A 66,300-nucleotide genomic window follows, 5' to 3' on the forward strand; every position below is an offset into this window, starting at 1 on the left:
TTCGGCCGCAAATGGCAGTCGCGGAAATCCCGACTTTCTCCGTTTGCTGCCCAAGAAAGCATACTTTTGTGCCACCCATATTTTCATATGAGACACCACTCGCGTAGTTTCGCCACCGGCCGGGCCGACTCACCCAACTTGAAGCGCCGGTGACGAAGCGAAGAGGAAAGGCCGTCAACCCCGCTGTGTAAGCCGCGTCCCACTGCCACACCCCCGCATCCTCAACAGGAGGTGTGGTGGTGTAACATGTTTATTAAAACAGCCCTTATGTTAGACGTTTAACAGGTCCTGGACAAAGGTGACGAAGGCCAGGATTTTCAGGTCCAGGGAAGCAAGCCAGATGGGCCGCGGTGGGGGGAAAGGATAGGCAGGGGACTAGAAGGCTGAGCGGCACCATGTAAGGCAGTGCATATGTGTGTGGACAGTTTGGGCACTGAGATGTGGAAGTGTACCGGCATAAATAAAGTTTGGCTAGTGTATGTAAGAGATTAAATTGTATTCGGCGATGAATGCCAGCTTCACGGATCGATAAGGATGGGTGAGGCTGTGGTAAATCAGCTAAGTAAAATTTTTGCGGCATGTAGTACTCGTCGACAGTGAGTTTGTAAGCCCCAACTGCTTACACCTTCTGTGGGCTCGTCCATAGGATCCCTGGTGCCCGGTGCATAGCATTGCAAGCAAGCTGGTGAGCCAGCTCATTGCCGGGAATGCCCATGTGACCAGGTATCCACCGAAGGGTCACCGGTTGTGGGCTCAATGCTGTGAGGGCGGCAGCTAAGGCCGATTGGGTAGGGAAGGGGAGAGCTCTTTCGTAATCGGCACGCAGAGCTGCCTGCGAGTCTGTGTAGACAATGTATGTGGGGGGGAGCGAAGTGTGTGATGGCATCGGTGATCCAGTGTATTTCTAGGGTGAGAGTGGAGGGTGGGGAGGTGTATGGACTGATTGTGTGAGTGCTGGTTGCAGAGAGGGAAGGGTGGAGGAAGAAGGCTGCTGTGGAGCCTGCGGTCTCTGTGAGGCAGAGAGAGAGGAAGAAATAATTTTACTGACCATGGGATTTGGGACACGTAGGTCCATGGGTCCCCGCACGACACTACTGCACTAAACGTTCATGAGTTCATGGAGTTCCACGACATGGGCGGCCCGGTTAATGGCGATCTTCTGCCTGACCAGGTCCGTCGAGTGCAGTAGGATCTCCCATTCCTCCCAAGTGGTCAGGAGCTCCGGGCCTAGCGGGCGAGGGTCCGCAGACCATTCAAGGAGAATGTGATTAAGAGTAGCATATGGGTGGGTGCACTGGGTACAAGAGGGTGTGTATGCTCCCGGGTGGATGCGGGAGAGCAAATAGGGGGAGGGAAGGGTGCGGGTCTGGAGGCGGCGCCATAATATCTGGTGGTAATTGCCAAGGGATTCGTTGGGGGCAGGGGGCATTGCTGGCGTTCGGCACGATATGCCTGGGTCAGTTCACCGAAGGAGTGCATGAGCTCCCGGGAAGAGCCAGACTCCGATTCGCCACCACCCGGTTGATAAGACTGCAAGTGTGGTCACTGGCGGCTTCATTGCCGGGGTTCCCAGAGTGCGCAGGCACCCAGATCAGCTCCACAAGGCGGAGTGGATTTAAGGGGGCGAGCTAAAGATGCGGAAAGCGGTCTCATGGACTCGCCCTCGTGCAAAATTAAGGAGTGCTGTTTTTGAGTCGGTAAGGGTGCACCGGGCATTAATGTGTGTAAGGGCAAGCGCGATTGCTGCCTCTTCCCAGGATTTCGGGGTGGATGAGGAAGGTGGAAGGAAGACGCCATACGGCGTCTGCTTCCGAACCGTAGCATTTGTGGAGAGCTTTTGCATAGGCTATGCGGCGGGCCGATTAATAGGTGGCGTGGGTGTTTCCAGGGAGGGGTTTTACTAGAAGCTGTGAGTGTATGGGGCAAGGGACTGGCAGTAGTGTCCGGTGTCAAGAATGTGACGTCCTGTGAAAGACTGAGCTAGGCGAGTGTATTGTGCTTGTCTATGGGCCTCTATGAGTTCCGTTTGTAGTGTTGCAGAGGCCAAGCTGGAGAAGTTTAGTGGTTTGGGTGCTAGGGGGAAGGTGTAGGGCCACCTTGTCATCTTTACAGGGCATAGCATCAAGGGTGGCGATTTCTTCTTGTCGGAGTCGGAGGTATGGGACTGTGTAGAGGAAACGACCGAGTATGAACGCATGAATGAAACTGCACAAATCGTGCTGCTCCTTCCTGTGTGTGCCGGAAACTCTGCGGATGAGGTGCAAAAATGCTTCTGTCACCCGCTTGAGTTTTCTGATTGTGAAAGTGTTCCAGCCGTTGTTCTAGATGTGAAGGCCCAGGATCCAGAGTGTGTCAACTTCCGGGGCAGGGCGTCTGTCCAGAGTAACGGTGATGGGGGCTGTGGGAAGGGTACATGGTGAGGGGCATATGAGGAGCTCAGACTTTTCCAAGGAACAGGAGAGGCCTATGCTTTGTGCGTATTGTTGTGTAATGTTTGCTACGGTTTGTAAGGTTTCCTCTATGGTGCCATCACTGCCATGGGTGGTCCACAGAGTGATGTCGTCCGCATAGAGGGTGTGTAGAAGGTGAGGTAAATTGTGAAGAGCGCGGGCTAGGGGAATGAGTGTGGCATTGAAAAGGAAAGGGGAGAGTACAGAACGTTGCGGGGTGCCCACTCCGCTAAGGGTGTAGGGAGGGGATGCATGGGGGCCCATGTGAACGTCGACCCCGCATCCTGAGAGGAAGGCTTGTATGCAGGCGTACATGCGGACGTCTACATTGATAGGGGAGGGAGCCGCCATGATCGCTGGGTGTTCTACGCAATCAAAGGCCTTGGATAAATCCAGGGCCAAGACGGCTTTAGTATGAGCGGGGGTGAGAGGGTCAAAGATGTCATGCCTCAATTGAAAGGACATAGTAGTAGCGCTAGAAAACAAGGACGACAGGGTAGAGAAAGACAACACAGGCGCTAGTGTTCTCAATCCAAGCACCAACTAGCCCAGCTTTCTGCGTCAATTGAAGCATGGCATCTTGGGCGGAGCGACGCGGGCGGAAGCCTACCATGCTGTGCAGGTATAAGTTGTGGTCATGCATATGTTGAGTGAGTTTGTTTAAGGCAACATGCTCGAGAAGTTGAGGCACAATGAGAGTGATATGGGGCGAAGGTTTGATATGGTGACGGGCTTGTTTGGTTTGGTGATGAAGATAATTTTGGCATGGCACCAGGACTGTGGGAGGGTGCCCTCTCTCCAGCAGTGGTTAAAGCATTCTGTAATCTGTGTGATCGATTGATCGTCGAGGTTACGGAGCATAGGGTTGGTGATTGTCCTCTCCTGGTGTAGAATTTGTGCGAAGGGTTTGGAGGGCCATGCGGACCTCTTGCTCTGTGATGTCGGTGTCCACAACTTCATTCAGGGCTCCTATGTAAGGCGAGAGAGGGGAGGATGTGCCGGGTGCAGAGTGTGTAGTCCGGAGTTAGTCCAGAACGGTGTCCGGTGAGCGTGCAGTTATGTATGAGGCATGTAATATGATGTGATGCTGTGCGTGAGCTGCCATGCATTCTTCGTAGAGAGGTTGCCGGCTATGCTGTTGCCCGCCTGAGCCCAGTTAGAATGGCATAGCTTATCGACGTGTGTTGTGATCTGTGTCTGTAGTGCGGCCAGCCGATGCTTTAACGCTCTGTTATGTTTCTGTCATTTCCATTTCTCCAGGATGCTATGATGGGCTTCCCAGAGGCGGGCTAGATGACAGTCCAGTGGGTGGGTGTCAGGTAATGTGCTGTGTGTGCGCTGTTATGTCGTTCAGGAGAGATGTGACCCAAATATCAACATCTTGTATCGGAGTGTCTGGAAGTTGCTGGCGTGTGGATCGGATTGTGTCCCAGTTAATAAGTCTATGGGTGAGGGGTCAAGGGCTGTGTTGCGTGTGGGTTATTTGGATGGCGATAATGTAGTGGTCGCTTCCAACTGTGTGTGGTGTACGTGACCCCGAAAGTCCTTTGAGATGGCGGCTGAGTGCGAGGCCCGGACTAGTGTCCGTGAGGCAGATGTCTCGTCTGTGTAGGCCACCGCCGTAGTGTCCAAGGGCGGCTAGTGGTTGTATGCGTATGCTTGGCGGCGGCCTGCGTGTGTGTGTGTGTGCGAACATGTTGCATAGAATGGGTGCGAGGCTGAGGTTAGGAGGGTAGATTGGAGACTGCGGTGGGTCTGGGAAAGAGATGGGTGCATAAGGAGTCTGGGATAGTAACTATCGCCCAGCTGGTTAGCTGTACAGGCGGACGATTTGTCTCTCCTGGTGCAGGTTGAGGGGGGCTTGAAAGGGGTGGAAAAGGCCTGTTCTGTACAGGATATCTGTAGAAGCCTAACGGTGAAATTCTAGTGCTGCTTCGTAAAGTGTATTGTAGGCCCGGATTAATTTGTCTTGCAGTCAGCCTGTAAAGGGGCAGTAACGGGATGTAGTACAGGAATTTGTTCTGGGTCAGCGCTTGAGCAATGCGGTTGGCATGTGTCTTGGAGAGGCCGGCATGCTTTAAGACTAAGCGGCGAAGTAAGTGTGTGATTGAGTGGCATGTGTGCATGGACTGATTGATGGCAGAGGTGAAAGTTTGGAGGTCAGTGGCATACCCAGGATGCGATAAGAGTCAACGCGGGGGATGCGCTGTCTGGGGAAGGTAAGGGAGATGGAGAGGTTCATCGTCCGTTGATATTTACTGCGTGTTAGGAGAAGTAGTTCAGATTTCAGCCCCCAGAAAGGGTTGTAGGCCCACTTGGGAGAGGTGTGTGGAAATAGTGTCAAGTGCCTGTTGGAGTGTGGTTTGGACCTCGCGTGGTGAGCCAGTGGTGACCCACAAGGCGAGATTGTCTGCATAGAAGAGGAAATGAAAGTCGGGAATTATCGGCTAGGGCCCAGGCGAGCGAGACCATGCCTAGGTTAAAGAGAATGGGAGAGAGGACAGTACCTTGCGAAGTGCCACGAGTAAGTGAGATGGGGCGAGACAGTTTGTCGAGATAGCAGATACGAGTGGAGTGGTGGGAGAGGAAAGCTCTTATGTAATTGTACACGTTGTGTCCGCACTGAGTGTCAGCTAGTATGGTGAGGATGTGGCATTGTGATAAGTAGTCGAAAGCCTTGCATATGTCAACTGTTACTAAGGCTTTGACCTGCGCAGCATCTGGAGCATTTGTGTCAAAGAAGGTGTGTTGAAGGAGAAGGAAAAGGTCTTGGGTGGATAGTGCTCAGCAAAAGCCAATGAGGGTGGGGGGGGGGTCTGAAGATGGGAAGTGAGGCGGGCAAGCACCATGTGCTCCATGAGCTTGCCCGTGCAGGAGGTGAGGGAAACAGGACAGAGATTACTGATGGTGGAGGGTTTACCAGGGACGATGTCCAGTCCACTGGCAGGGTGCCAGAGGTCCAGGTGTCATTGATGACAGCAAGAAGAAATGTGTGGGCTTTTGGGGGGGTGTTCTTGAGAGTTGTGTATGTGATTTTGTTTGCACCGGGGGCAGTGTGTGTGTTACAACAGCAGACGCTAGCGGGAATATGAGCGAGTGCAGAGCAAGAACGGTCGCAGTAAAAGGCTGAGGAACATCTGTTAACTTCGGCTGGTCGTAACAACGTGGTTGCAAATGTTTCAACTTCTGGTATCGGATTTCTCAGTTTCCCACTCTAAAAATAACTGTGGTCACTAACAGTGGCAACACCCTGCATAATACCTTCGCATTCCTGCAGCACATGACACTTTATGTTCCAGTCAGAACAGGGTAGAACAGGAATGAAAGGTTTGGCTGCTTTGCTGTTTGGGCACAGAGGAGCATGCAATGCTGGCTGTTTTTACTAGGTTTCATAATGTCTAGCAACAATGCTGAATCAAAGGGTGCACAGGTTAGCTAGCATGCAAAATGCAGCATATGGCCGTTACACTGAGAAATTTAAATAATTTAAGGTGAAATAATACTGCTCTCTACATAATTCTGCTACTCCGACTAAGCCACAGAAAAACAGTTATTCTACCTAACATGCAGACTACTGACAACTGTTTCCCACATCATTTAAGTCTTTCTGATAGCTCTAAATATGCTGCTTACATTTTGTACAGCATTCACCAGGGGTCACACTGATTGGGTACTTTTTTCTGAACTACTGCCATAACTGCTTAACACCAAAATATTTCAGCATATGGCACAGTTAGTCTGCAGCCATAACTTTCAAAGAAGGCACAAATAAATTTATTTTAAGGTACAACGCTTTTAACCAATTCTGCCACGAGTTACGTCATTTGGACTTTATACAGTGAAAAAAAGTTAACTGAGTTAAAATTCCTCCCTCAACCCTGGATATTCAAGAATCTAGCCACAGAAGTGTGCGTTAGTTTGTGCAAGTTCATTATATGCCACTTCTCCCACTCTTGTGCTGTAATCAATGCCAGCAAAACTTTATGTAGCACAATTATTGAAGGAATGCATGAAAGTAGTAACCCCACGTAAACTTTATTAAAGCAAACACTAATGTTGAAACACATCAGTCAAGCCTGCTGACTTTGGGAGGGTATAGGTGTTATTTGTATGGGTAATACATAAATAACAGCCAAGGTCTTAAAATAAGCAAGAGAAGTATCACTACACATTATAAAAACAAAAAAAAGCCCTTCACATGTTTAAATTCCCACTTTGAAAGCCCTACATTGTGCTCAATGAACATCCGGTCCACAGTACACTTTTTACTGCTCTGCAATAACAAAATTTCAACCATGAAAACAAATCTGAATATACAAAACTACATGTTCTGATGAGATTTGTGCGCGTTCTCAACGGAATTAATGAGTACAGTATGATGTCAGCCAGAATGATAGAAGGCAACAGATAGCTTAAATGTGCACAACATTAACACATTAAAAAGAAAAGCCAACACATTCTAAAACTGTCAACCTAATAAGTGTGTAGCTAAGACTTTATATAATCTAGCGGCAACATTTGCTCCAATACATGACAAGCTGCCATAAAATGCAGCATAGTAAGGCTGCATCCCGGCATATGTAGCTAGTTTTCATGACTACAGAGCCATATCTTTACAGAGAGACAAGTTCCTCTATTTTACTTTTCAGCATGGTTCAATCAAACCAAAAGTTGTTAATCGCTGCTCAAAGCATTCTGTATATTGCCAACTTTGTTTCAATAACACATGAAATCAAGCTTTGAGCATAGATTATATCCCTAAATTCGGATGACAGGTCACTTCACATTCAATTAGCCAATTCATCTGTCAAGCCATATGCTGCTTCTGGCACGGACATTAATACATATACACATTACAATGGCATACCAAGTTAGCAACTATGATGTTACAAGCTACAATGTAAGCCACTGCACTGCTCTGCAGGGTCAGTTAAAAACAAAAGCAAATTTACAATGGCGAAAATTCCTGCACAACAAAAATATATGTCAAGTGCAGTCGTCACTAAACACATGAAAAAGTCTGAAAGCAGTAACTACAACGCTAACAAGCTTGTCTGTTTCCAAAGAAGCATACAACCTATGCTCCCTGTCATTTGCGAAATGAATCCCTTACATGCTATGGATACACTTTTTGTAGCGAAGTTGATATTAAGCTGCTCATGGTACTATATAGATAATGCTAGTCTTTAGCACTGATGTCATCTGTACTGGCCCAGAATGCACAACCTTTAGCTTTTCGAGCCCAAGTGACAGCTGCATGAAGATAGCAGAAAAGCTGCCTACCAATGGAAGTGTTACTTGAGGAGCTGCTGCCTAAACAATTGTGCATAATAGTAGCATAAGGCAGAAATATAATAAATGACCCGTGTTGTGAATCAGTCTGCAAACAGAAATGATACGTGTCACAGAAACCAATAGGGCAAGCAACGGTTGTCAGCAGCCGTAACAAATCTCATACTTAGTCATCCTTCATGGAACACCAGTAGCACTGACAACATTCAGGAAGTTCATTCAATTACTCCTCAAAACTGCACAGCAGATGTGAAATAACAAGAGATAAATACTGCATGTGTTGGTCAAGCAGTGACAAAGGAAATGAAAAAGCAGAGGCATCTGTGATGACAAAGCCTACATGGCTATGCATGACAATGTCTCCTACAGACCGTTTTAAAAATTCAGAAGAAAATTGGCAATGGCTGTAGGAAGAGGATTGGCAAGCAGCCATCCTGACTGGCAAAATGACAATCACCACCGCCCTGCTCCAAGTGGAAGGCCTTCAAACACCAACCGTTGCATTACATTACTTTTCGATATAAGCCACTGACTGGTATCCATTCAAACTTCACACAGACATAGCATTTAATGGTTAGCTTTGTTCAATTACACCGAGGGTGCAAAACACCTGGCACAGAGACCTCCAGAGGTGTCGCCACCTCTTGGAATGAGCTTCCCTTTGTAACTGATAGATGTTGCCATTGTTCACTTAGTGTAAAATCCTCCTTACACAATCCAGCGTCAATGCAGATGACAGCATATTTAAATTTATTCTCGTTTGGTTTGGTTTATGGGGTTTAACGTCCCTAAGCGACTCAGGCTATGAGGGACGCCGTAGTGGAGGGCTCCAGAAATTTCGACCACCTGGGGTTCTTTAACGTGCTAAAGAACCCCAGGTGGTCGAAATTTCCGGAGCCCTTCACTGCGGCGTCTCTCATAGCCTGAGTCGCTTTGAGGCGTTAAACCCCATAAACCAAACCAAACCACAATAAATTTAAATATGCTGTCATCTGCATTGACGCTAAACAACAAAGGTAAGTGCTGCATACAAATATGATTTCAGGCAAAATTAACCACTAAGTGCCATGTCTTCACAAGGTTTGAGCACTGACTAGCCAGCAGTCCAGCTAGCAGTTCAGCTAGCAGTTCAGCCAGCTGAAGCTCTGTTACAAGCCCCCTAACGCAATGAAATAGTCAATATTTGGCAGTGCCCTCGAAAAAACAGTCTGTAGGCACCATAAAATATGGCTGAAAGAAAAAAAGATGAATATTCAGCCCCTGGTTTTGCATCTCCAATTCACTTATGCTCCACTAAAAAAATATACACTTCTTTGGCTGAACAAAAGCACACAAGAAAGCAATTCAACCGAAGAGCTTGACCAATATATTAATGCCATGGCCACAAACACAGCAAGCAAACACCAAAAGAAAGAAGCGCACTTAATTTAATTTTGGACATGAAAACTAATCTGTGAAAATACTTGAGGAAAGGCGCTTGTAATGGGCACTGTTGTAGCTATGTGTCAGCAAGTGAAAGCAGTTCCCAGCTTGACTGAGACCTGCTAGGCAGCTGGGCCTTTGAACCATGCTGTCGCAGAGCTTGTGTGATGCTGGAGAGGCTCTTGGAAAGGTCATCAATTTTGTCAGAAAAAGCTGCATGGCACTGAAAATTGAAAACCATCAGGTTACATGAAGAAAAGATACTGAACTCACATTACGCGGTACCTCCTAATAAACTAGGTGAAACTGCGTCAGCACAACTAAGAAAATGCTTCATTAATTTAACTCAGTGACAAAACTACATTGTATGGCCTATGAGGTAAAAGCTTCAATGAAAATTTTCAATTTAAGCAATAAGCACAAAGTAACTAGACAAGACAGAAGGAAAAAATTTAAACTAACACACCTTATATGATATATTACACAATGTTTATACATAATGTAAAACATGTATACATTGTGTAATCCATGCCAGTACTGACTTTGAATAGAAGTCTAGAGGTATGAAATATTCTTTAACTCCAAAGCCCTTATTTCATCACAAGGTCTGTTCGCCAGAAATCAACTCTGTCTTTTATGCAGCTCAAACTCGACATAATGAACTCCAATGTGACAAAATGCTTGATGAAACAAATTATTTTATGTTTCGCTACTGTATTTCCACATAACAGCAGATTTTTTAGCTTTAGTATAACAATGTCAGCTGGCCTGAAATCAGCTGCTGCAAGAAATTTTAATTACAACTTCAGTTCTAAACTGAAGCATTCAAAGTAAATGATACCACTGACTACAGTCGCCAATCGTCCTGAATTTGGTGGGACAGTCTTGACTTTCAGGCTAATGTTCCAAGTTCTAAACTGACCTTGTCAGGACAGCCAAATGTCATAATTTAGGTCTGCTTGGGCACACAAATGCCAGAGCATGTCACAAGCACCCCGAACCAATACTAAAACAGCAATCACATTCACAGCTGGTGGCAGTAGTGACAGCTGAGCCCAGCATGCAGCAAAGCACTCAAGCCACAGAAAAAAAAAAGAAAAGAAACATCAGTGGCATCACTTGCTATGCCTGCCCAACTGCCCTCATAAAGCCATCACAAATCCAGCACATTACCCAGTATGCTACTGTTGCATAAATTAGGCAGGAAAAACACACCAAACTATGAAACATGCACCAATTGGTTCAGCAAAAAGCCTCATTATACTGCTGTTCTTCTCATGAAAAAAATAATTGGTTTCAGTAACGGAACACTTTATTTTGTGCCATATTTTCCTCTCTAACTTTACTGTCAGTGGAAACAACAAGGTTTCATTCTTGTCATGCCCTGAATCTTGTTTTGTGGCCTGAATGCTATTTGTACTAATGCAATTCCTGTCTTTCTCTTTCAACTAGTACCTGTGTTTGGAAGGATCACAATTACCGCCCCTTTGTAATTTCAAGTTGCAGAATGCTGGGCATAACAAAACAAAAAAATGTGAGCAAAGTATTGCTGCAGATATGCCTGTCTACTCATATCGTGCCAAGTACAGACAGGCAGGGTAGTAGGAGCAGATATGGGTGGCCAACTAGCTTGCACCAGTACGGTGTAGATATGCGCAAAAATCTGCCCACTGCTTGCTTGTTTCCTCTTACATTGGCCTGTCCCAACTTACCCACTTAATAGTTGGCAACCGCACTGCCAATGTGACTGCCTAAGGTTACAGTGCCGTGAAATATTGACTAGCGCGCCAAGCGCATAGGGTGCTGTGGTACAAGAGTACGTAAGTCAGTGGCTGGCCCACTATATGCTGCCAACTGAGCTTGGAAGCACGCAGTGCTATGGTTCTCACTTGGCCCTTTGGTTTACTACGTAATTATCGAAAAAGCCAGGGAGACTTAAAAAGCTCATATTTTAAGCGTTTAGCTTTAATAATGCGATTTCAAACTGCTCAAGCTGTACATCGACGAAAACCTTACAAACTGCTCTCAAAGCTTGATTCAGTGCACCTGATCAAATAACTCAATATGCTTCTCTGCCCAAATGGTGATTGATACACTAGGCCAATCAGTGTTGCAGATAAATGCAATGCACCTGATCAAATGACTGAAGTAATATGCTTCTCTGCCCAAATGGTGGTTGATACACTAGGGCCAACCTGTGTTGCAGATAAATGCCTACGGAATGCCTTACAGAAACTTTACATGTCAACTGTGTCACTGTAGCAGACTGCCTACAGACATGTGATGTAATAATAAACAGGATTTTGCATTCTTTTTTCTTTCTTATTTCCCCTCTGGGAACAAAATAAAAGCAGGGGTGCAGTGTTGGTGAAGTGGTGCCATTGAGGGCCCTACCTAGACCAATCTATGGTACAGGCCCCTCGCTTCCATGTTTTCACCAAAGTGGATATTGGCAACACAGCATGGGTATGCCAGTGCTGTCAGTGTGAAGCACTGGAGAGTGAAGCCTCCTCCCTACAGAAGCACCACCCAGCCCCGCCCGCCTTCACGCTCCAGAAAAATTCTAGTGCATATATGAAGCCTTGAGTCAGAGTAAAAAGCAAGAAAGTAATCATCGAGGGTAAATCCAACTGATATTGCAACCTTCTCGTAACAGGATTCACCATTATCCAGCAGACAGTGTTTTTTTTTTTATGATTTGCACACTAGCATCAATTATTAAGTGAAATTCTGATGTCTGGAATTGCAGATTTAATCAAATTCATTACGTCGAGGTTTAAGTGGATAGATAAGCACTCACAAAATTTGGACTACAGAAACCTCATCAGGACCATCCTTTATCTTAATCAAAAAGTTACAGAGCTAACATATGGATTTAACTTCGATATCTTACATGTTGCTGACATGGACAAAATACACGCTAACTGCAAGTTACATACTCGACCTCTTGAGCCTGTAACATAACCCTTGCACAATAAACGTGCATGAATCAGAAAAATCTAAATATGAATATCAAAATGATGATGAAAAAAAAAAACAGCTCTTGGCTTGTACTCACAATGGAACTTGACTTGAGATGCTCTTCAAGGGCGTCTTTCATTCTAGAACTGAAATGCAAAGTGCAAAAGTCAAGCACACCGAAGAAAAAATAATCATGCAAGCTTTACCGGCGTTTATTCCCAGAAACCACACCAAGGTCATGCCCAAAGCAGCTACAAACAAAGCTACAAAATTACAAACTAACTGAGCATGCACACTGTTTTCCTGTTGACTAGAAGGTCTAACAATGTGGTGACTACAGGCAGAACAGCAGGCTCACAAAGGCTCCTAGAGCATTTGCTCAGGTAAGCTTTTGCCCACAACCAAAAGGACAAGTCAGTGGTGGCAATAGTAATACACATACTTGGCAGCCATCAAAAACGTAACTATTACCCGTGCTCCATTTTAGTATCACTGGGAATCTAATGAGCTTTCCTCATTGTAAGCAGCCTAGAACACTGCACAATCAATCCCCCGTGTGTGATTGTAATCACATGCAAGCGATCCAGTAGAGCCCAGCAGGCATAGGTATAATTTGTATAGCGTGCTGCACCAGAAACAATAAGACCACATGCTGGTGGCAATAAAGAACACTGATGAAAAACAGCATAACAGAAGGCATTTGTTTAAAGGGACACTAAAGATGTTTTTATGAACTGTAAATTCGCCTGGAAAGCTGGAAAGAAAATTACGAGTGCTGTTGCACAAGTTTTGAAAATTTTTTTCCCCAGAAAAGCATTATCAAATAGGTCATTTCCATTTCCGGCACTTTCAAAGCAGCCAGTAATGCCATTTCTGACACCCCGGTACCATGTTGCACTGAGAAGCAAAGCAAACTATTCGAGAAAGGCAACGCCACAGCTTAGTTATTATAAAGATTCTTTGAAGTGTGATATGTTTGCTGCCAAGTGCTACGAAAAAAAAAAAAAAAAAAACAGAGTGTAAGCCAATAGCATGCAAAAGTTAAGATGTCAAGGCAATGCCCATCTTTGGTCCGCCAAAGTTACCAGATGTCTTCTCCCTTTCTGCATTTCACAAAATATTAGGGATGACCGTACATTAAAACTTTCGAAAACGAATTGAATACAAACATGAAGAAATAATGCCACCGATAATCAAATAGAATATCTGTTCAGTATGCAACCTGTAATGTGGTCATGCAAAATGAGTGAGAAAATGAAGTTCACAAATTGACATATGACTGGCAACTAAAATAACATAACATGATGGCCAGCACAACCTCAATAGTTCACACTTAAAAGGACCGCAAGAAGTGCCCGAATTATCCAAAGGTACATTTGCTGAAAAAAAAACTGCGGAAAATGCGGTGAAGCCTTACGAGGAAGCTCGCCGCGGAAAGCTCGTGAGGAGGGCGTAGTTGCGGACTAAAGTTAGTTGCGGACTAAAGTAAGGGGAACGCACACTGGTGCTGGAACAGTGAGACTGATTTTAAAAAGGAAAAACAAACGAACCATGCCGCACCAGTCGGCAACCGAAAGGAGTGCGTAGCTGGTTTTGGACAACTAGCGAATGCACAGCCGACAGCCGCCGTTCCTGCGGGCTGACAGCAAAGGTCAGAAGCTGAAACTACACAGCCAGGACACCTTTTGGCATAGCTACAGGTGCCCTCCGATCGTAGTCATGCCTGCCGTTATACACAGGCAAGAGGGGCGCGTGTTACAATGCGCCATGCAATAGATGAGATTCTTACACGATCTCTTGCCTTGCTGTAACAGCTCAACTCTCCCCTTATGGAGCCTCATGCAAAATTCCAAAAATGGGCTTTACCGCACATCATTGCTGGCCACAGAACAAGTGACACGGGTGTGAGCCTCAAGTATGTAACACATTATGGAAGGATCAAACGCAAAAAAAAAAAAAATGTGGGCTTTCAAGCTGCGATTGTTCAAAGGGAGTGCTTGGCCATCTTGTTCTCACCATATGCGATATATGGAAAAGCCCACTTGGAGAATTTTGCATGAGGTCCAAGACTACCAGCATCCACCCTAATACCTGATCCACAGCCAGATTTATGAAAGTTGGTGGAGTATTAGATTGCTGGTGAATGTATTCAGAATTTCTCGAATACCAATTTCTTCAATCTGAATATGAACCGAACAGCATATTTAATTCATATTCTAAATTTCGAATAATCACACACCCCTGATATATGTATTGATTCTGGAGCTCAGATGAAATGTCAAACAGTAAACCATGGAGCGTACTTTCCAATATAAAGCAATGAGGGAAATTCACTTTAGTGTCCCTTTTGGAAATAAAGGCAGCAAACAAGTACACGGTGTCCCAACTAATCACACAAAGCTTAAAATGAAACCACACTGCATCGATTCACAAGCTGTACTGTTATAGTCACACTGTGAAGGCTGCAGTGTTCCTTGTCACGTGGCTAATCAGGTAAGTTAATCAGATGAAAGCCTTTAATGTGCACAATTTAGAAGGCTGGTGACTGATGATGTTATGTCCAGTTATCTGCAGTAAGCTCTATTTTATGTAATGCCTTATCTGTTGAAAAAAATCTAAAGAACACTTAAAAAACGCAGGATCATCCTGTTCCTACTATACTACAGTACTCCTCTCCAAAAATGATTCAACTCAGCTTAGTCTGGCAGCCTTATGGGTTTGACATGGTGATGAAGCAGTGATGCCTACATGCATGCATGGCTGGTTTCGCATGCTGCAGCAAGCTGTAAGCTTCCTCACTTTCACAGGACTGTAGGGCCAGACAAGGGTTTGTTTATCAGCAATATGTTTGGCACAACTGGACCACAGAGGCTCTTGGAGCCTTTCGTAGGCTATATTTTCAACTAAAGAAAAGCTACGAAATGCAGCATGGTGCTAAAAAATTGAACTGGACATTTTCAAATATGATATTTGCAGGATTTTAGGGCATAATCCTTACACCAACATTACTCTAGACTAATTTTAACACTAATCTGCATCATTCTGCAATAAATACTCATCCGCAAGGTTGCCAACAATGTGGACTTTGTTTTATTTTCCTACATGCTTCAAATTTTTTCCTTGGTGTGATTTCGCTGCAGCACACTGTATATATGTTTGCATGCCTTTACTTAAAATGTGCTTGAAAGGAAAGGGCTGCCAGAGCATCCTGCCCATTAAGCAACACCCAATAAAATACACTATTATATTCTGTAAAATTTCCATACGTACACAGTTGGTGTGCAGCTACATACGTGATCCAGCAAAAGCATTATATGAATGAAGAAAAATAATCCAGCAATGAGAGGTGAAATTATGATGGCAATTTGTAGCAATCAAACACAAGCAAGTGCATTCAGCCCTGTAGCATCACAGCAATGCAACTTGCCCACGATAAGCGTATACAATCTAGCCCAGAATACAGCTTTGCCAATGTGAAGGCTCATGCAAATGAAATGGTACACTACACTTTCTCAGGGCAAGAGCTCCCCTGGTGCAGATTTCATTAACCGGGCTTGAGCAGTGCATGATGTCTGCAGCTTTTTCTTACATAGATGTGGCTTTTTGCATGATGTCTGAACCAGCTGCTACATAAACCAATGAGGCTTCACACACAATAAATAACGCTGCGTGAAATTGAGCAGAAGCACACGAATAACATAATGGGTGCTGTCACAATTCCACGGCTTGAATCTCCATAGCTCAATAAGCTGATCCCCACATTTTCTTCGAACGACATATATATTCGACAACACCAGATGTGAAATTCGCTGCACATTTTGCCTTTAGTGTGAGCTGCTTCCTGGGTGCTCTCAGTACACCCAAGGCCATTCCTGAACGGCAACCACTACGTAAATGAATTATTGTGCCTGTGTTCAAACTTAACATCTCACATGCACACATTGTACAAGGGATTCTTAAGGGTGCTTGCAAGATGTTAAGAGAAGCATGTTCCATGAAACAGCTTTAGTTATGCAGCCTAAGAATAATGAATGATAATAAAATATTCTGGTGTACAGTGCTCAGCGAGAGAAAGTGTCAGGTTCATAGTATTGCATACTCAGGAACAGACCCTGAAGCGCCATTTCATATACATGGCACAGAAACGAAGAGGTCCTGTTATCATAAGAGTGTCTCATCAAAACGATTTGAAGTCACATTTCACTGTAACACTGTGCAAGTTTGAGTAACGCCACTGAATTTTAAGTAGCCTCAAAAACTTTTTTTTTTGGTAATCTAGTTTACAGCCCACAAATAAATTTTTAAGGTTAACATACCACATAATCTCGTGTAAGGGCCACAGCCCCTGTTTTGGACTAGACAATTGAGAAAAAAATGAGCTCCACCTTAAAGTGCGACCCTTACTTATATGGTAAATAACCTATGAAGTGTGAAACCTCAGGAGAAAATCAGTTTCTAAGAAATGTGCATAACAACTTGTAAATGAATGCCATACAATAATATGCTGGTGTTTCAACTCTACAGATGATATTTTTTTGTGTTATGAAACTTTGGCAAAACAACAATGCATAGGTACTGATAATCATCCCTTGTTTGAAGTATTTCTTACATGGAAGATACGTGTAGCAAAAAAATCCAGAGATCATTGAAAAACCAAATGAAAATGAGGGCGCCAGCTCCAATTAACAAGGAAGACATTCCCAATAGCTGTGATGCAGCTAAAATGCACTCCTTGCCAAATAGGCCACAAAAAACCAGCTTTTCATTCCCTGAGAGCTCTTATGATTTTGAACCATATTTTATTTGAAGATGAGAGACCTGGACCTCGAACCATGTCAGTGGTACATGTTTCATGCTTCCAGACCAGAAGAAAATTATCGCTCTAACAACTTTATCAATACCTCTCAAACATAAAATATTTTACATCACAGAAGATGGACTATAGGGCAGAGCTGATTACACTTGCCATCCAATCCTTATATAGTAGCGAACAATGCATTAACTTTCAGCACTTTGTTAAAATCCCACACTGATACTACTCTTACAAAATCCAACTGATCAGAAGAATGACAGAACAGGCTAGGAGACGTTTCACTTTTGGTTTTTTTCGTACAAGACAGCAAACACATAACAAGTTCTGTTTTATAGCTTGTAGCACACAGCAAAATTGAGCAAGCGATGCAAAAAGAAAACAAAGAACGCATGCAATGTTAACGTGTCAACAGGAATGTGGAATCACCAGCAAGCAGAGTCTAGAGCCTTTGGTTATACCCCATGTCCCAGTCGACCAAAATTTACCAGCAAATACCTGCTCCTTGTACTTGGAAGAAGTTCCTGATGAAGCTGATTTTAGTATTGTAACATAACACATATGAGAAGTAAATTTCACCCTCACTAAAAATATTTTGCTGCAATAATGAGTCATTGGTCCCTAACACAATGCTGGGAACAAATGCAAGACCAAACTAAGCATCTTACCAGCCTTCATGCAAGTGCTAGACCTACTATCATGAACATACCATTAGGCAATCATGCTTGGTACCCTGTTATAGATGAATGTCACAACAAACATGCAAGGAATAGTTCATGAATAGCTTATACCAAGGCTAGGAGCATCAAGAACTTTGTTCTCGCAAGTTCTTTGAACATATAGCTTGAACATGCAGTTGAAAACTCAGCACAGAAGTCCTTTAATCAAGCAAACCACACAACCTAGGTGCCCTTCCTGCGTCCCAAATAACCTTTCCAGTACAGTGCAAGTAACCTTGCCAATAGCGTGCCTTTCACCCCTCCCCTCTTCTAATGCATGCAGTGAGGTCATGAAAAAAATGAGAAAAAAACAGCACCAGCAAAGCTTGTAGCATACAACGCATGTGCCTTTATAAACGACGCCATACCTGTCCAATCCGGAAGCTGCTCAGAGATAGCAGTAACAAATGAGAAAAAAAAAAGTAAAAATGAATTCACAGCCCACTGATTACACCACCAAAAAAAAACACACACATTCACCGTAGTCATTACCAGTCACTGATCCAACCACATCCCCTCTATACAAGCAAGTTTTCCAACCTAATCTTTCATCCAACTGTCCACACACACCATTGACTACACTTCCTTCGCCTTTGCACCAACTCCATTACTTTTAAGACTACTGGTGATCTCTCCTATACAGTACAAGTTTAGTCCAAGTCAAGCTCTTCCTCTAAACTTCAGCCACATCAGCTCATGTTTGCTTTCCAATTCATACTGCTCTCTACCCTACCATGTTACATCTGCCATTTCCCTTTCCATCATATAATGTAAACTCAGCTATTTCCTTTTTAGGTTTTTCATCAGGCTCCAATTTTCAGCCTCATAAAAGACTATTGGTAGAATGCACAGATCACAGTTAGCAGAATACATACCAGCAACCTGCTTTTCTCTCCACAGTGTCCACCAGTTGTCCTCAACCCTACTCCTGTCCTACCAATTTTCGGGCCTGTTCTGAGCCAACTGTGACTACTCACCCCGTACTCCAGTGGCTCACTTCCCTTACTATCCCAACATTACTTCAGCTTCCTTTACAATATCAAGCCCACCAATATTATTTCACCATTTCAGGCTCTTTATCAATCACTATAAATCATCTCTCGCGTTCCCAAAACATAAAACGGTCACCTTTAAATCACAGGCTGCTGAGGTGTTCCTTGTAAACATGTACACTGCACTCTTGTGCTCTAACACATATAACAGAGGTGCAGTGAGTAGCAATAAATATACTGCCTTCTTGCCCGACACCTTCCCAGACCGGTATATCTTTGCAACTCTTCTGATCATAACCATCAGCAACAGCCTGACCCGGCCCTGTGCTGGCTGCGGCCACCTTATTCCCACAAACTTCTTCATCTCATCTGCCCACATAACTTTCTGCCACCCCTGGCTACACTCCCCTTCTCTTGGAATCTAGTCCGTTACCCCTAACAACCATCGGTTATTTTGCCTTTGCATTACATACCCTGCCACTGCCCATTTCATCAATTTTATTATGATGCACACTAGTAAATACAATCTTTCTTAATGCTTAAATATACAAGTACTTGTATGGCTCCTAATTTTTGCAGTAAATCTATGCTTTTTCTTGGCCTATGAAGGTAATATAAGGTATGGTATAGTATATGTGGGGTTTAACATCTTGAATTTGCACATGGGATATGGGGGATATGCCACAGTGCGAAGCTCTGGATTACTCTCAACCGCCTGGGGTTCTTTACACAACACTATCGCACAACACACATCACATCTTTGCATTCCTCCATCGAAATGTGGCTGCCACGAAAATAACACATGCGCGTTTATTGTATTCTGTGCATTAAAGACCCATTTACAATCCAGTTAATGAAGAGGAATGAATGAATGAGGAATCCAGGTAATGAACAGAAAAGGAATTAAGTTAAAGGGGGTCAAAAGGAATTAACTGGGGTGTAAAAGGATCTAGAGAGTACGAAATATGATAAGCCCTCATAACCCAGTTAATCAGGCAAGTGCAGTCAATTGCTAGATGCCATTCCAAAAAGGACACCCAAAAGAAAAGGAGAATCTGTTCATTAGCCTGTTCTCAAAAAGCTAGCCTATCCAGTTAATTACCAAACTTTTTTGAAATACAATGCTGAACTGATTTTATTAGAAATACAGTGGTGGGAATTGCCAAGAGCATTTTGGACCAGGCTTTGTAGAAGGCAAAAATTCAATTTAGAGCAGCTTCCTCGTGTTTCGTAGCATGAGCCCTGTAGTGGGAATACCACTAATTAGAAAATGACGACTGCATGAAGATTTGAGTGGTGTAGGGATGTAGGCAGCCGTCTTGGCCAGCTCTGCGTATTTTTTAAAATGCACCCAAATTCAGTTATCGAGCAACAACTGAAACAAGCGAAATTTTATGCTGCTAACCTAAGTGCAAATTTTGGTTTATGGTTTAACGTCCCAAAGCGGATCAGGCTATGAGGGACGCCGTAGTGAAGGGCTCCGGAAATTTCGACCACCTGGGGTTCTTTCATGTGCACTGACATCGCAAAGAGCACAGGCCTCTAGAATTTCGTCTCCATCGAAATTCAGCCGCTGCGGCCATGACTGAACCTGTGTCTTTCAAGTCAGCTGCCGAAAGCCATAACCACTGAGCCACCACGGCGGCGCTAAGTGCAAATTTTCCTGTGCAAAAGCTGCAGAGAAGGATGCAGAATGCCCATTTCAGCTGTTCTTTGTAATATTGCTTTAGCATGGTTTCTTGTTTAAAATTAAAAAAGAAAAAAAAAAGCCTGCGAGATTTAAAAGCGGGCATGTGACTGCACTCCTACATCGTGACATCAGCATACCACAACGTACTACAACTGAACAAACTCAGTTAAGGAAAGCCAGAATGAATAAAGAGGCTACCGTGATCACAGCGATCGTTCCAGGATAAGTGCAGTCACTTTGCTTCGTTCGTTATGATGCCGCAGCATGAGCGTAACGACACCATCGCTGTTACATGATTACTGCATAGGTTGCTATGATAGATTTCATGCAGTCCAACGTGAGCGCACCTTTCGTGACGAAGCATTTTATCGCACAAGCACAGTCCTCGTCTTAAGGAGCACAGCTATCTTCCTCCATTGATGGTTCGGCATTGCCATGTGCTTCCCACGCGCTTCGCTGCTTTGCCCACGCGTTTTGCTGCTTCGCAAGTGTTTTGCCACAAAGAGACTCTGTTCAGAATTCCTCGCATCGCATCAAGCTCGTCTGGTGGAAGGTGTCCAAAAACAACACTAGCTTGATATCACACGTGCACAGCATGGCCACCATATGCCACCCCATGGAGAATGCCGCCCCGTAATTGGACGCGGTTTAATTTAGTTGCAACTCCTATTCATATGCACCAGGTGTATGCTGAAGTTTCAAATTAACTTGGTCTATCATACAAAAAAATTGGAAGCTCTCATGCTGATGGTGCCATTACAGCTAGCGAGCACGAATGGGGTCCGTGAAATCGAGCCGTATCAACTGAAAAACGTTCGAAGCCTTTCTTGCGTTCTTACATTATCTTCATGGAACATGTGACGGTACTGAGCAAAGAAATTTAGCTCTATTTGAGCCTCTCAAAAGCAATTCTTTTCTTTTCCTGAGCTTTCAACATGAAACAGGATGCGTTTGGATTACGTCAGTCATCTTTCTCATCACATATCAGGAGAAGAGACCACAGTCATGTCTTTGCATATTAGGTGATAGCAGCTGTGCACATTGGGCAGTAGCCTCAGCCTCATCACATTTGGCATGGCTCCTGGTTGCTGGAATAGCATTCTGGCGCAGCCTTGGCATAATTTCATCAAGAACCACTTATTTTTAGCAGCATGCAGTAGATTTAATGCAATGGTGCAGGTTGGCACAATTGGAGCAGCATTCCCACCATTGGAAATGACAACAGTAAGCACCTTCCACACGACAGAAAGCAAGCTAAGAGTCTACAATCTGTCAGTTCTTTGGCATCAACTTGAGTTTTCATCCATTAGTATCAGGTCGTCATTCTTCAATGCAGCTGTAATGCATTCAATGTCAAGAGGCACTGTGTGCGTAGGACTGCAGGCCTCCTCGGCACTATGCCTCCACTGTGTTTTACAGGATCTAGAGTTACTACATGCTAACCAATAGCATTTCATTGCTTGAAACACCTTTCTTGTTCATTGTTAGAGCTTGAGATTTGATTTCTGTGACACTAATTTGTCTAGAAATCGCTCCCTTGTTGGTTTGTTAACAGCACAATGCAGTAGACGAGGAAATCCCATACATGTTGCTGATTATCCACCTTCAGCCCCTGTGACATACATAGTTTCCCATCAATGCCTGGTTTTCTCTGAACTGTTCTCATGCTACCCTTCATGTTTCAGTGTTTCCTCAACTTTTTTCCACTGAGGCTTCAGATTCAATCCCTTCCTTTCTAATTAATTTTGACAGTCTTACTAGCTGTACCTCACCTTTGGCTTGGAAGAATCAGCTAATTATGCCCTCCGTTCCCTCAGAAGGTGTGCTAGTTTCTTTGCAATTACCTGACCTTTTACTTTGCTTGCAAGCTCAATACTACTTTTGTCGTTCACTGCCACTGGGTTATCATGCCTTCAAAAGCTAATACTCCTGTCACACTGGACGATTTAATGTGACTAATCTAATAATATCAGCACAAAGGTCATTAAAAGACTGCTTTATAGGATTATTTAATGTCGTTAGGTTCAAATGACATTCAATATTAATAGAGTTTTCTGAACTCCTCTGCATTTTATTTCAAACCAAATGCCTAATCTCTATTTAGGACCAGCAATGAAAACCAACACTGCACAATAATAATCTACAAGTTACTGATGGGAAAAAAGTTATCTTTTACATTCAATAACACTCATTTAGCTTCAGTAAAAAAGCTACCCATATTACAGGCTGTCAGAAGAGAGAGTTCCTAAGCTCCATATCAGTAGCATATGAGCACCACTGTGCAAGTTGCTTAACCCTTTCAAATTCTTTGTGAACAATTGTGCATACAGTGAACTCGCAGCTTTTTCTCAGAGTGTACTATATCTAAGAGTGATTTCATTGTTTCAGTCAAAATTAGCATCCTTCTCGTCCCAAATAAGTTGGTTTTTTGTGCCATACTGTAAATGCAGTAAATAATATTTCACCAAACAGTGAGCTGAGTAGCACGTCGCCTGCCATTTTTATGCAGAAAGATTTTGCCCCCCAGTAATAACATCGAGTGTTTTGATCCCTTGGGCACTTATCTGACAAATGTGGGCATTTCGACGTTACTATTTCTAATCAATCTGACACTATGTGCGGAATTTTGCATGTCCTTGTAAAAACTTTCCCGCTGGGCTTCCATGCTAGAAAACTAACAAACTGCCTTCCTTGGTGCCTGAATACACTGTTTACGTGGAAAAAATAATTGTTTTCAAACAAAACAGAAAATGGCGCCTGAAAGAGATACTGGATTCTCTTAATCTGGCTGTCTGGATGTCGCGATCACTCAATATTCAACATGATCTACATGGCTCTACTCGTTAAGCAGAGGCCTTCATGTTGTGAACGCCCAAAAAAGGTTCACGCCACTTTGTGCTACTCTCCTGCTCAGTCATGTTCCATGTTTGCATTTATCGGATCCTTGCTTGACTAGCCTTGCCTTGATTTATGGTGGACAGGTACTGCTGCTGAAGTAGCGTTATATAATTAAGTACTGCTTCTAAGAGAGTATAAAAAAGGCCTTGAAGCACCATGCGACAATTTCAAACACTATGAATGCGCCCTTTTTTACCTGTTGTATTTTTTGTCTTCCAATTTCCATAGCTACCATTTGCAAATTAATTTAACTTTTGACCATGTAGCAACAGTAGAGAGCAAATGACATTCAGTGAATCATATCACATTTACTTCAAATGAACATAAACCCTCAGATGCAACAGAGATATGACAAAGGATAGTTGTACTCAAGCCAACGTTTGAACTGCACTTTTCCACTCACTGCTAACAGCCCGGCCTGCACTTCCTGACAACTTTTCTTCACTCTTTTTGTTAGTTTCAGACTACACCATCTAATGGAGACAGAAATTTACCCTACCGAACACTGCAACAACCTGCACGTATAAGGCTAATCTCACCTGCACATTAATAATACCATCTCCATTAGCAACAACAACCTACTCAACACAAGGACTGGTACACTACATGAATCCTATTTCATTTCTGGCTTCTTTGCTGGCCTCTTCGCTACCTACCTCCTATTCCGGTATTATGAAAAGGCCTTCACCTTATTTACCCATAGTACACTGCAGCATACTCTAAAATACTGAGTTTACTACATTGCAGTACACTGCACTTTTCAGGACTGGCACCAGAATCTTCACAGCGAGGTGGTGCACCAAATTTGTGGAGCCATGATGCCACGGTGGCATTGCTGCTCATAACGATAAAAAGATATAAAACTGAACAAAACACAGCAGCAATAGCTTCACATACTCGCTGACCAGCAAGGAGACCTAATGAGGGCTGAATGAAGCCCTGAGCAATTTTTTTATAAGGGCCAGCAAATTTCTAGAGCGGTGGCCGCCACTCCTCGCCTCTTCTTGGCGCCACCACTGGCACTTTCCCTCCTCCACTTCCCACAGACCTCTCCCAGTCCTGTTTGCAAAGAGTGAAATGTCAAGGAATGTGGCCTGCTTGGTAATGACTCCTATTTTTGTCACTCACCTCACCATATTTCTGATATACAATTCAAGTAATAACCAGATTTTCAGCTACTAGTAAACTGATGTTATTGCTTATCTTACTGAAATTACAGCTGTCCCCACATATGTGCCACACTTGCGGCACCACAATGTCCGTCATCAAATTTTTGTTTGCCATGACAGTTGCATGGGCACCGATACCACTGGGCAGAAGGTTACTATTCAGCGTCTTCAAAGAACCTTTAAACTGTTTCGTCATCATGGCCCATTCATACCGCTATCAATACGTGCCTCTTATTAAAGGAGCATGGACAAAATTTACAGGTTACATTTTTACTGGACACAACAGCAGAATGACAGGCCATAGCTCGGAAACTACAAACTCGACTGAGACAAGCTGTTGCTCAACATTAATGACAACAGTTTTCTGCTTCAAAGGCTCAGTACTGACTCCTGAGAGCAAGGAGTCTTGCTGTGTGCCACGATATCACGTGGGCCCACTGCTGACATCCCATCATCATCTGCCTGTCCCTGGTAGGTTTTGCCTAGCATGTCGTAGATCACACACACCCTTGGTCAAAGTAAAGAGCCCAAGAGGTTTGCTTCTAAGCAATGCTGCTGTGTAGCTATTTTTCATCACCAGCATTGCAAATCTTTTGAACGTAAGAGGAACTGTCGTCCTTGCACCTCCAACACTTACAGCTGCCACAGACACTACAAGAGAGAGAGAGGTGCTCACTACATGGCTTATGAGCAAACTCCTTCTGTTCTATATTTTAACAAAGGCTGTACTGTGCATGCTATCACAAGGCTTCCGAGCCGCATGGCAGGTGCTCTTCATTACTTCATTCAGCTTGGTATACAAAATTCAATAACATATCCTGTAAGGCAGCCAGGTGATGAGTGGTAAGCACAATCCCAACAATCAGCTTCTTACTGCTGGTATAAATTGCCAGGCCCATTTAGCAAGAGGCTCCATGAATCAATGGAATAAGTTATTACACAATTATTGCGCTAAGCCATAGTGGAGGGCTCAGGATTAATTTCGACCACATGGGGTGTGCACTGGCATGACACAGTACGTAGGCGCCTTACGTTTCACCCGATCAAAACGTGGCCACTGCAGCCAGAACTGAACCCGCATCTTCAGGCTCAGCAGCTGAGCGCCCCAACCACTGAGCCACCACGGCGAGGCCAACTGCCAGAATCAAATCCACAAGCTTGCGCTCAGCAACTGAATGTCACAGGAACTGTGCCACCAAGGTGGGCATCTTTCACAGTGTGGTCGGAACACCGTTCATAGCAGGACTAACACCCGCTGAGCTCAATAAGGCAAAGGCATATGGTGTTTAATGGCCCAAAGTGACATTGGCTATGAAGGACGCCGTAGTAGATGGCTCCATATTAATTTCAACCATCTGGGATTCGTTAACATGAACTAACATCACACAGTGCACAGGTACCTTGAGTTTCACCCCCATCAAAACGCAGCCGCTGTGGCTGGGTTTGAACTCGCATTCTCATTCTGAGCAGCCGAGTGCCCTAACCACTGAGCCTAGAAACTGCTGGGCATACAGCATATGGTGCTGACAGCAGGTAACAAGCGGGCAACAAGCACAGTTTGGGACCTGAAAACATGAATTTCTTTTCAGGGACAGAGAGAGAGAGAGAAAGAGAGAGAGAGAGTGAAACAAGCAAGACAAGGCCTCCCAGAAACAGGCAGCCAACAAAGAAAGCGCTCCTCAAACCCACCTGACTAATCGCCCCTGAGAAGAACCCTCCTCCGAAGAAGACGAGATGCTTTGAAGAAATTTTGGCTGTACAACAAAGAGAGAAAGACAGAGTAGAAAATAAAGAACCACACTTGGAGGACATGCACAGGGTACCAAAAGCCATGCTCCACATCTGAAGCTCACCAACATAGGAAACATTTAAGTCATGCAAAGACAACCACATAATCACTTGGGCTACTTAACAGTGGTACTGTACAAAAATATGCCACCTCATATCACCGGTAGCGGGTCTGAGCAAACAGATATGACAAAGGCGAGAACACATGGCGGCAACAGACTCCCACAGCAAGTAACTAAAAGTAAAAAAAAGGGGGCGAAGAAAGTAGCACACAGAACAAGATAAACAGGAAAAGAAAGAGAGTATAAGTAAGGGTGTGCGATTTTAGAAATTTTGAATATGAATTCAATACGTTTGTTATTCAGTTCATATTTAATTTGAAAAATTGGCATTAGAAAGTTTTCCAATATTGAGCATCCAACCGTGGCAAAACCACAATATTTGGGCAAATTATCCGAAGATCCAGTATAAAGTGCCAGGAAAGCAGTACAAAGGCGTCCTCTTCGCTTTCTTCTCAGTCATTTATCGCGTGGGCTGGTCACATTCGGACGCTGCCAGGCTTGGACCTCATGAAAAGTTCAGCATGTGGGTTTTCACATATCATATGTGATGCAAACAAGATGGCAGACAACCAGCTCCGGACATGCACAAGTGCAAAAGAGAGAGCATTTTCATTTCATCCTTCCCTAATGTGCTTCACAGTTAATGGCCACACTCGTAGCATTCGTCCTGCACAACTTTTCTAGCGTGAGCCCCGCCATCTCATTTTCGTCAACTATGATACGCGAGAAGCCCCCTTGCGAAATCTCACATGAGGCTCCCAAAGGGCGGTCGCGATGAGGCAACACTGGCAGGGCAAGCGATGATGAAAAAATCCCGCCTATTGCATGGTGCACTGTAACCCACGCACCTCTGATGTACATTCAATGGCAGCCGTTACAATGAAAGGAGGGCCCAGTTGCTAAGGCGAAAAAATTGCCTGACCATGTAGTTTCAGTTTCTGAGCTTCGCCGCCGGTGCATGGTGATGGCCGCTATAGGCCACACATTCGCCAGCTGCCCGAACCCAGCTGCAACATCGCGTTCGGACGGGCACATCAGAGGTCATTTCTTTTTTGTTTCAGAAGCACTCTCACCGCTCCGACGTCAATGTTATTCCCCTTGCTTACGTCAGCACTGTTCTTCCAGCACGCCAAAAATGTGCACTTGTTTGAGCTTTTTGCTGTTTGTGCAATGGGGCCTCCTTACTACGTGTCATCGCATTTTAACATTTTCAGCCACATTTTTTTTTTCCAGGGGGGCGAGGAATTCTGCAACTCGATCTTCGGATAATTGCAGCATTTCTTCCAGTCCCGTGAAGTTGGAATTAATGATGTTTTACTGCCAATCATATTATTTTTACTTCACAGTCATGTGTCAATTCAAGGATTTCATTTTGTTACTGATTTTGTTTGACCATATTACGAGATGCATACTGTTATGCTGTCTAATTAAACAGTACACATTTCTGTGCACGTCATGTCTTTCTTTTTTTCCAGGTATGCCACTGATTCAGCCCAGTCTGTTTATTCGTTTGCAATGACCGCAGTTTAAAAAAAAAAAAAAAGATAAGGACAACATTTGACATCTTTTTCTAACATTTTTTTTTATCTGAACAGATATTCGATATTTGAAAACATTCTTTATTCATATTCGTATTCGAAAATTTCAATCTTCGCATACCCTTGATATAAGCTTTCAACTAACATCACTGTGACTTCAGACCGCTGATTAACTCGGCCTTGCCTTGCTACCTGCTAGCCATTTTGACAGTTAGCTCCAGTGGCACTGCTAGTGCTCCAGTACAACAGTCATCCTGTGTTTGAGCTCCAGACTAGGAAAATTTTTCTTCAACCATGAAGACTTAAAAAGGGTAGACAGCTTTGCTTTACAGCCATATAGCAGCGCTCCAGAGCATATCCCAAGTGGTTGATCCTTTCTTAAAAAAAGGACATAATACACCCTTTCCGGCTCAAGCTTAACGCAGCCTGCTCTAAGTTGGCTCACTTTATCTGTTATGAAGTACACTAATCATCATAAACATGGCCAAAAAAATGTGGCAGGTGGAACCATAGCAACAGAACAGCCAAGAGAAATCCACAGCAGGCTTACGTCCAACCTAAATGCAGGACTTCTAAACTGCCATGTTTGTGACAATGCTACTTTCCTTCCTCACATGCCCGACTGTCCCACTCTTCCCACCAAACACATAAAGGCTGTGGGCAGCACAACCGCTGTCCCAGTGCTCTGTGGGTGCCGCATGTATTGCATATGCTGCACACGCAACACAGATATGTATGCTGTAAAGCCACATATGTACCGTTATGTGTACTATATGCGGCCACATGCGCAGTACATAAGCAGTACACACTGTGACTGATCACATGGTTAAGCACCAGAATGGAGAGACCTTCTCTGACAAGCAGCAGCTGCAGTGACACTCATCTACCATGTCTTAGGGAAAGCTGAACTAAAGACCAAAAGTGATGAAGTTGAATTCATTGCACTGAAATCACCTATAGTCGGATACAGCTTAGGAAGGCAGCGGCTTTTCCCCGTCAAAGGACCCCCTCTCAGCCAATGGCGTCGGCCGATTCTCGTGACCCTTCTAGTGTGACAAAGCAGGGAGTGGTAGATGAAAGGAGATAGTCCCCTCCCTCCATAGTAGGGGATAGACCCCTCTCTCCATTGTGGCACCGCTCCCTGCATTGTCACCCTAGCAGGGTCATGAGAATCGGCCGACGCCATTGGCTGGAGGGGTCCCCTCTGACGAGGAAAAGCCGCAGCCTTCTTAAGCTGTATCCGACTATAGTTGTGATAAACTACAGAGCCAGAAGCCTTGTGTGTTCTTCTGTAAGTAAAAATAAATAACGGAGCAAGGATTCAAATGACCGACAGTGCGGTGTGTGCCCAAGATAATGGAATGTGCTAATAGAATAAAACAAAATGGACCATGCATAGCTTCTGTCATCTAATGGCTGCACCTTTACACGCTTTCACTTTCCAACCATTTATACCTCTACAATGACAATGGAGAAAGAATGTAGCAAAAAAAAGACAACATGGCACCGTGTTTTTTTTTTTATGCATATTGCAAAAATTATCGAGGCTAAAAAGTGAGCTAATATTATTTTTCTCCCTTTTTTTTTTTAATGAACCTGGTCATCAATGCTTTAGAACAATACAGCATATTTTGGGACTAGGAAAGAAAAAAAGAGTGCAAGCAAGAATTGCCATTTTGAGTTAAAAGAGCTGCAAGGCATTAGTTTAGCTAATAGGAACCTTGTACTTTTTTTGTCTTTTCCACATCTGAATGTTTAACGTCCTTTATTTTTTCAAAACAAAAACAGTTGCACAATTATGCAATAATTATACAAAACAGAACCTCATAAAATGTTCAAGAAAAAGACTGCAGACAGGCTAAAAATTTTTCTTTCTGACCTCTGTGTAACTGGCTCAAGCAATGCCATGACCCCAACATTGCTATGCTTGCACCGACACAGAAGGTATGTGCGTGGTGTTTTGAGCTCAAAGAATTCCCAGGGGAGCTAAGCTTTACTGATAATTGTTCTGTTACAATTGCCAGTCTACAACTTTGAAATTCTGCAAGCACCAAAACAATTCTCTCGCACTCCAGCTTACATCTCTGACTGAGTTCTGTGTAGAGCTCTATTATTCACCTGAGCAAGACTAAACCTTGACATGAAGTCAGTTGATAGCGACAGATTACCTTCCAAGCAAAAGAAATTTGCGTAAACATGAAGTACCTTGTGTAGCTCCCCATGAACTTTTTTTGCATTACAACAAATTACAATCCAGCGATTAAGCAGCTGTTTAGCTGAGCTTAGCAAACCATTTGCGAGAAACGGGGGTACTGAGAGTATGATAAAACAAAATATTTCAATACAATATGATACGCGGGGTTTAATCTCCCGAAGCTGCATGGGGTCTGCAATAGATGCCATAGTCATGGACTCAGAACTACCTAATTTCGACCACCTGGGGCTCTTTGAAGAGCACTGAAACTGCCCAGCACAAGGACATTGGCAAATTGCAGCCACCACTGTGAGGATTCAACCCTGCAGCATTGAGCTGCCCAGCCAAACACAACCACCACCATGACACAGGACTCTGTTCAGTCCTTCCTTTGTGCTTGTGCTGATGTGCCGTTTCACCATCAAGGCATTACAGCACGGGTAAAACAATATACTTTGTGGCTTGCAGTGATTATTCCGAGTTATATATGATTACTACAATGCAAAGTATAAAGAGCCTGGAAATTATGAAGAATCCCCCAGTGGTTGTCGCCCCATGTGGTTCAAACAAAGCCATCTTCACCTGTCTTCGCAGGACCGTATGAACCTAAAATTTCTACAAAAATAAAGCAGACATGCTTGACAGATTCCCTTTACTACTCTGTCACAGCACAGTTCTGTCTGCCTTGACTATGGACTGCACACATCAGAATACAAGTTTCGGCGTTACCAGACTACAATGCTCGCTCGCTGATCGTTCCACATTTCAGCACTGGTCAAACGCAACTAGTTTCAGTACATACATTTCGACTCGAGATTCCACTCAACTGAAAATGAACCTGGCTTACCCTCTCTGTCTGCACAGCTGCATTGACTTTCCCAGGATCCTTTTCAGTGCTTTCTACATTCATGTACTTTGTCTGAAAATAAAAAAAAGGCAAATAATAAATAAATGCAGCAACTACAAGCAATAATGTAACTGCTTTTGAAGGCTCATCAGGAAGTGGTAAAAATCAGTCAGAAATGTTCATGACAGCAGATTAGGAGATACAGTGGCAATCATTTTACAGCAGCAATCAGCAAGCATTTCGCCTCCATCGAAATTCCACCGCAGCAGCCAAGATCGAACCCGCGTCTTTCAGGTCAGCAGCCGAGCACCACAACACTGAGTCACCTCAACGGCTGGCACAACAAAAATTCGTGTCTGAACTCCTTAAACACTATTTTAAAGGCAGCAGATAAAACGTTTCACTTTTTTGATCTCCACAGCTCTTGTACTATGAAAATGATTGCACCACAACAAGTTTGTGCAGAGAACAAATTAACATTTTGTTTCCAAATAGACATGCATAATATGATAGCAGCCTCCAGCATGCAATTGTCAGCAATTGTCAGCAACAGCTACACCAACAACTATTTGCTTTTGTCACCCTTATAAGACCACTGCCACTCTAGATGGCTGCCACTCTAGACAGCCACCTGATCACATTTCTGCCTCTAACAAAGTAGAAAACCTGAACAACTACATACTACTACTACAAACAACTACAAATTATCTTTAAAATAACTACCTTATTAATCTCCTATTGATGAACACCACAAATAAAAATTTAAAAAAAAAATCCCCTATGCTCCTTGGTTTTGGTGACTGTTGGCTTCTGAGGGCCTCGATTCTGGCAGTCTTGATGCCGAAGATAGCATAAGAGGGTTTTTGCAAAGCTTCCGACCTCACCGTTCGATCAGGTTCCTATCCTACATGACACTCGTGGTAATACAGCACGTACTACGTCTGCCACAATGGACGAGGGTGGTGCTCGTGAACACTCTCAAAGTTCAGTTACACTAGACATAAATGCCCCCAAAAGCAGAAGACTGGACAGCCATTGCCGTAGCTCAGTTGGTCGAGCATCGGACGTGAAATTCGGAGGTCATGGGTTCAGATCCCGCCTGCAGCATGTGGTTGTTTTTTCTTCTGCTTTCTAATCAATTATTTTCTAAATAATTACCTTATTAATCTCCCACTGATGAACACCAAAAATTGAAAGGAAAAAAAAAATCCTTTATGCTCCTTGGTTTCGGTGACTGTTTGCTTCCGTCATGTACATACATAGAAAACAGGTCCATTACAAAGAAAACTAACAGTATATTACGGAGTAATTCGTTTGCACTTATCAACACAATTCCAAAATATACTGGCAATCATGCTCAATGGCAACTAATACCCCTCTAGAGAAAAAATGTAACTTCCCACAATATACAGAGGTTTTTTTTTTTTTTTTAAGTGTACCAAGGTTTCCAAAAAAAAGCAATGGCCTTTACACAATTTTCACTTTCAAAGTTGTTCCCTACAACTAAGTGGCCATTATAACAAATAACATACCAATATGAAAGAAGCCAACAGCCACAGAAACCAAGGGGCACAGGGGATTTTTTTTTAAATTAATTTATTTATTTTGTGGTGTTGATCAATTTAGAATATTACTGAATATGTTATCGCTTAAAGCTAATTGATTGGAAAAGCAGAAGAAAAAACAACCACCTGCCGCCGGTGGGATCCGAACCCACGACCTCCGAATTTGCGCGTCCGGTGCTCTACCTCTGAGCTATGGCGACGGCTGTCAATTCTTCTGCCTTCGGGGGTATTTATGTTTACAAGTAACCTAACCTTGAGAGTGTTCATCAGCGCCACCCAAGTTCATAAGCGGCACCGGTAGAGCACCGGACGCGTAATTCGGAGGTCGTGGGTTCGGATCCCACCAGCGGCATGTGGTTGTTTTTTCTTCTGCTTTTCCAATCAATTAGCTTTAAGCGATAACATATTCAGTAATATTCTAAATTGATCAACACCACAAAATAAATAAATTAATTTAAAAAAAATCCCCTGTGCCCCTTTGTTTCTGTGGCTGTTGGCTTCTTTCATATTTATAACGAGCCCCTCATCCCCTTCTCTTGTTTGCTTAACAACATACCAAGTGCATGACTAATTAGTTTAGATATTACTAATCACATCTCTTCATTACAAAATCAAGAGTACAGTTTTATATTTGAAGGCAATAGGTTGAAAGCTTTGATTCTCCACAACTAAACTACGAAAATCTTCGTAGCAACCATGTGTTTCAGGGTATGCGCCATCAAAATTGCCATCAAATCCATAGAAATATACGCATTGCACTCCATTGTCAAAGGTAATACAGGCAGCCAACATAAACACTTGTACACAATATTTTGAGATGGTGTACCAAAAAAAGCCCATAGCAGCTTGTGTACAGGCTGGCTGGAACTGTTACAAAATGAGCACAACTGACACAGACATATTACGCCTTAGTGGGGTGGGGACTTTGCAATGGGCTTTCCACAATTCCCCGGGCAATTAGAGAGTTTAATAGTGGCGCTGACAGTGAGCATCTACAAATGCCTCACCGTAATAATTTGCACTCGATTATGATGACTATGTTTAATGCCTATTTTTCCCAATGATGCAAGTACAATTTGCTTAGTGGTTATAGCTACATCTTTTTAATCTGTATAGCATGCAGACTCCTGTGCATAGCCATGACAGCCCCAGTTGCATAATGTTCAGCATACGTAAGAAACTCTACCGTCTGGCATAAAAAAGCACAGATGTCTCACCATCTGCTGCTGAAGCAGGCGAATTGTGTGGTCCTTATCCTCAAGCTGTTGCTGCATCAAAATAAGCTGCCGCTTAAGGTCCATGTTTTCCTGTTGAAGGGAACAACAAATTAATTATTAGAGCCTTCAGTGAAAACATGCTGCAAAATGTTTCCAGTGGCATATAATGACGTAACCCACAATAAAACTGATTCTGCACAAGCAAGTGTGATTCTGCATAAGCACATTTAAAAATTCGGAGTAAAAATCAGGCATCAAGTTTTTCTAGAAGCTCTTCCTTTATTTGGGTTTCATTTTTACCTTCCTCTTTTGGCAATGAAAAAAATGGACCATGCACATCCATTTTGTTGTAGGGCATTTTCTTCTCTTCCACAAACAAGCAACAATAGAGATGTTACACCAAAATGATGCTCACAACCCTGCATTTTACTTTCTTACTCTTTCCAGTAACCCTACTACACCCTACTTGTCATCCAGAATCAAAGCATTTCCACGCCCATGCTTCACCTGCCATGCCTCTAAGCATGAAAATACCTTTTCTGCACCACAGCTGCTGTCGGAAACACACAGAAGCTTTAAAGGCGCACTGAAGAGGAATCTGAACTCGTATTTTTACTGCTGGAACTCAATCTACACATTCCGAGCGTTCTTGGAAACTTCGAATTATTGCCCTGTGTGCCCAATTTCCCTAATTTAAATCGGATTAACATCGGGCTCCTGCTTTTTTTTTTATTGAATTCCCCGCAAACGATGGGAGGAGTCGACCAACCTTTCACCCAGTCCCGTGGAGGCTTGCCGCTCCGCCATCAGCGGAGTGATACGTAGTGATCGACGAAAGCAAAGAGTCCACGTGTATTTTTATTTCCGTGGGCCTAAATTGCAGCTATGTAGTCTGTGATTAGACCTATTTATTCACGCAAACCAAAAAGAAACAAAAAATAAAAGCGAAAGCAAAGTAGCTACGCGACTGCCTGAAAGGCACTCCATGCGTTGGTCGACTACTCCCACCGTATGCAGGGAATTTAAAAAAAAGAAAGGAGGGAGCCGGACGTTATTCCGGTTTAATAAGGGAAATAGGCCACACAGGGCAATAAATCGCAGTTTCTAAGAATGCTGGAAACGTGTAGACCGAGTTCCCGTGGCAAACAGACGAGTTCAGATTCCTCTTCAGTGCACCTTTAAGGCGGCATAGGCAATCAGTATCACATGGTTGTGGTGGCTCTCTTTCAAAGGAGGATAGACTCTAAATTTTTGCTTGCATGTTTCTTTTTTCAAATGATGCGTTAGGCATTAGTGTACATAGGTCTCTATGTGGCATTCACCTACAACCACTCTATGATTTATGATTGAAATTCTTCTCCCCCACTGTTTTGGCTTCAGAAGTGACGTGGTTTCAGTTGTGACATTTCAGAAGTGAGTATGTCACGTGAGCCATGAAAAATATATATATATATATATATATAATCACTGATGCACAGCTTTAATTCACTAAAACGCTTAAGCCAGCATGCTTCAAGACTTAAATGACAGCAAACGACGTATCAACAGTTATATTGCAGCTTTTTTAATGCCTCACGAGACCTAAACACTGCTTACATGTCAGAGCCATCGTTCGGTTGCTGAAACCGAAACTGAAACAGCATGACAGAATTCAATTATAAATAAATTAGTGGTCATAGGCAAATGCATCGTTACAGAAAAGAAAACATAAAACTAAAATGAGGTGTCTATTGTCCTTCAAAGGCAAATTGTTCAACATTATCCAGAAGGACTGCAAGGGTACACAAGGGTTCAAGAGAGTGACAACAGTTAAATCATTTAACGTTAACTGTAGCGTGGGTCATAAATGCCTAGCATCCTACATGTAGGACACCGCTTTTTTGCATAGTACCTTTAAAAGTTAATTGCGTAAAACCTTGAGCTGGCTAGCGCAGGCTCAAGAGGGTCTAAACTATTCCTGTGCAAATGATGTGTTGTGTGCATTCACTTTTGTGAATTGTGTGCATTCAGAAAGATCCTCCAGCCTTCTCCTGGATACCATTTTTGAAATTCCACCCCACTGACTACATTGTTATTCTGCAAGAAAACCAAATAATTTTTGCGCATCGCAATAAGGAAACCATCACACATGATGAGAAATGTGATTTTATAGTCGATGTCAAATGTCTGAAGCTTTACCACATACAACAGGAAGCAAATTAGCCTATGGCTCAAAAGTTGGTGTTGAGAAAAATATTTCCACCAATAAAAGAATGATTCTGAACCGTGAAGTCATAACAACATTTTATAGCAAAAAACATGCAATTTTTTTTTTTTTTTTCAAATTACTGAAGTTTCAGCATATATGGGTGACAAAAATCAAAACACTAAATTTTAAGGCTGCTGTGCGATTTCCTCAATTTCCAGGTGCGTTGGAAAAAAAACATCTGTCTGACAGCTTAAGCAGTCTTATAACAGTACGTTTAAAGATCAAACTTGAAACCAGCAACCTACCTGCACGATTTCACTGGGATCAATGGGGTTATAGTCAGGCGTCTCTCCAGTTGGAGTGTTTGTGAAGCCATGAGGCAAATCGGTGCTTGCCAAGGCATGATAAAAATAATTCTGGAAAAGTCCACATTCATTTTTTTTAAATGCGCACTTGTTTATTATTTGAAAATGCACAATGCCAAAATGCCACACTAAGCTCTAATTAAATTTTTCAAGCTGTGATTTGAAGCTGTGAGCAGTGTTGTAATGTGTTCTCCACATTCCAGACCAGAGGCTACATCCCAGACATTTCCCATTTGAACAACTAAGTATGCAATGATATAAAAAGGGCACCAAATATATTACTACTAATTTTGTATAAGTACATACACATGTTTTCAGAAATTCTACCGTTCTTGACAAAAACTTTTCTTGGCAGATATGCTCAGAGCCTGTCATGACGTTTGGAGACTAACCACTACATTGAAGTGGTGCCCTTTCAAATGTGTCCTTAGCTTCTGGAATAAATTAAGGGTTTACAGAGCCTAGCTTGGCTTCTAGGGTGCTTTAAAAACCACTTAACCAAACACGGCTTTTAACCGTGATGACTTAAATATGGTAAAACATTAAATTTTTTTTTCAAGAATATGTCTCATGTTGCTAACAAAGGGCATAGTATTGTCAACAATTAGTACAGAAAACAGACATTTGTGAGGTGTCTGCAGAGTATTACGTGCAGGCAGTTTCACTACTCTATGCAAAGCCATTTACAAAACAGTCACTTTTAGTCGTGTGATACAAAAGTGCAGCCCATATGGTTCAAAAGTTACTCGAAAATACTTAAGCCAGTTCTTACACTTGTAATATTTTCTATTTACTTTTAAACGAAGTGCATTGTGCTTAGATTCATCACAATTAAGTTTTTCGTAATCTGAAGTTACAATACACAATTACTTTTTACAATTTTTAAAATTTCCAAAAGATATTTGAACTAAAAAAAACAGAAGAACAATGTTCACAGCATATTCAGGTAGCTAGCTTAAAACAGTGTAACTTTGCACATGAAATGGGATGCAGAGCTTAATTCAGTAATGTGTATTAAGGCCGGGTTGAACCATGAGCTGCAAGGCATAATCGACAAGTTCAATGCAAAACGGGTTTAACTGTGTGATGTACTTGGCTCACATAAATACTGATCAAGTTTCTTCTTTAATTTATATTTACGTAAAGCAAGACACATTAGTAACCAATGACTGGCCTTTCTCATTAGTAACCACGTATTTAACATAGTCAACAATTTCAACCTGGGCAAAATCAAATCACCTTAGTGTTTGAAAGCTCAAAAGGGTTTAGCGTCTCCGCCTGTAAGAAAAATAAAAAGAGGGGAGGGGGGTGTTGAAGCAGATTAGTAGTACTCCTTTTGATGTTGCAACAATTATCAGTGCTTGCATGTGGTGCTGCCAAATTATTAAGCAAAGAATTCATTCAGACACAAGGTGATTTCTTTTACCTCAACAGCTTAATAAAAAAATTCCAATGCTACATGCCACAAACTACATGGATGCTGCCCTCAATGGCTCTCTGTTGCAGTTTTCAGTTAATGGGGTTTAACATCCCAAAGCAACTTGGGCTATGAGGGACGCTGCAGTGGAGGGCTCCAGATAATTTCGACCACCTGGGGTTCTTTAACGCATACCGATACCACACAGTGTGTGGGCCCCTAACATTTCGCCTCCACCGAAATTCGGCCGCCGCAGCCAGGATCGAACCTGCATCTTTCGGGTCAGCAGCCAGCTCTCTGTTGCCTCAGCATACACACAATGATGACATAGTAGTCATAGTTATTCAACTGATTGACCAAAATTTTTTAGTTACCTATTTAACTGCCTTATGGTCCATGCTGAAATTTTAATCATGAAGACTACACCAGTAGAGACTAATGCAATTTACAGTATTTTTTACACTTCAGTAGGTCTTCAGGTATTCACTTATCAATGCTCTGCTTTTTCCCACCCCATTCTGAAACTGGGTGTTCTTAAGAGTGCCAAAAGTCCCACCCATAAGAGTACACTAGGGACTGGCAAGCATGTTGAGATACCCTTTCACAACTGCCTATCAACCTGCATTAACACTGCTACCATAAGATGTTTATGCAGTTCATTTTTCACTGACTGATGTATACTACAGCCCACAGTCTTCCATCACAGTGCATCAAACAGATGGCAACCAACATGGCACAAATTTTCACTATGCCCCCTCGTTTAGACATGAAGACAGTGCTGTGCTCAATGTTGGCTTACCATTTGATGTTTTTGTCAAAAACAAATAAGCTGCATACAACTCAGTTACTGTTGTCTTGGCGGTGAAGTATAAGTAATGCTCAAATTGCACACCTTCCACTGCCACACATGTCATGAATTACTATACTAGAACCCCTCTATAGTGAAGTCACTCGGACCAGCAAAGATCTTTACTATATCAGGGTCTTTACTATATCAGTTGTTGGTGATGACATCACTCTGGGGATGCTCTCTAGCTACTTGCTTAATACAAAGTGTTGGCTTATAAAAGGAACAGTCATAAATACCTTCCATCCTGCTCTTGTCAATCCTTTATGTGATAATTATTCATTTTCAGTTATCACATTTTCGATTTCGGGTATGTCTTGTGGAAGTACTGCACTTGCATGAATACAACTCGGCTGCGAATATTACACCAGTTTGATTCCATGTAAAAACCAAAGCTTTGCATGAACACGGCATCGTCCTCCACAGCGTCAACATCATTTAAGAGACAATGGTTAACCCCTTAAGGGTGACGAGCTGAGGTCATCATGGATGTTCCGCAATATTGCAAGTGGCTTTGGGCCAGCCCAAATCGTCAAATGGTGCTTTACTGCATAAAACATCGATGGCAGCACAGGCTCCGTCATTTGCGCTTCTCTTGAATGCGATTTGGCACACTAGATGGTGGAAGGAAGGCCTGCATCGAATTTCCCGCGCTTTCTAACAAACTTGGCATCATCTGGGCGGGGTTCTGGTGCGGGAGATCACTCTGTCAGATGATAGTGCGTGCAAGCAATGAGGATGTCCTACTTTACTCTTCAAGTGAAGAAAATAGTGATGACGTTCTTACTGACAGAGAATCTGAAGCGGATGACTGCAGCGATGACACTATGACCAGCTCCCACGCACTGCAGCATGAAGCACAAGGAGGCGGCGGCAAGAAACCATGACACAGCGGCACTGCGTGAGCGGTGCTGTCGTGCCTCGACTAATTAGCACACGTTTCTTTACTGCCTCTTAATTAAACAACGTTGAGGCTGTGGAAAATGACATCGTGTTCATGCAAAACTTTGGTTTTCACATTAAATCAAACTGTCGTTATATTCATAGCCACATTATATTTGTGCAAATGCGGTACTTTCACAACACGTAAACATGACAACATGAAATTTGATAACTGAAAATAAATAACTATCACATAAAGGGACAATAAGAGCAGGCTGGAAGGTGAGTTATCCTTTTATAAACCTAGAAGCCAATTAATTACGAGAGAGCATCCTCAGAGCCATGACATCCCCAATAGCTGATATAGTTAAGACCCTGATATAGTAAAGATTAGTAAAGATTTTTGCTGGTCCGAGTGACTTTACTATAAATGGGTTCTACCGTACAGGTTTGTCCAGGAGTGTCCGGAATGCTACTTTGCTTAAACTGCTCAACAGCAGGTAAATTTTACAGCAATGGTTACACAGAGGACTTTCTCTAGGATAAGCAGCATCACCAATGCTACTGGTGTAACAGTCGCGTGTCAAAATTTAAAACTCCCGCATTCACTGGCAGCCAACCAGAATGGTACACAGGTGTGCCTGGGCCATAACGGCCATGTGAGCCCTGCTGTAGGTGCTCTTGAGAATGTGCCACCAGTTGTCATGTGATACGGGTGGGCTTGAGAGTGGGTGAACATATAGGTAGTTTGCTAAAGCTATTGCTGTCACTTGTCTGTGGGTTTCAGTCCCCGCCCTCAGACCTAGGCGAATCTGAGGACTGCCTAAGCTAAGCTGGATTCTTCCTTCGTGAAACAAGCTGACACAGCCCTATGGATAACATGCAAACATTGTATTAAGTATAGACGGTGTTTTAAGGCTCATTCACACTTGCGAGTCACAAAGGGCATGCAACCACCTATTGCTTGCGATCAGGAAATGCCTCTACAGTCTTGTGTGCACACCTGCAAAGGCGACCTGCGGGTAACGTTCCCGGAACGAGAGTTATCCCTCTTGATTGTGACCAGCAACCAGAAGCTGCATGTGGAACAAGCTTCTGTTCACTTCAGTGGCTCGAAACTATTAGTCGCAAAGACAGAAATTAGAACAGCATGAAACTGGCTTGAAGCTTGCGAAATTTCGATCAATGCGACCATTTGCAACTGTCGCTTCTCAACCAAAATGGTCACACAACCTCTGCGACACGCAAGTGTGAATGAACTTTAGTCCCATTATGCACACACAATGCTTGGCAAGAAGAGAAACCATTAACCATTAAGCTGTAAGGTCCTCGCAAGAGTTGTAAATGCATGTATAAATGCAGGTTTTCAGTGGAAATACGGCCTTGCCAAGAAAACACTGCACCTATATGGGGTCAGTTCTTACAATTGTGCATCAATTTTCATGCAAAAAATTTAGGGGCAATCAACTGGACTGATCCAGAGGAAATACGATAGCATGCTTCTTTCATTCGCTAATATACTCCAGTTCTGATTCTATTCCAATTCTGAGTTCATTGTTTTTCACTCCCAATCTATTCCATTTTCTGATTTGATCACAACTAAGAGAAAAAACAGCTATCCAATAATAACTGTGAAAACACACACTGCGCCTCACTTACCTCCCCTCTAAATATCACATGCCAAGACAGCACTAGATTGTGTCACATACAAACAGTAATGGCCCCCAGAACACACGCAATATAGAAGGACTGCCTGGATGCCTTACCTGCCCCAATTGCATTGCAGGAATTACCTATCCAATACACGACACAGGAGCACCCTCACACAAGACTATTAATGTCCAACACCTTACACTACCTTCCCCAAAATTAGTACATTATCTCTTGGGAAAAGTGGCTTGTCCCTGCAACGAAGTGCCTCCAACACCTCTCATTTCCACTCCTAATCTAGCACAGTCATGACAAACAGGGAAAGGACAGGTAGAAGCACTGCTACAACAACATCAAACTGGGCATTTAAAACTGTCTCTTTCTCTCCATTACAAGAGCTGCAAGCAATCTGAGTAGTAAAGTTTGACAAATCAGCACTCAAAGAATGATACTAGAGTTTGTCCAACCTGACAAAAAGCATCCCTGTTAACTTTGAAATTAGCTCCAATAAAAAAAACAATGGTTACAGACACCACAAACTGCATGCCAAAAAGGGGGAAAGCCATCCTTCAGGTATCAATGAAGAATATACTTTAGAAGTAGTGGTATACAGGACCAGATTTCCAGCATCAAGGATGCAAGTCAATGTATACAGCAACAGCAACTAATTCCACTTCTGCATTGTTCACTCAGACCTAGGATATTCAAAGCAGCCTACCCATACTATATAATTTATTCTCCAGTTCTGTTCTTGGCAAATTGGGTGGGGTTTCTAATTGCTCAGAATGGTCAACCTATGTATACATTTCTACCACAAAGGTGGAACATAGGCCCTTGGAGTCAACTGAACCGAGTCTTATCTATGCAGATGATAAAATTTACACAGCACAAAAAAAAATGCGCTTTCCTCTCTACTGAGTGACCTCCAAGCGAACCGCAGCAGAACTGAGAACCACAAATATATACGTAAGTAAGATTCTGTTGCGGTTCAAGGTGAAGTGAATTAAATAATGTTACCTCAAAAAGATAAATGCAAGACAAACTCATTTCCACAGGTGAGAATACCCCTACAAAAGCAAAATTACTATTTTCAGTTCATTAGGTTCTTGTTTTTTTTTTTTTCATTTGATTTTCTCCAGTACAGTCATCATGCTAATTTCGTAATGTGCTGCGTGCACTGAGGTGGGAGTAGTTAAGAGCCAACACAACTGACAAGTTCCCCCTTTTCCAAACTAACATGGCTAAGTGGGCATCTCAGCTATGCTTAAAATGCAAGTTGAAGCTCTCACGTCTTGCAGGATGCGCCGCAGCTTGAGAAGCATGGTCTTGAGACCATTGAGGTCCTGGCACACTGAACGGTATGAAGAAGAGTCCAACTTGACCCCACCATCATCACACTCTTGCATTACCACCTGACGAGGTGGCCGCAGGGGCAAGCTGATGGTACGTGGGCGCACTTCGCTTGTTGTGGTAGCACATGGTGTCTTCAGGGGCCATCGAGATGCCAGTGAGTCTGAAGCCCTACGCAGGGCTGCCCCTTCACTGCAATGCAAGTCCAAAAATGCTGCAAAGTGAGCACTTTCAAAAAACAAAACCTGTCTTTACTATCAACTTCTCAATACACTTCTTATTAGTGAATTTAGAAAGCTGCATGTCAGCCTTTGCTCCTCTATTACTGACTGCTTTCGTTGTATAATTTCCCTTAAATAAAGCTCAATGTCACTTTATGGCCTCCAATTCCCAGTTCTTTTCAAATAAAAGGATGAAGTTAAGAAAATGGTCGACAAGTGAAACGAACTAACAATGTAAACGGCAGAATGCACCTCTATTTTACTTGGTTGGCGTCACTTACCTTCTCCTAACATTAAATTTCCCAACCAGACAGACTTCTGTCGAATGTTTTCTTTTGAACAAGCACAGCTCTTGGGTCCTGCAATCCATTTCACACTTAGCGCGCAACGTTGCAGAGGCTACACAAGTAGTGCACCCACAAAACCAAATCACTCTGCCACATATCGCTCGTACTTCTCAAAGAATCAGTGAAGGTTTTGATGAAAATATGGAACTGTATACAATGACATGCTTGGCATTGGAGATCATGGACAAGGCAGGCAGGCGTTCAGTTATTGAACAATCTCGTTATAACTTTTACTGATAGTGAACTACTTTTTTGGACGTGGATGTATAGTCAGTGCAATTAGGCGTGCCAGTCGTGTATCACTCCACAGCATGGCACTCTTACTTCACGAGGTTTTGATGATGGCCTGGACGGAAATGCGACTAGTAAAACGAAGCACAGAATGTTGCCAGTTGAGGTATTTGAACTTCATCACAATGATAGATCCTTGACCGTACACTGAAGTACGACAAACTACTTTTCAGGCGCAAACATAGGCAGCGCAAAGAGGCACACTAGCGCTCGCAGCGTTGCACGCTACGTATGACATGTAGACTATAGTCACTATAAACCACACCTGTCATGTCAAGTAAATGAAGAAAAGCGAGGTCTGCCTCAATAATTACAATTCAGACTAATCTTGAAACATTTTCTCCTCCATCTTTAGCATCAGCAAACTTCAGCAATGATCGGCCTGCTGTAAATTTTCTGCTCTCAGGAGTAGCCTTTAACATAACAGATACCTTATAGTACTAGAACAAAAAGTCTGATTTTCACTGAACTGCATCACCCCAAATCCCTCCCCATTCAAGGGTTATTATAATAGAAACTGTACACGAACCTTGCACACGTGCACCATGCATTAAAGCAATGAAGCATAGAAAGGTTAGGAACAAAAATAACTTAAAAAACAACACAGGAGCCTTTTTTTGGTTACTGTTGTTTAAAACACTTGCAGTTTCTGCACTACAAAATGCTGAAACAGTATCCCAGCACAGCTCACTCTGAGTGGTTACTGTCCCACGAGTTCCTCTTCTCTGCATGTGTAGCAATGCTCGAGCGTGCAAGCCTCCTCAGCTGTGTTCCAGCATATTTTACAGTAGGACTGGATGAACTGCAACATACAAATTACAAACACCGTCTGAACTTAAACAGTGGGAACCGTAATCTATACATGGAAAACTGCACGATAAACAAAGTATGATACAGTTCTTGAATAACTTATTTTACCTCATGTCAAAATGAGACAGTCCACTTACAAAACAATAATAAGGAGAGAAGAAAGGAATATTTCCAGAATAATAATGTTGTCAAATACTACAGTTTGCAATGGGGATTACCAGCTCACTATTTTTTATTCATCAAGTATATCAACAGCACAGTGCAGCTTGAAAAGAAATGGCCACTAGTGGAAACCAGATCATGCACACCTTACAGATATTATAGCAAAAATCAAGCCTCTGGTCAGTCATCAGAAGTGTAAATCATTATTACACTGCAGGCACGCATTCAAATTATGACACTGAGTTGGAGCCGCAAGTGTCTGGGGCTTTGAGCAGCACAGCATTGTTACAGTGACCTCAAAACATAATAAGCAAATAAAATGCCTTCCCTTAAATGAATCGACCATATATAGTTGAAATCTAAACCACTGTTAAAGTGGAGTACTCACAGTTTAACACTCAGAACATATTCCCATGCCATTACTTATGAAAATAAGCTTTTCTGCAGGGTGCCCCATGTAACACGAGCCAACGGTTTAAAAAACAGCAGTAAACATTGCCAGAATGAAACTAGAGCAGTTTTGTTGATGGTTGCGTACACCAAGCAGGAAGGTTTTTTTTTCACTTTATGCTGACATGACTAATTATATCAAATTTTCAATTGCAAGAGGCATAGAAAAAGTTCCAGCTAGGAAGTTGTAGCAGGTTCAAAAGCAAGTGCCAAAGGTATAATCTTGGTTAAGGTAGCATTATTTTGAACGTGTTCTTTATGCTCAAAGGTAAGAAGTGAAAGCAGCAAAAGCATGCATTCTAAGCATATCAAGTCAGGCACCACTCCTCAACTGGTTGTTGACATTATGTGCTCAAGATGGGACACCTGCAGTTACCATCACCACTCACACATATCTGCAATATCCCATGTCTGGCAGCAGTTTCCTGCCTGTGGTCAACCTGGACCCATATTCTAGCTTCCATCCCAGCAAGGACCATTTTCTGACAGCATGCACGAATAGGCCGAGGCAGTGGAAATGGCTGTAGCACCCAGTTGCAGTACTAAGCGCACTTGGACATGCTGACGAAAAGAGCAGTGCCCAAGATGCACTACCAAGATGCACTCAGCATGTCTGCTGTAGTGTATGCTCTGTTGCCTTCGAGACAGCAGAAAAGGCATCAGTCACTTGCAATCGCTGAAGCATGCCAATTTTGGAACAATAGTTAGTTCATTTGAGGACATCAAAGCAGCAATTGACATACTATGACGCTACTGTAGCTGTGTAGCAGCTTTGGCTGAAGCCAATCACTACAAAGTGTTTCGTTTTACAGATGAACAAATGTGTTTTCGAACATTTCATCACAGCATGTCATCTTCTTTAGAGTTTATTGAGCTTTTTGCCAAAAAAAAAGACTGACAAGTACGACAGTCAGTAATGTGAAGTTTGAGCTCAGCTCTTCACACGCCACCTGAGGTGGTGTGCTACACTAGCCACCCTCCAGGATCTGCTGCGAGAGCCACCTTCCAGGCGGTGTTTCGTTCTGCTACTTGAAAAACCGGTAACACCGACAATGTCGATGCCGCCGACAACGTGGAACGCAGGAACGGGCGCATAAGAGTTGCGCTCTAAAACAAACAGAGTAGCTATGCCATACTCTAGGTTTGGTACCACATCAGGAAATGAGCACAAGAAGTGCGAATTTACTTCTCATCATAATTGAACCAATACAAGCTCTTCTGCTGCTTTAACAATCTAATACATATTTCTGGGGACCAGTCATCATGAGGGTCCATATCAGGATATAGGCCTGATTGCTGGTGTTAAGATGTTAATCACTTTACTATGTATGTAAAATTTGTAGAGCTCAAGCATGCATGTTATAGCTTAGATGCACCTGAGACTACCTTCAGCCTACCAGTCTAAGAACACACTTAATGCATTTTGAGAGGAATCATGGACAATAAATACAGCAGTCTACAGCTGCCTCTGCTGAACAGTTATCAAAGACAGCAGTACAATGGCAAAAATACAAACAAAGTAATAGAGCTTTTAACGCGATAGCATTAATGAGCTTGTGTCACAGAAAATCCAGCATTGTCAGCGTCATTGACTGTAAGCGAAAAATCCATGAAAAATCACCAGAGAAGCAACCTAGGAGGCAGGTGGGCCACGTAGGTCCCGTCCCCTTGCGGCACAATCACAACCTGCCCACCGGATTGCGAGCGAACTGCCCACCGTGGCAGGTGGAAGTTAAAAAATAATGACTGGTCGCTCGGGAAGAGCAACCTGGGTCGCACAAGTCATACCGGTGGCAGGTGCAGGATAGTGGCACATAGCTTAACCGCTGCACCAGGAGTGGTACGAGGACTCCCAGGGATCTATGAATGCACAAGTCGATAATGACCTTCTGCATGCATGGGAATTAACCTATTAGCTATCACGTCACACCCTTAGGACAGAACTTAAGTGTCCCCTCCAATTTTTTTGTAATTTACTGCAGCTAGGCAAGAGTGTGAAAATTTTTTGCTGCACAAAAAGATATAAAGCGTGCCTCATGTAATGCCAAAACTGAACCAGTGCAGCACTGCCAAAAGACTTCTTCCTTTTTTTTTTTTACATGCGGAGATTCATCTGATGTGAAAGGAAGAACCGTGAATAAACTTATCATCAACTTCAGAATTTCAATACAGAAAGCAGAAGATTGCAAAATAAAATTCAAAATATTGCAACCCTAGAAAAAGAGTTATTCCTGGTGGTTTTCTGAAAGTAGCGGTGCTGGATAAAATACCACGGTCGACTAAGCGACAATAAATGCAACTGAAGTGCACCAAAGAGGATTCTCAGCTTGTCTTTTTACCGCAGGAGCTCAATCTACATGCTCCGAGCATCCTAAGTATGTTTGAATTATTGTCCTGTGAGGCTTATTTCCCTATTAACTGTGATTAAACGTCCCGGCTCCTACCTTTTTAACTGACCTCCGAGAGTAGGAGGAGTCAACTAACACGTGGAGTGCCTTTTAAAAAGCCAGTCATGTGGTGGCTCCGCTTTCGCTTTTGTTTCTTAGGGTTCCGTGAATAAACAGTTTCAGTCGCAGACAACATGCTGCAAATTAGGCCTACGAAAATGAAAATACGCGTGAACTCTTTGCTTTCATCGGTCACTCCGCGTATTACTACGTATCATGGTAGAGCGGCAAGCCGCCATGCAGCTGACTAAAAGGCACTCCACGCGTTGGTTGACTCTTGGAGGTCAGTTAAGAAAAAAAGGCAGGAGCTGGGACGTTTAATCCGATTCAACTGAAAAATCAGGTGCACAGGACAATAATTCAAAGTTTCTAAAAATGCTTGGAGCGTGCCGATTTAGTTCCCGTGGTAAAAAGGCGAGCTCAGAATCCTCTTTAGTGCACTTTTAAGAGTTTCATGCAGGAACTGGAGTTAAGCTAATAAGTGTTGCAAATGCTGGTAGTTATGTGCATCAAGAAGTAAAACAGAATGGTTACTCACACATCTACAGAATCTTTGCATGGAGTCTCGAAGTCAAGCATGAGGTCATCAGAGCCCAGGCTTGAACAAGATGACCCAGCATCCGAGCACAAGGGGTGGAGGTCATCCAAAGTCCTGTCAACCTTACTTTGTCGCCCACTGAATGACTGTAGAGCATGCAGCTCAAAGATGGACTTCTTGACTGATGGTGCTCCTCGCCCCCTAGACCGCTCAAGGGCAATCAGGCCTGGCTGGTCAGAAATGTCATCATCAATCAGAAAGCCATCTGAAGTAGGGCTCAGAAATCCACCATTCTTCTCCTCCTTAGTTGGGGTGAGTGGAGCCGATGGCAGAGTGGAAGCCACTTTTGCTCCAGTTTCTCTCTTCTGCTCCGGTGAGCTATCCTTGGTTGCATGGGCCGCTCTCGCACCCTTGGTCAAAATCCCCTTTGCAATGACTGCCCGAGATGGGCTCCCAAGGCCCTTGGAATTTTTTGGCTCCACTGTTCGCTTCCACTGAGGAGCCTCAGAATACTTCTTGATCGGGGTGATGCGCCGATATGACAGGATTCCCCGGTACGCCGCGTAGGAGTCTGGCTGGTCATACACACCCATCTTGGAGGCAGCTCCATCAGCTGTGGCCAGCTGTGCTCCTACAGGGAATGAAGTAGGCAGCACAGCAGAGTCCAACGTCTTTCCTGCACCAGTGGCCTCCTTTAGAACAGGCGGCAACTCCTCCTGTAGCGTCGTGCTGCTGCTCTGAGCCTTCCCACCACTCTCGCTACCAGCAGGTTGATCACTCAGAGAGTGGCCCAGACCAGAGTCGTAGTCGGTGCTACCGCTGTCTCCACTGTGGCTCCTGTCAGAAATACTTTCCTTGTCTGGCGACACCCGGTTTTGACAGACAGCCCTCTTCTCTGTAGCTCCAGCCTCTCCCGTTGGTTGCAGTGCACGTGTTGCTGCTGGCAGCTTCTCACTTGCCGCCCTCTGTGGCACAGGTGGGATTCTCGTAGTCACAACAGCAACCTGAGGCTTTGGCAAGCCACTCAGGTGTGCTGTTATCTTGGTCGGTATCTTTGTCGTACCATACTGAATGCGCAATTGGTCAGAGTTTTCTAAAGTTACCTTGGCACCTTCTGTTTTTAATTCCGGCGCACCATTGTCAACTATATCATGTGTGGCACTATCAAGGACGTTTCCTTTGAAGCCTGTAATGTCCCTAGAAGGGTTTCCTTCAACAAAGTTATTGTTTAGGCTGGGGTTGTTCACATCAGCATTGTCAGTGACAGCTTTTCTTCCTCCTCTCTCTGTAATGTCCGTTGTAACAGTGACACCAGTTTTGGGGTGAGACTGTGCAGCATTCCCAGGTGGTGTATGATTGGTACGGTACTTTGTAGGGGGTGGAATGCACCGCTTGAAAGTCACCTCTGATGTATCAATGGGAGCAACACTACCCCTGGTGTATGGTGTAGGCCGTGGTAGACGTAGTGCACTGTCTTGTGAAGATGACGCAGACATGGGCGCTGAAGAATACGGCAGCGAAGCTGACTTGCCCTTACTGGAGTAGCATGTGCCCATTAAGGCATGGAGCGCTGTACGGCATGTGAAAATGCTAAAAAGAAAGACGAAAATAAGTATGAGCAATGCTCTTTGAAAGAAGATCAAAACTGTTTGCAGAAACTCATAAAAGGTTAAGTGTGTGCAAAAAGCAAAACTTTCGAATTCAACATTAATATTTTTTAAACACTGGCTTCAGACATCTGGTCAAACACCAAATATTTCTCCCTCACTCACAACAAAGAAAGCAAGAGAGAAAGAAAATCTAAGCCCCTTCAAAGCATGTAATGCCATTTATAAATTTAAGTAAACAAAACAGTGTTCAGCTGAGCAGCATTTTGGGCATAAGCAAGCAGACTCTATAATCTTTGTAATCATGACAACCGTGCAAGAAAAGGAGCATAGATTAGTGGATACACAAAATTTCAATTGAATATGCACGAATGTAAAGGTGAAAATGACTACAAACTGTGCTCGGAAACGAAACAAAAGAAAATTCCATGAAGTGAAACAGCACAAATACACGATGGACATGGAAGAAAGGTACAGGGCAAGCGCTGTCTGTCATCATCTTTCTTCCTTGTCCAGACATCTCTCCGCACTGTTTCACTGTACTATGAACTGCTACACAAAAGACCAAATGTCAATTTTGTTCAAATAGCATAGAACCTCCCAATAAGCCGCTAATATGAGGCAAATTTAGTCAGCAAGACAACTTCATTCATAGAAATCACATTACAAACACTGCCCCGGGAGTGAATATACATCATAGGTAGTGAATATTAAATTCCTGAACTGAATAAGAACTGGTTAACTACTATTATTTTTACTCAGAACTCTTAATATTTAAACACCTGCAAAGGAGTTCAAGGACAATTAAGGTGTCAAGAAAATCAGCCAGAACCATGGTCCATTTTCAAAAATGTTAAGCCAGCTTCATAGCAATGCTGCATGGTGAAGCATTGGCAGCACAACAGCCAATTTATAACACAAAAAATACAGGTGCAATTCATGTCTTTTAAGATGTAGAAGATGTTGGCGCAGCTGCCATGATCACAACACATGCTGCTTGACTGTCAAGCATTGGCAAGCACTTTGAACACCTTGTTATCATCTGATTGTATGCGCTGCCATTTCCTGACCATTATGCAATGCAGGAAAGACAACTACCTCTGATGAGGGTTCGTTATATGCCGATTTTAAAAGCTGATGTAAAAGCAAAGTTAAAAATCTTATAAACAACTTACTCAATTACTCTCTACATGACAACAAATTAGACAAAAGGCTCCTAACCTTCATACTGAATTAGATACATGGTGCAGATATGCCGACAGAAATTTCTGCACATGACAAACCCGCCCCCCCCCCAAAAAAAAGCTAACTCTGCTCCTGAACAGCACCAAAACAAGGCTAGCTTTCTTGCATGTAAACAGATAACCATTGTCATCAGCCTGGTCACATACCCTGCAAGACAGAGGCCTGTCTCATTAATCTCAGAATAATCCTGTCCAATGCCAGCTGCTTCTATCCTATCACCGCACATTTCCTAGCCTTGTCCCATCTGACCCTCAGCCATCTGCTGGTATATTTTCCTTCCCTTAAAACCAGTTTGTTATCACCCCCCCAAAAAAAGGTCATTGTCTGCTGTCTGGCGTTACCTGCCTCGCCCGAGTCCATTTATTCTGGATTTCAGCCTCAATACAACTGACTTGTGTTCACTGTCTAATTAATCTACACTGCTCTCACTGTCTCTTAGCATTAGCACTATTATTTCCTTTTCCATAGGCTCACTTCACAGTTCACAACTCAACTGCAAGCCTTTTCATTGCCTTCAAAGTTTCAGCCACACAGATAAGTACTAACACGATATGACTATTACAAACTTCCCTCTTATACCTGATTACTTGAACATGCCTGCCAAATGCACTCACACCCATTCTTATTTCTTTGGTTAATTCTCTCTCATGGTTCTTGGTCTAGATGCATGTACTCCCTTACATTTTCCAAAACCTCACTACCTAGTGTAAACTGTCATTTTCTTTCTAAATTGTTGAATGTGATATACGGTTGAGAACCTTTTCCAAAAACCAGCTTGTTCCCTTGGCTAATCACAAAAAGATTACTTTTAAAACAGATCACAAGAAATGATGATGTCAATAGAAAGATTTACAACACAGAAAATTTAAAATGACGTTAAAGTAATGTATCATCATAATTAATAAAAAATGGCTCAAGCCATCTCTAAACAAAATATAAAATATAACAAAGGAACACCAAAAGAACAGCACAGCCAAAAAAATACTAAAGGAGTATAGGCACTAAATTTTTGGTTGTGTGCTTTCTTCTTTGCAACAGTGCACAAGATGTCAGTACACATGGATGACCAAGTGGTATACGCCTACAACCCCTAAATAATTAGGAATTATATTTCCTGTCTCATGCCGTTTCAGTTTCGGTTCCAGCAGCCAACGCCAGTGGTCAATATAGGTCATGTGAGGCATGAAAAACCTACCACATAAACACTGCCTCGTCATTTTAATTCACTACAATGCCAGCCTGCCTCAAGAGTTTAAATGATAACAGATGAAGAAGCAGCAATTATATTGCAGTTTTTTTCACGCCTCATGCGAAGTATACTGACGTCACGGACATCCTTCGGCTGTTGAAACTGAATCCAATACAGCATGAAACAAGCATTTCAATTTTAAATTACATACAGGTTTCAAGCATATACCACGTGGTCATCCATGAATACTAGCATCTTGCACATCATTACAAAGAAAAGACACAACCCTAACTGGGTGCTAATACTCCTTTAAACACAATAACACTATAGAGGAGACGGATACATTTTCTCCTAAACGCCCCCTGAGGGCAATCTGATGTGCATGTAAGCAAATGTACTTAATTTTCACCAACAGTAGGAAAATTCTCAACACCCAGAACATGTAACACTATGCATGTGCTAGATCGACTGTCTCCATATGAGGGCAAGTAAATAAACATTGGAATGATTGAATGATAGCCTTAAACAATGTTCTAAGCAATAAAAGTTGTCTTTAAATTCACTTTCATTCCAAACATCAGCCAAGTGCACTAAACACCTAGTGTATAAATACCTGTGCTAGCTAGTGCTCACTAGTCATGATAATGCACCATGCACAACTTTGGCCGAGTAATAAAGAACTAATGCAAAACCATTTGTACTTCAAAAATTAACATGTACAGGTGCCGTCAGAAGTAAATGGAAGGCAATATTAATGCAAAAATTTAATCACTGCACCCCCAATTCATGTATCCTTGAATGCATATGTGCAGCCTAATTGTGACTGTGCAAATTGGACTGTGCCCTAACAAACATGCAGCATTGTGCTTTAGATTTAAAGAAATTAAATTTGTTTGACAAAGTCGCCTTCCATTCACTTTTGACGGCAAGTGTACACAGGATACGTTATGCAAGAAGTGTGTCTCAGGCATTCTACTACATTATTTCACTAGCCTGCTTCATTAGCAGCAATTTAATGCTGTGGTGAATACATAACTTATGTGGCTCCATCCACAACACTTTTGTTTTTGCTTCCAAAGACTACATAAAACTCCACAGCAAGAAAACAGAAAATTAACCACAGCTTAAGTTGTAAAATAATACTTAATGCACACACGTCACACACCGCCCTCTGTAAACTTAAAACCAATAATAGGAGTAATCTGACAAACAAAAGGTTTTTTACAAGTGTGCGAAACTTTTTCTACAATTCAATGCAAAAAAAAAAAAGCAAGAACCCAACCCAAATATGATGACATACCTATGTCAACAATTGCACCGATTCAAGCGTGAGAAATTTGCAAAGGAAAGAAACCTGAAGCATGCACAAAAAAAAATTAAGACACCAGTAGACACTGCTCAAACCCACCAGGAAGCCTCTATCTCAACGAACAAAACACCCACCCCCAACAATCTGCTACATCAATCAGCGACACTTTGAGGCAGTCAGTACAGCACAAAAACATTGACACTAGGCAGTGCTTTCTTCTTAATGCATCACCATTCCTTATTCACGCTGCACCGGAAAAGTTTATGAGCTTCACAGAGCGCTTCAGCTGAATACCGAAATGTATTGATCGATTGTTTGCACAAAACAGAAAGACAGCCATCCAGATCTCATTGAGTATTTTTGTCAAGATGACTCATGGGGCTTCTCATGACTCAAGCTATAAGCTCTGATACGCCTGGGACTTCAAACGTGCCCCAAGCATGTGTTACTGTAGCTGTTTACAATGCAGCACTACGCGAACGCTGGAAGGGCGAAACAGATTACCAGATCAAACACGCAGTCAACCGAATGTTTCAGTATGTTTCAGGATAGTGACCTGAAACATGAGGTCTGTATATTACAGCTTCAGTTCAAAGCGATTCACGAAACATTTAGAATTGCAGGCAGCAACTCGTCTCAAGCCTCGATTGCAGTTCTTCCGGCATTTTTTTGGCTAAAGCAGAAGACCAACTTTTCCTGACTGGTCCTTTACGTTGTAAACAAAAAAATGAAAAAGAATCCTCGTTAAGTGCGGTACACAAACGATGAAAATTAAAACTATGAGAACATACACACGGAATAACAACTACCAAAATCGCTACCTGGGCAATTAATCTCGAGACGGAAAAGGAACAGGCAGAGTCGTAAATGCATTCCAACGCAAGGATAACCTCAATCCAATAAATCCTGGGCCGTGCACTTTATATGCGCAAAGCGAAACCAGAGGAATATTTCATGCCCACGGCTACCGAAATTATAACACGAAACGAATGCTATAAACCAGCAAGTACACCGTCGCGGACGCTGTTTCAATACTACGTTATCTGCCCGAACACACTTCTTATGATCGTATGGTAACTTCATGATTGGCATGCACATTTCAAGGCGCCTACATGATATAAATTAAATAACCAAGAGGTTACATGCATGACTATGCAGTCATGTTTTGACAGCACCAACACAGAGCAGTGGAGGCGTCAAACGAGTCGTCACTGCCAAGTGCCGACGAGGTAGCCCTTAAGGCTACATGCGAACGGACGACTCTTTCACAGTAATCATCTGCTTAGCAGTACCTCGCAAGTGCTACGTACTAATGATTTAGAAGCACTGGCTATATTAAATGCCTCTCAACATTCTGAACAACTTACATTCATTAAGATGAGGATCGTATGCGTAGACAGCTTACGTCCACTGGTAGCGTCTCAATAACAGACGACAGCCGAGTATGAGAAAACATACGTCACTTAGCCCTCCTAATTTTTATATGATACCTTTTTGAAACATTCGGTAAAAATATGGCCTAATAGAGGCAACAAAGTTACAATTGATACTAGCCACCGGACGACCGACGCAGACGGCGGCCCACTTTTGCATCTGTCCCGCATTTGCATCGATAGATGGCGCTCATGCGAAGTTCGCATGAAGCTAGAGTAGTGCCCTCGATGCGTGCGCCCGCTTAGAGTCGAGTGAAGTCACCTTCCATGCCTTTGAACCACTCGGAGCCGCTTAATTTTGTTTACGCGCGCTCCTTCTGCCATTGTGTTGCCCGCGTCGACTTCGCCGCTCTGTTGTTGTGCGCAACGTTGGTCGTGCGGACGTCACTGCTGCGTGCCTGCGTTCGCGAGGCTTTCATCGCCGTGCAATGCCTGGATGTTGTGTTCCTGAGTGCTCCAACCATGCGAGAACTGGTTGAAGGATGTTCCATTTTCCAAGAGACGCTTCAGCGCCGAACCGGCCATTGCCAGCCGCTTGCCTGTTTGCATTCGAAATTGATCGGCACAACGTTTTCGCTCGTAAATGAGTACCAAACGTGCTTTCGCCGCTTTTGTTCATTACAAAATAATTGCCTTTACGAGGTGCTTCTCAGCGAACCGCGGCTGGCACGAATCAAGAGAGCACGAGAACAAGCGAGGGCACATAAGCTGTGGCAATTACTGTGAATCTGTGTCGTCTAGGAACCAATGCGGATTAATTTACTTCCGATTTTTTCAGTTTTTTACGCCTATGCTGCTTTGGGTAGCTTGCACTGCCTGTTAGCCCGATGCTTCGTCCAACGACGCCGCATTAGGTCAGTAAATGAGATTAACAGACTATGTTGTTATGTGCAGATTGAGGTGCTCATTCGAGTAATTCGACTGATATCGCAAACCTCGGTAAATAAACGTTTTCAGGAATTTTTCCTCTGCTTCTCTATGAGGATGGTCGCTTGACGCGATGATGATGTAAACGTTTATTAAAGCCACAATGCCTTAGTTGAAGGGAAGGCTGATCGGGTCCCTAGTCCGGGACGCCGTTGGTGAAAGCCGCTGCCCGTGCTCTGGCGACGAGGGCTCGTTGTTCCTCGAGGTCCGAGCTGGACAGGGCCGCCTCCCAGCCCTCCCGCGTTGGCTAATTTATGATGTCAATGCTGTCATTTTTCTGACAAGCCCATACCATGTGGTACAAGTTTGCCTTCTGGCCACAAAATTTGCACTGTGCCGAAAAGGACTCGGGCTCAATGGCGTGAAGCGTAGCTGGGTTATTGAAAGACATAGTTTGTAGCCTGCGAAGGTGACATTCCTCTGATTTACTGAGACTCTTAGCGGGCCTCGGGAGTGTCTGCCTTTCAAGGCGCAAATGTTGCAATATTTCTGAATATGTCGTTAGCGGAGAGGGGGAGCCTGAATCAGGAAGGGAGAACGTAGAAGGATGCCGGGGAAGAAAAGCTCGGGCCGAAGCGTGTGCGCGCTCGTTTCCTTCAACTCCCTGGTGGTGACAGGTGGTACCCATATTAATTCCTTCCGTTCAGCTGAAGTCCTACATTGACTAAAAATTTTGCAGGCTAGCGGCGTGATTCTGCCACGCATATAGTTTCTATAAGCCGCCGCGAGTAAATAGCTAACGACGCAAATTTATGTTGGGGTGGAGTGCTGTTTCGACGCACCAACGGGGTCAGTGCATAAGAGATCGATTTCGAACTATAGCGATAGATTCTAGAGAAGCTTCACTGACATAATTGGCGCATATCTTGCATACCCGCTTTCCTTGTTACCGTCCACGCCTTGACGTTGGCTGCTTGTCTTGTTTTTGTTTTTAAAAGCAGAAGGCTGTCCAACAAAATTTAGTATTCTATTCTCATGTAAAACAAAAGCGCACCGCAAGACTCCTTATTTTTCTTATTTCAAGCACCCGCGGCAAGCGAAAAGCAAACAGCCCCCCCCCCCCCCCCCCCCCGAGAACGAAACCTGCTTGCCGCGGGCGCGAGAATGGCGGCCGCCGTAGCAGACGACGCAGCTGTCCTCAACCTGAGCGGGGAGCGCGCATGAGGCCCCCCACATGAAGGATTTGCTTTTTTTTCCTGGACCATGGATAACATGGAGGAAGGAAAACTATTTCCTTCCTCCATGATGGATAAGGACGCCGTTACTAAAGTGTACTAGTACACTTTACCGTTACGCCGTTTCAAAGAGTTGCCAACATGGACATAATCATCGGTAGCACCGGTAGAGCACTCCGGTGCTTGATCGTTGTGTTTAGAAATGATTTAGGGTAACGAAATGTGAATATGGTATAGCCATTGTCACCGGTTACAAAGGTTAGCCATATTTTCAGAAAAGAAAACTGGCTTGTTGAACAGATGCACGGAGGCCGCGAAATGCTTACGGCAGATTCGGCGCCAGATTTGGTTTCATGCAGTTTCGTGTCACTTCGTTTTACTCAGGTTTTACCGCGGTTTTACTCCGTTGCAATTTTTGTCTAATTGTCTTTCTCATATCTTAGTTAAACGTGCTTAGAATAGGAACATTTTCACAAAATCAGCGTAAGTGCTTCTGGGAACAAACCTTGAAGACGTACACGCGCTCGGCAATTTTCAGTTGACCGCTCTTTACTGCATGAATGGCTCGAGGCTTGAGAAGCCAATCGATTTCAATCTCTGTTATTCTTCGCCATCCTAAACCCCAAAATCTTCCCGGGGGTGAGAGGCATGACGGACTCCAGCGGGGCCGAGCAGCTTTGGCTAACTATCCGCACAGAGGCAGAGCGGTCTTAGGAAATGCCGCTGCTTTCATGCAAGTCGATCGATAAATGATTCCTTCGGCGCGACGCTTTGCAACGTGTCTGTGGGGCCTGTACATGTGTGGGCTCCGAGATTTCTGGCGTTATGACGGAACGATCGCTTGGCTGGTTTTCTGGAGCTTGCGACTGGGAGCTGCTTCCGTATGCTGCGCTACATCACTTGGCGTCTTCCAAGGAACCCCCGCAGGGGCGCCGGTTTGCTGTGTGAAGGTGTATGGCGTGTTAACCCTTTGTGGGACAATGGGACACATACGTCCCTCTTTGTTCCCCATACTAAACGGCTCGTAACAGGCATTGGGACGTTGCAGTCCCACTTATGCTGTGCTCCCACCTGTCTTAAGGTTTCAATGACTTGGTTAAAAATGATTTCAGCCGCGTCCGTTAGATGAGTGAGTCGAGACCCTGAAACTTCGTTCTTTTTTTCGGGCGCGTTGCAAGTCTTTGCCTATATTCCATCTGACAAAAAAAAAAATCAAAATGCCCGGCGAGTGATTCCTTTTTTCTAGATCGCAACGTGCACTTGTTCCTAAGGTTTGAGATTACAAGTGATAAGAGGAAAGCAATTTTTTTTCGCCATACTGAAAATAGGACATTTAACGACTGAACATTCAGCGTTAATTCTCAAACATCGTATGTAGAACTTGTTCTTGGGCGTCAAATCATCAACAGCCACGCATTCAGAACAGCCAAAGGTAAGACGCCCTTCCGAATGAACGTGGTGGGTAAAAAAAATGAATGTCCAAACAGAGTTGGCGTCTCGAAAAAGTTCGGCTAATTCGTAAAGAACACAACCCCGTTAAAAGTCGAACAAAGGCGTAGATGCCGTTGGTGTTCCAAGACGGGAGAGTAGTGCGAACAAGTTCAACAACAAGCGAACAAGTGCGAACAAGTTCATGAAGTGGTTAGAAGAAACTACGTCACATTTTGTTCATCCTCATTTAGTGCTAACGGGACAAATATGTCCCCCTTTTCTCCACTTAACTGTTTGTACTAAAATTAAATTTGTTGAGAACCGTTTCTGTGCACCTCATCTGCTCGCGCAATGAAAAATTTTTCATCAATTTTGCAAAAAATATATGCTGTCCGCCAAAGGGACTCGAGCAAACATAGATTCGACTTGAAACAAGGGTGGATTGAAAAAAAAAAGAAAAGGAGGGAGGGAAGTGACGTTTGTTCATTAGGGAGAAATTTTATATTGTAAATCCGCATTGGTCCCCATTTCTTTCGGCGAAAAGAATCAAGAAATACATTGTACAGACAGGGGCGCACTCTTGAAAAGTTGCATATACGAGGTCTGTTAGAAAAGTATCCGACTTTTTTTTTTTTTTTGCGAACACCTGATGGATATGAAACAAGCGCGCTTGCACCAGCCGACCTTGAACCTTCGTGCGCATGTACGAATATTTTCCGGCCTGCCGATAGCGTCAGTCGCTGGGACGCAGCGTTTGAGTGAGGCAGTGCGCAGTGCTCTCGTCGGTTTTTTATTACAAGGAAAACGGCGGAGCGACAGGAGCAGCGCTACTGCATCAAATTTTGCCAGAAACGGGATGACAACGAAATGGAAACTGTTCGGAATACTAAGTGCGGCTTTCGGTGAAGATACTATGAGCAGCACACAAATTAAACAGCGGTACAATTGGTTTAAAGATGGCCGCACATCGGCGGAGAGCGAGCCACGCTCCGGTCGGCCATCAACATACCGAAATGACCAGGTCATTGCCGAAGTGAACGCTGTGGTGATGCGGGACCGTCGTGTGACTATCCGAGAAATTGTAGGAGAGGTGGACATCAGCAATTTTTCTGCACATTCTATTATCGTTCCCAGCAGCGCTACGGAACGAGGACAGAAGGAACACGAAAAACACAGGACGCGCGCTGTGTTTTTCGTGTTCCTTCTGTCCTCGTTCCGTAGCGCTGTTGTGAATCTGTTTATTAAGCATGAACCATCTAGCCCACACCAGAATCTTCTATTATCCCCGAAGATTTGGCCATGGAGAGAATTGCGTCGAAATTCGTGCCGAAGCTGCTCACGGCGGAGCAAAAGCAGCTTCGTGTTGAAGTCTCGCAGGACATGCTAGATTCCACAAACAGTGACCCCGACTTCATAAACACCATAATCACTGGTGACGAGTCTTGGATGTACGGGTACAATCCGGAAACCAAATCCCAGTCGTCACAGTGGAAGCATTTCATGTCACCGAGACCAAAGAAGGCCCGCCAAGTGAGCAGCAATGCCAAAGTGATGCTGACAGCTTTCTTTGACTCCCTCTGTGTGGCACACCATGACGAGTACGCACCCTACAGGGTCAAACAATCACCAAAGAGTATTATAGGGACGTCCTCCGTCGCCTACGTGGTGCTGTGCGGCGCAAGAGACCGGAGTTGAGGTCAACAGGAAATTGGCGCATCCATCACAATGCTCCTGCACATTCCTCGCACTTGATTGAGACTTTTTTGGCGAAAAACCAGACTCCTGTAGTTTAACAGACTCCTTACTCTCCTGATATGGCCCCCTGCGACTTCTGGCTGTTTCCCAAAGTCAAGAGGACATTGAAAGGAGCGCGATTTCAGACAAGAGAGGACATTATGGCTGCAACGACAGCTGAGCTAAACTCCATTCCGAAAGGGGCCTTTTCGGAATACTTCCAACAATGGCAGCACCGCTGGGAGAAGTGTGTGGAGCCCCAAGGAGACTACTTTGAAGGTGATTAGGTTTCCAACGCTCCAGTTATGCCAGTTTTTTTTTCTTTGGCCAAAGGTCGGATACTTTTCTAACAGACCTCGTATAAACCTGCCCATGACTGGAAAGGCGAAGGTTTGTTTCCCTCTCTTCCAGGATCCTGCACAACGACCGGAGAGCGGAGGTTGGAGAAGCTAAGCCAGTTTCGCGCGGGTTACACGCGGTGGTCGCAGAAATAATCACGCGTTCGTCAAGAGTACACATACGTCTGGACGTGGAACAGTGTCGCGCGTGCTCAGTAAGCAATGGACAGCAGGAGCGAACGCACCACTCTTCAACCGTCAGAATGCCGGTTGGCGCAGTACAGGCTTCAAAAGCAAATTCCCACGGGAACGGAGAAAATTAGAGTCAGTGGTCGAAGCACGCGCGCGCTTTTTGGGTGCGTACAGAGTTATGGGGTTTGAGAGCTTTTTGTTAATTATTTTCAAAACTGATAATGCCCACCCTTGCTAATGTTGGGTGTTTATTCGTGTCGATGTGGTAGCTCCATGATGCGGCAAGAATTACCGTGCAATGACATAAGTATTGCGTCCATGGATGTCACGGAAATGCCGCATACGTTGGAAAGAAAAGTTCCTAGCTAGTTGCGTTTAAATATCGCCCGTAACCAGCATTTACGGATGTACGAATACGGAGAGAAAAAATTCAGGGGGCACTTTGACTGTCTAAAGTGCGTAGAGGCGAAAGCGTTTTCCGCACCACTTTGACTGCCTCTGTGGCACTGGTGATGTCACCACTGGATGACGTCACTCATAATTAATTACTAAGTAATAACAAATTACTAATCAATACTTAATTACTGATTAATGACTAAATGCTAATTAGCTGCTAATTAATGACGCTTACGCTTCGCCTTTAGGAGTGGACCGCGATAGCGTGTTGTAGCGCTGCCAGGGAGTCTACGGAACGCCACCACCCGTTCGGCGCGATGCCTTGCCCTTTGAAAGCAACGCTTTTTGGGGAAAGGAAATGGCGTAGTAATTCTCTGTCATCTCGGTGGACACCTGAACCGCACCGTACAGGAAGGGAGGAAGTGGGAGTGAAAGAAGAAAGAGGAAAAGGGGCCGTAATGAAGAAAATGAAAATTGTATTTGAGGAAAGGAAATTACGCAGTAACTGTCTCACATATCTCGGTGGACACCCGTCAAAAGCGTGACACCGCTGCTGACAACCTTCTGCTGACAACCTTCTGTCGACAACGATGAGGCATTAAAGGCTTTCGCCTTAAAAACTTTTACGAAATCTGGTCTGGTCGCCTGTTGCTCTGGGTGGGGTCCTTGTTCCTGGTCTACCATGGCTTCGGTGGCCGTTCTGTACGGCCTATATATCTACCAGCCGCAGCTGGCTATCGGACATGAAGCCGGTCAGCCGTTCCTCCCACAAGGCCGGTTAGGGTTACGCGAAGGGGTGGCTTCTGGTACGTTCAGGCCTTTTCTCTGTGCTTACGAGAATCAAATGAAATCGCGCGAAAATATCTGGTATATTCCCAGATTCTGCAATGATGAAATCATTGCAGGACTAGGCATAGCGTCCACCACCTGCGCTGCGATCGCTTTCGCTAGGCTGGTATACATGTCGATCAGCTGCTGACTGGCGATACAATATCGTTGGAAGGCACACCTGACCCGCGAGTCACCATACTGTTGGCGACCTTACAGCCGAGCTACTCACCTGCATAGCTGCTCGCATTTCCTTAATCCACTTGCTCCATTCGTCAGCCCGGGTCCACTGCACTTCAGCTCAATGGCGCCCGGTTGGCCGCATGATGACGATGACAATCGAAACAACGAATGGCGCATATCCACATTAGGGTATCGACCAAAAATCGGGAGATATATAGCAAAGCTAATCAGCCAAATGCTTCAGACGGAAAATTAAAAGAAAGACAGAAAAAAAAGGTGGTCGACGACAGTATCACCAGGCGGCACTTTTGAAGACAGCGGGGGGTGTTTTAGTTCGACAAAGACAGAAATGGAAATATTTTAAGGACTAGCATGGCAGCCGGTGTGATTCGAATAGGAGAGGGAGAGGATAAACTTTATTGAGAAATTTTGAACGGCGGAACAAACAGCCCTGTGGTTGTACCCAAGTGTCAGATAAAAAAGCAGAGGGGATGAAAGAAGAGGAAGATGACATGGAATAATGACGTGGCAAGAGTTATGGCAACTCAGCAAAGGAAAAAACCAGATGTATTGTTAAGAAACAAAGAGGGTAATGTCATTAGGAATATGAATAAGATAGCTAAAGTAGCCGAAGAGCTCTACACAAATCTTTACAGTAGCCAATGTAATCAGGAGGTTAATTAGAGGCAGTAGTGCACAGCAGTGGGCATCCCACCAGTAATGAAAGAGGAAGAATGCCTTTGGAGCAATGTTAGTATATTCTAGGCACTATAGCAATGTGCCATTAACTTAAGCCTGAGGACATCATCATTATCATCATCAATGAAAATGGGAAAAGCAGCTGGTGAGGATCAGGTAACAGCAGATCTTTTGAAGGACGGAGGGGAGAATATGCTTGAAAAGTAGCCAACCTGTACACGCAATGCCTTATGACTAAAGATCGGATTCTTAGGCACTGAAAAATCACGTCTTAGGAGCCAAAAATAGGCGCTTAAAGTTGAATATTAGTCACCTAACAGAGAAAAATAGGCATTATAAGCTTCATCAAAAGGGCACTTATCAGTTCCGAACACCAGCGCGCAATATCTGCCGTAAAGCAAGAAAAAACAGCCGGAATGATTTGGGACCCTAACCAAGGTGCGAACCTGGAAGCCCTTTTTTTAAGGCTGTCATGCAATGCACATGATTCAGCAGAGCAAAAGGGATGGTTACCAAGCCTTTTAAAACGCGTTGGCATACCTGGAAACCAACAATTCGCTTGTCGTGTACAGCAGTAGAGACAATGAAAGCCTTAACAAGAGGCCATGAATTTAGAAATTGATGCAAATATTGTGAATTTAAAGCATAGTCACTGCTCATACAGGAATTAAACTTATTTATTGCAGGCACACATGGTGCTTCAACATTAATATGTCGCCATTTGTGTAAACAGCGTTTTATAGTTAGGGCCTTCAAGTGTCTGGAGCCACGCGGCCTTCAGATGGTGCTTGCCATTAGAAGGGCCCGGAAACCATAAATACCAGTTACTAAAATTGCAGCCGCTTAGTGCTGCTGACGCTGCGTATGCCGAAAAGAATTATATCGCTCTGCACAGGCCTACGTACATCCCTTGGGGTTCCAAGATCGGAGAGATGCGCTGTATCCCCCCCCCCCCCCCCTTTTTTTACATCACCGATCTGCAAGAGCGTTCCATTTGGGGAAAAAAGGCCGACTGCTTACCTCGGTCCTTCCGAGGTTTCATTTTTCTTCTTTTCAGGAGGGTCAGGTTGAATGTCTTCCCGACGAAATGGGGTAGTGATTAGCTATGGGTCCGCAGATGACCTCGACAGTTTCACTTCACGGCACTCGTTATGATAACACAACACATCTCAATTAAATCTATATTCTTCCTTTATTTGTCCAATCCAATACAAATTCACAGGCGTACTGACACTGGTTTTTTACAGTGGCGGAACAAGGAGAACAATAGCAGGATATAATATGGTTGCATGGCATCACATCACTGAACAAATTCATTGCAGCTAGCTTTGAGAAAGATGAAACTGAATGAAGCGAAAATGCACAACTGAGACGCTTCTCAGACACGACGACGTTGATGATGCAATGGCTGCTTTCTGTGCATTAGAACTGCACTCCGAACGCAAAGGAATGCCTACATATATTCAGATGGGATAACATTGTGTTCACTGCAAAACCTGAACCCGCACGAGAAAATAAATCACGAAAACGGAAAACCATCGGCACAATAAAAGATTACAGACATGTACAGGCGCCCGCAACACGAAAATAGCAACAAAGCCTAATTACTGGGCACCCAAGCCCAGTAATTCATTCATTCATGATGTGAAGTGTATGCTTTGTAGTTCTCAGCGCGACCTGCACAATGCACCCCTCAGTGCCTGGCTGCGCTTCTAATGAGGGAGGAAATTGATGTTTTTCTTGATCTCGGCGTTCCGAAAACTTTTGTGGGTACCTGTATATACACACCGACATTGAATAGTCGAATGCACGCATGTGAAATCGTATTACAAAAGCGCAAACAGATGTATATAGTCCTGCATGTTAAATAGTTACATACTGTGACACCCTCAAGTAAACACACTTTGAAAATAATGACATTCGTAAGAAAAATATATAGAAAATTAAATACTTAAACATTTTGCAGAAAGTGCGACTTACGCGGTGCGACAAAGTTTAAGATATTTCGCCGCTTCGCGCTTCTGCAGCCTGGCACGGCCTTCACAAAAAAGTGCAACCTTTTTGTCATATAAAATGCCATCATCTCAGCATTCAGAGTGATCAGGACAGCCAATACGCTCCTTGTGCTTGCAACGAAAAAGTGCGATAATACCCATCACACTTTCGCGGTGAAGCTCGTGCATGCTGAAACAGCTGGTGAAAAGATTTTCTAGCTTTTCCAGAAACCCAAGAAAACCTGACGGACACATAAGGCCTCATTTATCCTTTAGGCGTGTAAAATCTGCGGAACGAAGGTTTCGCATTTCATTTTTGTCAGCAAGTAGGAGCTTTTCTGCATGCATCACACGTTGATTTAGCGAAGAACTTTCGTGATCCAGCAATGTAAAAATAAGATGCTGATCACTCCTTGCGGATACACATGTCATGTGGTCGGAAGCTGGATCGTTCAGTTCTTTTACACCAAGCTCAGCCTGCTGGTAACTATATTTCAGTTTAACACTATAACGTGCCCAGTAGCGCAAACAAACGCAGTTGGAAATTATGCAAATAACGACGAATGTTCACTCTTCATAGATCATTCTTTCCGGCTTTTACGCGCGTTTTGTCCCGATAAGTGGGGCATAAATATTCCCTAACAAATAGCATTACAGCGCGCTCGTTCACATAGGTATAAAATCGATGCCTGATAACCCGTCTCCACGTTACTGCTGTGAACAGAGTGGCCAGCAGACCTCTTTATGTCCACAGCAAGGGGATTGCGACTGCGTGCCATCCTTTCAAAACCGCTCGAACACGAAAAATGGAAACCGCGCCTTACCAGAGGGATAACTCAAGCCTTTCGAATTACTTTGGCAAGAGACAGGCTAGCGTCAGAGTTCCCTCAATCATATTCACATAAAGGGCGATGTCGTTTTTTTCCGCAAACCGGTCGTCAGACGTAGGTCTAAGCTTTTCGTCGCTGCCTGTAATTTTATTTGTTTTCTTCTTTACATTTCTTGCCTAGAATGGCCAATTGCTGTTATTATGAAGGCTTTTTCGCGTCTCATTTCACTTGTTCCTTTTCCACTTCTCTGTTAATTATTTTTTCCCTTCTTCACACCCTTTCTTTCTTGCTTCACTGCCGCTTTCGCGCTCTTCCTATGTGATTTCGCAACCCCTCCCCTATAGTTTCATTCCACACATCTTACATTCTTCCCCTTCCTCATCACTTCTGTTTGTCAACTTTTCTCGCGTTCGTTGGCCGCCTAGCTTCTTGCTATGCATTGTACTTTCTCTGTCCAAGATGCTTTTACACTCTTTGTGCCTTTGGCCAGCAATGCTTCCTCAGGGTGTCCCGTTCAGCGCGCGTGTTCGCAGGCGGCTTTTTATGGAGTGGGACCACGTGTGAGCGGTGCTCTCCGCGTTTTGTTGTCCTTTTCAACATTTTTGCGTCCCTCCCAGGAATATTCTTATCTGCTGTTCTTATCCCACCTACTCCAAGCAGCCGAAATCGCGACTTTTTTTTTTTTCCAACAGCAACGCTCAAACGCGCACAGCGCAGCGACGCGGCGAAGCAGACGGCTAGTTTTTCTCCAGTCTTCGACGGCAGCGCCGCGAGCGGCCGACCGCTTTTTTTTGCTTCAGCTGCTCCCGTCGAAACGCGCTTCGCTCAGCTCTTCTAGCACAGCATACCGAAGGTCAAGACTATCAGGGTCCTTGGCATGCTGGTTAAATACAGTACGCAGAATACGGAGGCTATTCAGCAGCTGAAAACAACATCTAAACAGATTGGCGGCCTGATTAAGAGAATCTCTACGAGGCACGGGGGCATGAAAGAGCCCGGCCTCTGTAGGCTCACACAAGCATTTCTCTTAAATACTCAATTCCGTATTATCTTATTCGGCAAAAGGACAGGGAGGCAATTGATAGCATCATTCGTGGTGCTTACAAGGCGGCACTGGGTATACCCAGTTTTGCCAGCAACAAGCTACTAGAACTTGGGAAACCGCGCGAAGAGAAAGCCTGTCGAGAATGGACGCAGGGCGATCTGGGCGC

The 66,300-nt window shown here is 43.7% G+C and overlaps 1 protein-coding gene across 6 annotated transcripts; it reads right to left on the bottom strand.

Annotated features, from left to right (window-relative positions):
- Window positions 1–8,682: 8,682 nt before the first annotated feature.
- LOC149351652 (uncharacterized) lies at window positions 8,683–54,563 on the bottom strand. Of its 6 annotated transcripts, XM_089580991.1 has the most exons (12): window positions 54,297–54,563; window positions 47,580–49,169; window positions 43,864–43,974; window positions 42,253–42,505; window positions 37,407–37,445; window positions 36,108–36,218; window positions 33,615–33,704; window positions 30,833–30,904; window positions 26,093–26,157; window positions 18,023–18,038; window positions 12,223–12,271; window positions 9,345–9,387 (listed from the first exon to the last, which is right to left on the bottom strand). In XM_089580991.1, the coding sequence occupies exons 2-11, from the start codon at window positions 49,133–49,135 to the stop codon at window positions 12,266–12,268; spliced, it is 2,319 nt and encodes a 772-aa protein (XP_089437117.1). In that variant the 5' UTR covers window positions 49,136–49,169; window positions 54,297–54,563; the 3' UTR covers window positions 9,345–9,387; window positions 12,223–12,265. The 6 variants fall into 6 exon arrangements, with proteins under 6 accessions (XP_089437114.1, XP_089437118.1, XP_089437117.1 ...); XM_089580988.1 differs by lacking the exon at window positions 18,023–18,038 and having other exon boundaries at window positions 8,683–9,387; XM_089580987.1 differs by lacking the exons at window positions 9,345–9,387; window positions 12,223–12,271 and adding an exon at window positions 12,291–15,410.
- Window positions 54,564–66,300: the final 11,737 nt, after the last annotated feature.

The sequence above is a fragment of the Amblyomma mixtum genome, chromosome 3, assembly GCF_055824585.1.
Source record: "Amblyomma mixtum isolate Tamu chromosome 3, ASM5582458v1, whole genome shotgun sequence".
Classification (NCBI taxonomy): Eukaryota; Metazoa; Arthropoda; class Arachnida; order Ixodida; family Ixodidae; genus Amblyomma; species Amblyomma mixtum.

What these genes read in the sequence shown, in the direction of transcription:
- LOC149351652 (XM_089580987.1), bottom strand. Translation starts at nt 49,135, where the DNA reads ATGGGCACATGCTACTCCAGTAAGGGCAAGTCAGCTTCGCTGCCGTAT. An exon ending in TGCAAAGATTCTGTAGATGT is followed by an intron (nt 43,975 to 47,579) that starts GTGAGTAACCAT and finishes TGTATGTTGCAG; the next exon opens with TTCATCCAGTCCTACTGTAA. An exon ending in ATCCCAGTGAAATCGTGCAG is followed by an intron (nt 33,705 to 36,107) that starts GTAGGTTGCTGG and finishes TCCCTTCAACAG; the next exon opens with GAAAACATGGACCTTAAGCG.